This window comes from Lepeophtheirus salmonis, chromosome 5 (genome assembly GCF_016086655.4).
Source record: "Lepeophtheirus salmonis chromosome 5, UVic_Lsal_1.4, whole genome shotgun sequence".
NCBI lineage: Eukaryota > Metazoa > Arthropoda > Copepoda > Siphonostomatoida > Caligidae > Lepeophtheirus > Lepeophtheirus salmonis.
The window spans coordinates 11,817,165-11,889,253 of record NC_052135.2 but is presented as its reverse complement, the minus strand read 5'-3'; the positions used below and the strand labels follow the sequence as shown (position 1 = coordinate 11,889,253).

General features: G+C 31.0%; 3 protein-coding genes and 1 long non-coding RNA gene across 6 annotated transcripts; 2 read left to right on the top strand and 2 right to left on the bottom strand.

Moving 5' to 3' along the window:
• Nucleotides 1-36,232: 36,232 nt before the first annotated feature.
• On the top strand, nucleotides 36,233-39,408 carry LOC139905333 (uncharacterized). Its single transcript, XM_071888242.1, has 2 exons — nucleotides 36,233-38,876; nucleotides 38,933-39,408. Exon 1 carries the CDS (start codon nucleotides 36,377-36,379, stop codon nucleotides 37,379-37,381), a length of 1,005 nt encoding a protein of 334 aa, XP_071744343.1. The 5' UTR covers nucleotides 36,233-36,376; the 3' UTR covers nucleotides 37,382-38,876; nucleotides 38,933-39,408.
• Nucleotides 39,409-43,084: 3,676 nt separating this feature from the next.
• On the bottom strand, nucleotides 43,085-45,388 carry LOC121117694 (dual specificity mitogen-activated protein kinase kinase 4). Its single transcript, XM_040712163.2, has one exon. It carries the CDS (start codon nucleotides 45,055-45,057, stop codon nucleotides 43,783-43,785), a length of 1,275 nt encoding a protein of 424 aa, XP_040568097.1. The 5' UTR covers nucleotides 45,058-45,388; the 3' UTR covers nucleotides 43,085-43,782.
• A 1,619-nt stretch (nucleotides 45,389-47,007) lies between these two features.
• LOC121117714 (uncharacterized protein KIAA2013 homolog) lies at nucleotides 47,008-51,943 on the top strand. 3 transcript variants are annotated; one of them, XM_040712194.2, is made up of 7 exons: nucleotides 47,008-48,027; nucleotides 48,094-48,349; nucleotides 48,411-48,685; nucleotides 48,759-48,846; nucleotides 48,936-49,356; nucleotides 49,421-49,592; nucleotides 51,699-51,943. In XM_040712194.2, exons 1-7 carry the CDS (start codon nucleotides 47,306-47,308, stop codon nucleotides 51,724-51,726), a joined length of 1,962 nt encoding a protein of 653 aa, XP_040568128.1. In that variant the 5' UTR covers nucleotides 47,008-47,305; the 3' UTR covers nucleotides 51,727-51,943. The 3 variants fall into 3 exon arrangements, with proteins under 3 accessions (XP_040568128.1, XP_040568129.1, XP_040568127.1); XM_040712195.2 differs by having other exon boundaries at nucleotides 47,097-48,027; nucleotides 50,087-51,943; XM_040712193.2 differs by lacking the exon at nucleotides 51,699-51,943 and adding an exon at nucleotides 49,680-49,890 and having other exon boundaries at nucleotides 47,108-48,027.
• A 10,880-nt stretch (nucleotides 51,944-62,823) lies between these two features.
• Nucleotides 62,824-68,881, bottom strand: LOC121118726 (uncharacterized). Its single transcript, XR_011779997.1, has 4 exons — nucleotides 66,663-68,881; nucleotides 63,883-65,594; nucleotides 63,592-63,790; nucleotides 62,824-63,531 (listed from the first exon to the last, which is right to left on the bottom strand). It is a non-coding gene; the product is annotated as an uncharacterized lncRNA (long non-coding RNA).
• Between the last annotated feature and the right edge of the window lie 3,208 nt (nucleotides 68,882-72,089).

The window sequence follows — 72,089 nt, the reverse complement described above, 5'->3', positions numbered from 1 at the left end:
TCATCAAAACCCAACCCCGACAACTAAAATTGTTTAAATATATAATTGTGATGGATTTCACCAAAGTTTGATTAAAAATTAAATAAAAATTATATCAAATTTAAAAATAGAAACTTATATTAAATTTATAGTTTGTCTTCCTTAATGTAAGATAAAATGTATACACATTTCTATAAAATATAACGCGTGTATTAGAGGTAGTTTCATTTTTTTAAGTTTATTTATTCTGAAATGCATTTGACCTACAATTTCAATATTTCATACTTTTCTTATGAAGAATTTTAACATGTTTTAAATATAATATTATACATGTAACAAGAAAAAATAAATATAACTATTATTTTTACATTAAAAACATTAATTTTCATTGTATAATTGTTATATATAATTTTAAATCCCCTTTTCACCGATAAAGAAGGAGAAAAACTGTATATTTATCGCAAGTGTTTAAGATTTTTGTAACGTGGTCTTTGTGGTTTTGGGATCCAAGCCTTTAGAAAATTTGTATTCCAACAGTATAAAAAAACTGTATTGACGATAATAATTTGAAGCTTTATTCAAAGAATATAATTGAATGTAGTCCTGATATTTCTAATTTTATGCCAGATATGAACAAAATGCAAGTCTCACACAATGTCTCACTCCATATTGATGGCTATCCAAATCTTGTAAAATTTATGAAACTTTATACTGGCAAACTCATTCCTTCTCGCTACACCATCACAAAGTAATTGGAGTCCCAAAGTAAAGTATTGTTGTCAAAGATTACGAAAGAAATTCTAGGAAATGATAATTTTCTTGTATTGGACGAAACTATGATCAATGACTTCAGTATAAATTTTTACTCTGTATGGTAATACAAGTTTTTTTTTAAATCAAAAAATTTGATTTTTCAAATATTTTTCGAAAAAATTAAATTTTTTATGAATAGCTATAGATTTTTGAAATTTTCCTCAAAAAAAATTAAAAATTTGAATTTTATTTTTCAAAAACTTAATTATTTGTGAAAATCTGTGGAATTTTGAAAGAACTTCCGAAAAAATTTAATATCTGCAATTTTTTTTCCCAAAAATTTTATATTTGAAATTTAATTTTTCAAATTTTTTTCCAAAAAATTTAATTTTCTGTGAATAGATATAGATTTTTGAAATTTTCCTCCCAAAAAATTAAAATTTGAAATTTATTTTTGAAAGTTTTTTTCAAATATTCTATTTTTTTTTTAAAAAATAGAATATTTGCGTTTTAATTTTCAAAACATTTTTATATTACAAATTTAATTTTTTAAATCTTTTGGAAAAATATTAAAAAAACCAAGTCCCCTGAAAAAAACAAACCCAGAGTGAACATTGCTTATAATTAATAATGTATGTAGGCTTATATCTACCTACCTACCTATGTATATAGATATTAAATGTAGACTGATAATCATATTTAAATGTAACGAATAATCTACCTATGAAAAGGCATCAAATTGCAATTTGTTCACAGGTACAAGAGCTTTGTTGCCCTAACTCATCGTAAAATTCTTTCTTTTCTTTTTTTGGCAAAGAGTAGACGCTGCTGCGATTATTTGAGTAAAAGACAATGTGCACAATGTCATAATATGAAGGTCATTGCTCTTAAATCATCCAATGTCTTTTGATTTCATAAAAGAGATTGTAGTTATGCTTCTATGGATCCATATCTACTCTCTTATGAAATTGATCCTTGGAGTCAATTCACGAATACTTTAATTTGTAATGATAGGCAAGCAAGCAAACAAAAGTATCAACGGCAACATATGTTGCCTTGTCCTTGAATAAAATCATCAACATCATCTTTGTAATTCCGGAGTCGAAATCGACATATTAAGCATGAAACAAATTAACTTTTGTATGTTATAATCGAAGGTTATACTCATGAGTTTTCAGGAAGAGGGATTTGAGGCTTAATTGTAAAAAAAAAGTAGAAAAATAGATTTCAAAATATGTCTTTCTTGATAATCATTGCAAAGATCCTCAAGATTGGTTGTATTTGTCGAAGGAAATAATAAAGAGAAAAAAATATTTTCAAGAAGAAGGCTTGAAAATAAAGTAAAATATAGATAGAGTAAAGACAATCATAAGTCCTCCTAAGTTAAAACTATGTTGTGTGACGTCAGACATCTCCCAAAATAGGCTAAGTATTGTAAAAAACTATCTAGCTTTATTCACACAAGATTATATTTATTTATTTTTTCTGGGGAGGCTGGGACTTGATTTTTGGAATTTTATTTTTAAAATATTCAAAAATTAAATTTTTAGGAACAGAATTTCAAAAATTGAATTATATATATTACAAAAATCAACAACTATTCTGAAAAATTTATTTTTCTTGGAAAAAAATAAATTTTTTTTTTGAAAAATATTTCGAAAATCCATAGTAATTCACAGAAAGTTAAATTTTTTGTAAAAAAAATTTCAAAAATTTAATTAAATTTCAAATATTAAATTTTCTATTAGAATTTTAATTTCAATTTTAACATCGTTAGAATGATACCGTGTTGTGTTCTCCTTAGATGGCTTGAGAAAAGGGGGATTCAAATATCCCCCCTCAAAAAAAAAAAAAAAAAAAAAGAAGATAAATGCCCTAAATCTATCATTTGTATGAGACAAGGGGTCGAAAATAACTCACTTTTGAGCTCATCATCTGTCTACGTTATTTGTACCCAATTTCTTCAATCCATTATTTTTCAGGAAGATAATGCAAAATAGTAACATCTCTTTTTCCATGGTAAAACACGAAATCTTATATCATGGGAAGACTTGATAAAGAGGGCATCATGCCCTTCATAGATTTTATGTAACCCAAATTCATTTTCTTCAGATTTATTATATTTATGAAGCAATATACAGCCTCTACATATATGATTTTCCAGAATAGCCTCTCCAACTTTAAAAATCATATCTGCAATCCCACTCACACAGGGATGTTGGCAGAATTGTATCAAGAGGGGGGATTTAAAATTTGTTTAAATTTTTTCAAAAATCCACATCTATTCACAAAACATTTCATATATTTTTTTTTTTTTTGAAAAAATTAAACTTGATTGAACATTCGTGAGTGTTCATAACAGATGGAGCGTGTCAGATTATTACAGAGTTATGATTGTAAGTCCTTGTTGGAGTAGAATTGTGGATTGACATCGGATTAATTCTAGCAAATGTCCTTGTTTATATCCCTTTCTCCTTCCTCCCTTATAACAGCTGATTGTAGCTGATCGAATGAAATGTCTGGAGCATTATTCTTTTTCTATTCAAAAACGTTCTTCAAATTGTCAGGGTTACCATGTTGGTTTTTGGTTTCTTTTTTATAAACATGCCCATTCTGCACTGGATTTTCATCACTGGACCTAGTACATTTTTATGTTAGTGGTAATTAAAAGTGCCTATTCCAGCACGAGAATCAATGCGGTCATGTAGCCAAAAAAAAAAAAGTATTGAAGACCCCTTTTCCCATTATGAATAATAATAAAATTAATTAAATGTTGGAAACGAAACACGAGGGACGATGTGCTGCCGTGTGTCTTTTAAATGAAATTAACAATGAATTATTTATTATTATTATTATTATCGCTTCTTCTTCTTCTTCCTTCTCCTCCCACTCTTTCATCCACAAGAGCTTCTTAAAATAATACTATCCGAACCATTTCTTTTATGTTTTTCATCACCCCGCCATTAACAACCAAAGGTGTTTTTAATGATATAATATATGCATATAAATATAAATGCCTACGTTGCCCCATCACTTAGTATTCTATTATGTATCTACTACTCTTGATGATAAAAACAGTAGTGAAGGAAACTACGGGCTGCTCTCTTCGTTCACTCCACACCACATTCCGTTTCGAATAATGGTTTTTATGAAGTGTGTATGAATAGGAAATAATAATAATAAAAAAACAATATATAATAAACAATTACCATCGCCCACGGGTATTGAATATACATTATACACATATATACCTAGATACATAATATGTACATTTATATTGCGTTCCATGCACAGGTGCATGGACTTTTTGATTTGTGTAAATATTATTCAAGAAGCAAAGTATGTCTTATAGCGAAAAGATTAGACTTTTGAACTCTTTAAAGAATATTTAGGATCAAGGATCCACAAAGATTACAAAAACCTTTTAATGCGTCAAGTATTCAAGATGGATGTTTGATGTTATGTATTTTAGTAAGATATAAGTAATGAGCTATAAGCTATATACCAAAGCTAATATAGTAAAATTGCCATCTGGTTTTAATTCATCTATACGATTATCATGATTAAAGTCAATCATATTATTACAATTATTGCATACGTTACTTTAACCAATCAAATATTATGTAAATCTTGAAGACGCAGGACTATATATATATTTATTTTATTTTATTCTATTTTTTTTTTTTTTTTGGGGGGGGTTTTTTTGAAAAAATAAATTCAAAAGGTAAATTTTGTTGAAAAAATTTGAAAAATTAAATTTCAAATATTTTATTATTTGAAAAGAAATTTAAAAAATCAACAGCAATTAACATGAAAAATTGAATTTTTTAGAAAGTTTTTTTAATAAATCTATAGTTATTCTCAAAAAATGCACAGCTAATCACAAAATAATTAAATTTTTTGGAAAAAAAAAATCAAAAATCCCCAGCTGTTTCAAAAATTAAATTTCTAATATGAAACTATATGAAAAAAAAATCAAGTATTAAATTTTTAGTAGAAAAAATTTGAAAAATCCATAACTATTGGTAGAAAATTATTTTTTTTTTTGAAAAATCAAATTAAATTTCAAATATTTAATTTTCTTGTAAAAAAGCAAAGATTCCTTAACTGGGGATTTGAAGGGGGCTACAGCCCTTGTACAAAGATGAAGTTGCTGGACCAGGATAAAGAACTCAGGGAAAGAGTGAACAAGTTCTCAGTGACTGAGAGCACTTTTATGACTGGCTAAAAATTGTTGGCTACAGTATATAAGCTCCTACTGTTACTAGAGTGCTCAAGTTGTGTGAACAATGAGCTCTGGTATAAACTTAAACGCTCTTAAATTAGCCGTCGCTGGTCAAATTATATACCATATTAACTTCCGTTAATAAACAGTTGAATTTATATACAAAATTAGTTATAAAACTTCTCAAATAAAAATAAACTCCTCACTTTTTTAATGAGATATTGGTAAACCCGTTGCATACAGCCAGGAGCCAAGGTTAATAGAAATACAAGGTTAGACCATCATGTAATCGAGCTTGCTAGAATTTTCAATTTGATGTATTGTACCGACTGCTGCGCAAGACGGACATATTTTGACAAAAGACGTAAATTATTAAATAAAATATAATCAAAATACATCTTTTGAAACCCAAGTGAAAAAATTAGACTACATATATCTATAGGAGAAATTCAATCGAACCCGGAGAAAAACTGCTTATTGGTTCTAGCAACATATATTTTTCAAGTTGCATTTAAAATCCCATTTTTTATAACCCAAAAAATGTATTAGTGACATGCATAAAAATAAATCAATTTGCTATTAATCTCAAGGCGTTTTTGTTTTTTGCTAAGGAGGATTAATTGTTTTGAGGAGAGAATTGCAACAAATAGGTGGAAAACTTTTATTTAGGAGGAAAACTGATGAAAACGTTTAGATAATGAATGAATCATAAGATAAGAAGACAAGTAGGAAATGATAGTACTAAAATGTAGAAAATAGACAAAATTTAATTAATAAAATATTTCTAAATATTTGAGATTTTTTTACTGAAAATTTATGTCTAAAAGTTTTTCTTATCTGGATTAATTTTGCATAATATTGCTTTAATATGAAGGAATTTATATAGTAAATGCTGGACATAAAATAGTGTTGCCCTTATTTGGGTTTGATTGTATATAGAATATATATATTTACAGTTTAGACTCGAGGACGTATTAATTATTATTTTATTTCTTTTTAAAGTTTATTTCGACTTTCTCTTCACAACATATAAGCAATTGTTATTTGTTCAACATATCCAACTAAAGATTAATATTTTAAATTACAAAAAATAAAATAATAAAAAAACAAAGTCTTCTTTAGTTATTTAAAGACGCATAAAAGATTCAAAAATTGTTAAAAGATGTGTTAGACTATAATAAAATATAGAATGTGCAACAGTTTAAAAGTCCAGTGAGTCCAAATATATCAAGATTGTTGTGTGCATTCCTGCAAGAAAAAAAGTCATTTTTGATATGGATGCATAAATTATGGTAAGAGTCTTTGCTATTATAGCGTCAACTTTAAAGTAATTTTCTTTTCTCATTGTAAGGGCCAATCTGATGCCTTGAGACATAAGCCAAACCTATCAGTAATGATACTCTCGACCATAGATAAATGGAACGAAGATTATGCTGCTTCTTTGCAGAAAAAACATCAGCGGTACTTTTTATTCGAGGATGTCGCCAACCTGTAACCAAAGCAATTTCCGCGACCATGTAATAAAGGTGTTTGAGTGTATTATTTTAGATTTGATTGCTTCTATTTTCATATTAAAGTTCTTCCAGGTCTTTGCCGCGAACAAACTTTGGTTTGATTTGGTTTTTTTTCGGCCTTATTTATTTTTGAGATTCATATTAATTATTCATTTTATCATCTAATTTTGCAATGCAGTTCTATAAAAATTTTATAAATGATTTTGCATTTGAAGTATTCACGAGTCTTGTCTTACGAATCCGAGTCAAGTCTGAATCTTCAGACAAATTATCGAGTCAAGTATCATAGTATTAATACAAGTCGTAGTAAAGTCGAGAGTTATTGCAATAGAACTGAAGTAAAATACCCATCAAACAATTATTGTGACCACCAGTTCTCTGTACCCCGGAGATGTCTCTTTTTACATCCTGTCTTGGGATTTTTTTTTTATAAATTGATAAATGTTGTTTTTTTTTTTAGGACAAACAGTCGAAAATCAGCCTATTAAACCAAAATCAAAAATTAAAACCAACAAACAAACGATTAATTAACTTCAAATTCTTATCAAACTAACATCCCTCCCTAAAACCTATATGTACTGATTGGGAAATCAAAATCCTAAATAAGTCCATGCCGTATCTGATGCGTTTTATGATCGAATCATTCTCTACTAATATCAACTCAATTATTTAAGAAAAAAAAACAAATTTTAGAAAAAGTGAATCTGATTATTTATTATTGCAAGCAACATTTAATATCACATTTGTTATTTTATTTAACAAATGGAAAAATATATTTTACTTAATGAACATTGTATACATAGAAAATAAAAAAAATGCATCCGAAATATAGTAGTAACTATTGACATAAAAAAAAATTCTAGGAAATAATAAATTTTTTAAGACTAAATTTAGCGTTACAAAAATGTTATGTCAATATGTTACTCCGAGTGTTAATAATAATTTTGTTTATAATTAAAGTCATTAGCTATTTAGTCATTAGTCACTAAGCTACTTGTATGCCTAATGCATATCAAACAATAAAAATAACACACATATACAACATCATGATGATAAATATACAGGGTGTAAATTTAATTATGATACACTTTAGTTAATGAAACATTTATCACTTATTTTTTAAACCTTTATTACTAGGCAGATATTTTGATATATTTTATAAACACATGAAACATATATTTTATTCAATATAAAGCCCGTTGGCCTCAATAACGTGCTTCAACTGCCATTGAACAAACCTTAATACCATAGCCTGGCTCATGTTTGGTCAATTCCTCAGTTATTTTTACATAGAGAACACGATGTCCTAGGACGAAAACATACTAAGCAGCAAGATCTAAAAAGATAAGTTAATTAAATTTTTGGGTTTTTTTTTAAATTCCATAGATGGATATTTGTGCCAAAAGTCTATATTTTCCATATTTCAGAAGCAACAATATGTTAACTGCAATGGGCTATGAACTATTCAGTGTGAAATCATACAATCCTATCTACAATGCAGTATTTTCAGAGAAATTGGGACCCTTTTACACTGACTATTAGCTGCAGTGGTGTCCAATCCATCTTATTAGATTGTGTCATATATAATTATAAAAATGTTTAACTCCTATAGCTACATGTTCTTGTATATAAAAAATTTTATTAACCTGTATACATTAGTCCGCTCAAGAAATCCGGAGCGAACTCCCGCTCAGTTACTAATTTGGTGAGTGCGCTCCCGCTCAATTAAGAATGAGTGGCACAAATTTGTTTCGCTCGTATAGTTGTATTTTACATTGACAACTCTTTATGAATGCAATTAAATTCAGCATATTGCAAGTTCAAGTGTACCGCACGATTTGTGACAACCATACATGATTTGCAAAAGCTTATAATAATCAAAATGATTAGTTCAATTTAAATAAGTGTGTTGAAAATTTTTCTTTTTCTTTTGGTGTGCCTTGGACAGAAAAAGTTTGGGAACCACTGTCTTAGGGGACATGTAAGTTCCGTATACTATCACCCACTTAAGCCTGATAATTAGATTGAGCTTGAACAAAGGTTTTTCAAGTTTTTGAACTTATACTTGGGTGAGATTTTGAGATCTTAGGTCAATCAATTTACTGCATTCAAATATAAGAAAATCGTATTTTAGTTTGGAAAATTCGTTTACAAAAAATAAAGCCTCTCCCAAAAAGAAGGAGCTGGCGTTGTTTATGAGGGAACCGATATCTGAGTCTTCTCAGAGTTACCAGCTACATAAAAGACAAACTTGTCAACCGAAACAGCAGAGAGTCAAACATAAAGCATGGAAAAAAAGATTGTAGCTTATCTTGAAACATAACTTCAACCGTTTATTCTTGAAATCTTTAAAATTATTCTGTATCTGTTAAACTTTTTGATGTTATTTCATAGGAGGTAGAAACAGAAAAAGTTTTACAAACTTATTTAAATAAGCGAAAATTTTATCGCTCTACTAAAAGGATGAGCGCGCTCCCGCTCAATAATTTTGAGCGTCGCTTACTTATGTTTTGCCTGTCTCATCTCTTAGCTATATGTCGTTGAAATGAAACTTTATTTTACAATCCGAAACAGATAGCGCAGTTTACCGCAGTTTAGCACTGAATTTAAGATATTTTCCTGCAAAAATGTAAAAAACTATTATCTTGTAACCAGATTATGCTTATGATGTTATCAAAATTTGAATCTTCTAGCTTCGAATATATAATCATTTAAATATCTCAGTTCAAATTTTTGTCCAGATGGTAAGTTTTTGCGCTGGCTCAACAAACGGTCAAATTTGCCCCACATCTAGCCCATGCCTGGGTCTCAATACATGCCCACATGTATAAATCAAAAGGGTTAACTGTTGAGGTCAGAAGAGAATGAAAGCCAAAAGTTCTTCAGCCAATAAAAACCATTTTCATTCAAAGATTTCTTCTTTATTTTATCTGTATGGGTAGGGGCAATATATTTAAAAACTTTTTTAATTAACCGTAAATATCATTTTGACACCAAGGAACGAGTCCTGGTCTCTCAGATATACAATATGGATAAATGGGATGTCAGTCAGAGATATCGGAATATTTACCTTGTCACATTAAAAAACTTATTAAACTAATTTTCGACACAGAGTTTGAAAAGGAAACCAAAAACTGTTTGACATTTTTCGGAAAAAGTTCATTAATACAATTAACCAAATTATTTGTTTTCCATGCAGAAGGAGTAACAATCCATTTAAGCACGTTCCCCACGGATACGGCGAGCTAGTTGGATATCCTTGGCATGATCGTAACAAGCTTGGCGTGGATGGTACACAAGTTGGTATCCTCAAAGAGACCAACAAGATACACCTCGGAAGCTTCCTGGAGATCCATGCCAGCAGAGGACTGGAAACGCAAGTCAGTCTTGAAGTCTTGAGAAATCTCACAGACAAGGTGTTGGAAGGGCAACTTGCAGATAAGAAGGTCAGTAGACTTTTGGTATCTACGGATCTCACGGAGAGTGACAGATCTGGGTCTGTATCTGTGAGGTTTCTTCACACCTCCAGTAGCGGGTGTAGATTTTCTGGCGGTCTAGGTTGTCAATTGCTTTTCCTCCGGTGGATTTATTATTTTGGGGGAAAATAAAAAGTCCCGTATGAACCAATAGCCCATTTGGATTTTGTGTGCCAAAATAAAGATATTTTAGTGATATTTATCTAAAGCAACAATAACTATGTTAATTAGTAGATCATTAAAATACCATTATTAAAATATTCAACAATAAGAAGGCCTATAAATAAAATTTAAAACAAAATTGCCAGATGTATTTTTGCACACTACGGAGTGTCCCATTAAAATCTGAATACTATGAATTTTAAACTTCAACAAGATGTAATTTATTAATTAAAAATATAATTTCAACAAAATTAATACTATAAATATTTGTGCCATGAAAGCACCCACTGCAGATGTAGTCCGCTGCCATGGCGTCCCAGTTCTGACTTACAGTGGCTTTGAGGGCCTCGGTGCTTGGATAAAGGACACTGCATGCCTTCCCCTCAACATACACCCAAAAGGTGTAGTGGAGGGTGTCACAAGCCTCTTTCCACCTACTTTTTTGATAGCTCTCAGAACAGTCTTATATGAAACCCCCAAATCTCTTGCATGGACCTAATAAACTTGAGGCCCCTGACCTAGACTGTTTTCTTTAACTCCTCCGTGTCCAGTTTGGTCTGTTTGACAGAACTCTTCTTTTTCTCCCACGTTTCGGACTTGCTGATGTCGTCGACGGTGGTCCTGGAGACGCTCAACTGCTTGGAGGGATCGTATTGAAATTCGTCCATGACGTTCAAGAGTCATTACGTAAACTAGAGAGATCAGGGTTTTTTTTAATTTCTCTTTTGTAAATAATTGTTTATGCTATAATATATCGAAATCTGAATTAGTTTCAATCCCTCAACATTGATTAATTATTGAATTAGTAAGTGTTCAGAATAATTCAAGTAACCACACTGTATATAAGGGAAAGATTTTGAATCTTACAATATTCATCCTGCTTTTTCTAGGGCTGAGACATTTCCGAACAAATTGGGAATCCCGATTCTTGATTCATTTTTTATTATTATAGACTGGAATCGATTATATAATCTATCAACAATTTAAGAACTCAAAATCAATTATTCAGCTTGGAAATAGATCAAAGCTGACGGGTAGATAATTAAATTGCCTTCAATGATGTATTTCACATGATCAACGTATAACGTATGTATATAAAACACAGTTATTATAATTTTTTAAAAACGAACCGTTTTAGAAATATAAAAATAGCACCAAAAGTATTTAATTAACTTGACCCTTGAAAATCCATAAAGAGCCATTTTTAAAATTTTCGCTTTTATTCATCCTGAATCCAGACACTAATTAGTTGTATACAATCCCAGACTTGGCCTACCAGCCATCATTAAAATAAAACATCGATATATGTGTTATTTAGTACAATGAATTCACAGTTTAACAATTTTAAGATGTCTTTAAATGCTAATATGCTATTTTTTTTTTAAATATAGTATGGCCAAAGTGGCTTTGCTTAAACTTCTATTTTACTATTTATAGTCGGATTTTCAAGGGTTAATTTGGAAAGAAAAAATTGACATCAGCTTCATAATATTCATATTGGTCGAGTCCTACATTCAACGCTTTTTTCATTTGTAACATTATATTTTCACGTAGACCCAAAAAACTTTCCACTAACTCGGAGTCATTAGAAATATCAGAATGGTCCATTTTGTTCTTTTAATTACTTTGCGAAGGTAGTCTACAAAGTGAGGAGGGAAGAGACTTTATCTATGTGTATTGGAATTTCGATCCTTCTAGCCATTACTGTATAACTTTTTAATCAAAGTTTTCGTTGATTTTGAGGAATAGGATCCTCTCACATAGGAATCAATTGTTAAGTGATGTGTTGAAAATTTATTCAAAAATTTGTAATAAATTCCATCATCATCTACAAAGATCAACACATCCCATAGATATGAATATGTTTATCCATATACAGAGTTGTAGTACTCAACTCCGGACTTGATTAATCTTTTAGAGACTCAGGCATGACTTGGACTCGTAAAAAGGAGGACTCAAATAGAGCTCTACCTTCACCTACCTACATAAGGGCGTACACAGAAGCCCCTTCCCCCAAATAAGGAATTTTTGCTCATACTAAGAAATTAAATATTGATTTTTCAAAAAATTTAATATTTGAAAGTTTTTATAATTTTTCAAATTTTATTCTCAAATATTCAATTTTCTGTGAATAGCTATAGATGTTGGAAATTTTTCTAAGAAAAATTGAATATTTGAAATGTATTTTTTTGAAATTTTTTTACAAAAAATTTAACTTTTGTAAACAACTGTTGATTTTCGAATTTTTTTCCAAAAAATTGAACTTTTGAGAAAAGCTATGGATGTTTGAAATGTTTTTCCAAAAAATTAAATGTTTTGTGAATAGCTATGGATTTTTGAATTTTTTTTCCAAAAAATTAAATGTTTTGTGAATAGCTATGGATTTTTGAATTTTTTTTTCAAAAAATTTAATTTTTTGTGAATAAATGTGGTTTTTTTAAATGTTCTTCCAAAAAATTAAATTTTTGTTTATTTTTTGAAAAAAAAAAGAGTCAAAAATAAGCTTTTCTCCCCTCAGATAATCTTGTGGGCATCCCTGCTACCTGTAGTAATGAATTAATGACTGAAAATGACATCAGATTGCATACATTCCTAACCCTGAGTTAAAAAGCACTCTAAAATTTGATTACTGAAGCTCAAAATACTTATAATAACCCTGGTATATGTTTTTTGATATAGTAATTTGTTTTGATTAGATTTACAAATATCTATCTACATATTTTTAATATGCTCAATCAATGAATGTTTTTGATTTATAGGACAAACCTTCAACGAGACAAATATTTTATCCTAATATTATGCATTGTTTTTGCATTTAGCTACTACTACAATGTACATATGTAGCTTTAAGTCATAATTTAACAATCAAATCATCAGCCTACCTACCCACCTATTCCAATTGATTTGCAAACTTTTCCCGCCTTCATTTGATAGGTCTAAAAATAAACAAAGAGAAATAAATTAGTACTTATTGATGATAACTTTTGAGTATATTTATGAGCTCCCTTAGAAATATCTCAAATACAGCTTTAAAAGAATTGCTACTTAATCATATGTACCTACAATCTACATACATAATAAGTATGTAGGCATATTGAGGTCATTGAATCTTTTTGGATTATATTGTCTTCCATTTATGAATGTCTTATGTATATTTTTATATACAAAATAGAGTTTGTGTGTGTCCTTTATAGATGCCCACACCGTTGGACCTAGGAGGTAGAAATTTTGCATGGGTGGCTCTTTTGAACGTGTTCAGGCTAAGACGGGGATGCAATTTTTGGGGAAGAAGTATAAAGGGTGCTTCTTCTATACCCGAAACACAACAATTAGTTTTTGAAGATCAAGGAGACTAGATAGAGGGATCGAGTTATAAATCAAAAAGTGACTGGTGTCTCAAAAAACAAATATAGGAATAGGATATTTTTCCATATTGATTCAAAATCAAAAAAGTTATTGGCAAAAAAGAAATTGGTGAAAATTGATAATTTTTTTTTTTTAAGTGCGAAAAAAAGAGCTTTCAGTAAAGTATTGGATCTGTAAATAAAATAACGTTTGTAGAAATTAGTCTGGAGATTCGTCACATAAATAAATTAGAAAATATAGAAATTTGACACATAAAAATTGATGTTTAAATGAAATATCTCTCATTTTCTGAATACTTTATCAATTTTTTTTCATCAAAAGTCAATTTTCAATTTTAAAGAAAAAATGCCACAAAATGATACATTTTTGTACAAAGAATAATTGACTCTAACATTCCAAAATTTAGTATTTTTAATTTCCAGAACATTTTATGCATAAGTTATGCAATATTTTAAAAAAATGAACCAACTATCGAGGGTAATTTTTGTGGTTTGCACTTCTCTTTATAATGCAATAATGCTATTCTCTACTTTTTTATAAAATTAGTGCAAAAAAGTTTAATGTAATTTTCTTTGCGAATTTCGATTTGGCACTTTTTGTCACAAAAATAAAAGAAATACTTCTAATCCAGACAATTTTTTTTGATACATATATGTTTGTATGTTATTTGAGATTTATTGGACATTTTTTTAATATAATACTGTACTAAGCTTACAATAGCCAATAATAAGAGTATTGGGGCTATGGGAGGGGGTTGCTATGAAGAGGCTTAGTTTGTGGAATTTTATTTAAAAAATTTTGTCTTATAAAACATAGCTATTCACCAAAAATTTCAAAAATTAAATTTGAAATATTAAATTTTATGGGAATTTTTTTTTTTTTAAATGAAGGGCAATCGATTTTCCAAATATTTTTTCAAAAATGATACATTTGATATTTAATTTTTGAAATTTTTTGTTAATAGCTTTCAATTTTTGCATTTTTTTCCAAAAATTTAATTTTCTGAAAATAAGTATGAATTTTTCTTCAAAAAAATTTATATCTGAAATTTAATTTTTGAAATTTTTCATGAATAGCTATGATTTCTTTTAGAAAAAAAATTAATTAATTTTTGTGAATAGCTTTTTTTTCCCCAGAGTATTTAACAATTAAAATGACTGGTTCTACAATTAAATAAGACGTTATGAGATGTATTCATTTCAACTTGTATAAAACTCCAATTGAACACAGTACATATACATAAATATAATATTTGCAATAACAAACAAGTCTAGTAGCATGATTCATCTATTTTTGTATATTTCTTGGATTGTATTTTTAAGAAATTACTATGCTTCAAAGACTTCAATTTAATGATAGGTAGTACACGCTTATGTAGATATACTTGATTGTAGACTCCTAGAGCAATTTTGATTCAATAATAATGATTAATGTTGTTCCTAAGTACAAATATGTTCAGAATGGAATATGTATAGTGTATAAATATTATCTTATCAGTAAATACTCTCAATATCTCTACAATACTCGCATAATATTATCGGAACATTTAATTATTATTCCAGGTACATTGGTTCTAGGGCTAGTAAGGTACGGGGTTGTACTTCAGTTCGGTTCGGTACGACCCTTACGGCTCGGAAAGCTTTTTACCCTTGGTACGGTACGACCGTAATCACATATTAAATATTTTGATGTTATATATATATATATATATTTGAAATTAATAGATCTGTATACTGAGGTAAGATTTTAATCCATAGATATCCTATTATATAAGAGCTAATTTATGTATTTGCTTATACAAAAAAGAGATAATGACTTACAAATTGATAAAATACATACCCAAGTGACGAACCCCCAGTGGAACGGTGGAGGGATAATTTAAATAAATTTTCCAAGTTAGCTTGTCGATACCTTGTAACTACAGGTATATCGGTATCAAGCAAAATATTTTTTTCGACAGCTGGCGATATTGTGACTACTAATATAAAAATATAAATTCATAAATAATAGTATTATATATTTTATGTCAAGCTTTGTTTTTTTTTAGAGAAGTTAAGTTTATTTGTAAAGAAAATAAATTATTAAAGAATATAATATCGAAAAAAAACTTGAAAAACTACATTAATTATATTTAAAAAAACAAAACATTTTACACTATAACGCACCAAAACGCGTACTGTGAAGGGTGTACTACGATTCGCGCCGAACTGTCCCAGCCCTAATAGGTACATACTTAATATTAGTGATGGGTTCCGATGCGATTCTAGTAAAAAATCCCGATTCCGATTCTTTAATATTTTAAATAATAGTTTAAAAATATCATTTGGCTATAAATTTATAAGAATTACAATTGATAAAATAAGTCGTCTTCCTTTATTTAATGTAAATGATATTTATAGTGATGTGCCAAGACTTGAATTTTGCTGCATGCGTATTTTTGAGTTTAAAAAAAACACTCGATGAATTACGAGCTTTAATCGTTACTTGCTTGAATACTTTTTGATTGCCTTAATACTCGTTACTCACCTGAATACTTGTTTTATTCACCCCAACACTTTTATTCGCTAAAAAAACTCGGCAGACAAAAAAAAAATCATATTTTTTGAAGAATTATCGAAAACTTGTAACTGAAAAACTGTTTTTGTAATTTATTTTCTAAGATTAATCTAAAAATTAACGTAGGTTATTTGTACCATGTTCATAAGCTCAATTCAACAGTTTATATAGTCTATATATTAATATATCACTATAGTCTGGAGATAACTCATAACCAATTTGTTTTTATAATATGTAGAAAAATTAATGTTTTTAGACAGCTAATATTTATTTTTTTCATATTCATCCTTAAAGAGGGAAAATTGATTTAAAAAAATATAGATATATTTATGGAATACATATTAAAATTTTAATCAGTAAATTCACTTCAAGTTGTCTCTACTATTTAAACAAAGAAGATAATGATACTTACTAAGATAATATTCTAGTACTGAAATGCTGCAATTGTTAGAGGAATACGGATGATGTTTAAGCTTAAATCTCAAAGGATATGCCAAATGAATTAATAGCTAGCAGATTGATAATAAACTTTGACCTTTCAGATTTATGTTTAATAGTGGCTCTTCCCCCATACATTTAGAACTATTTATTTATTAATTATCTTTCATCTATATTAATGCAGAAAAGTTTGTCGTATGTCTATTGGTCTGGGGAGGACTTTTGAGCGTGTGCTTAATTAACTGCGTTCTTCGAAACAATGTTGATTACCCCCGCTTGTCTAAAAAAAATCAAACAAAGATTACTTTTGAAAGGAACTGGAATTAAGAGTACAATTTGCACAAAATTCAACAAGTTTCTATATAGTGTCCTGTGGGAAAACATAAATTATAAATTTTCCAGAAAAAGAAAGTCAGTATTGGAAGACTTACATGTTATAATGGGCTCGAAAAAGAAAAACAAGGAATCCCAAACAATGAATAATAATACATAAGAATCAGGATTGCAAATGAAATATTATTTTCGTGATGCCGATTTCGATTCCAATGAATCCTCCCATCACTATATAATATTATAAGCACAATATATTTGTGTTATCTAATAAGAAATATTTAGCATTTAAAAACTGTGAATATCTAGATACAATTATACATTATTTAATAAGCCCTTTGTCGTTACTTTGCGGAAACTAAAACTCGTAATTTTTTATTTAAATGAAAAAAAATATATATATATTTTTATAGTTTGGCAAAAAACACTTAATTTTATATGAAGAAGCTTGTCTTCAACCCAAACATTCATATAAGTATATGTGCCTACCATGTACTACCTACTTATATGCATGAAAACAGTAATAATCGCAAATAAGTTGCAAAATATATTCTTCTACGTAATAAAAACAGACCAGATGTAAGAACGTATCAAATCGTTTAATCATTGCCTATAAAATCCGAATTAACTCTGCAATCACAGATGTAGCCATGTAAATATAAATATGATCAAGTATTACATCTACTCCACTATTATATAATTTGTTACTTGATAGTTCAAGAGCCTGCCTCGGAAGATTTCACCCCATAAGGTTGTTTTTTTTTGCAGCCTGACAGAACACAATAGTATCCGGACATATTATTTGAACCATAAACTTCCACCAATGTATAGTACTATCTCAGGGCATCATAAAAAATAAAGACTGACAACAAATTTCCGTTCGGTAAAAATTAATTCAGACCCCCAAAAAGTACCACTCCGCCCCCTAAATTAAATCAATATGTAGTCAACTCTTTATCAGGACATTTATAAAAAGAAATTAAAGTTCAATATTTACAGTCTCTCTAACGTATAACTTAAATTTGATATCAGATATTAATATCTATTGAAAATATGTTATTATATGTAGATGATTTTTTCTATTTTGTAGACAATTAATTAACTATTACATTTTCAAGGATAAGATTTTTTTTTAAATTTCGATTATAAATCTTTTGAAAAAAAAAAATCACTTTTACAATTTTTTTCAAAAATCCATAACTATTCACAAAAATTATTTTTATTTGGAATTTTTTTTTAAAAAACCCATAGCTATTCTCAAAAAATTTCAAAAATCCGCCGTTGTTCATAAAAAATATAATTTTTGGGGAAAAAATTGATAAATTAAATTAAATTTCAAATAAATACCAGTAATCAAATATATTTGGAAACGCAAATTAAACATATATTGATGCTGATCCCCATTCAGATTAATCGTCCCATCACTAATTATAACATTACAAACATAATAGTGCATTAGTGAATAATAATGACGTAATTGGCTAACAACTCCTTGATTTCAGATTTTTTTTTCCTTTAATTTTTGAAAGAAAGATTGAGCGAGTCGATAAAGATCACATCATAAAAGAAGGATTTCAATCCGGAAGTCCTGTACATAAAAGTCTGTGGAATATATAAATCGAATCCACCTTACACGAATCTTATTCCTACTGTTAAATTACGTAATTATTATTAAATAATAATACCTTATTTAATGCTTTAATTAAGAATTAATGAACACGTTTTGGCTATTAGAATATCTGATTTAGCTTGTGACATAGACCATCTACAATCTATGTATGAATTTCTTTAATATAGTCTGTATATACATATTATGTATATTATCTACAAACATAGTTGGAGCCGTCTCATAAATCTTTTCCAGCCGAATATGGATGAAGACGTTATTAATGATGAAAAAAACCCGATCAGGTATCTTCATAGTTATTTTTATATTAAATTTTTATTTAAAAAACGTACTTCATTTATTTATGGCCATGAAGGAAACAGTTAAGACCATATTTGTAGTAAAGGAGTTTTTTCGTTGGCGTATCAGCTGCTCCAAGGTGTTGATTATCATTTCATGCATCACTATCTTACATATATGGAATGACTTATATGCATAAATAAATCTTTAATTTCTCGTACAAGTACATTGATATAAGTCATTAATATGCAAAAAAAAGAAAAAGATTTTTACTTAATTCAGAGTCATAAGCTGTTTCATTTCTCTATGTAAATATCATTATCAGGGTCGTCCACAGAGGGTGGGCTGGAGGGTCTATAACCCCCCAAAAAAAAAAAAAAAAATAATTAAGGAATTTTTGCTTTTTACTAGAAAATTTAATATTTGAAATTTAATTTTTTATAAAAAATTAAAATTTCTTTAAATGTCTATTAATTTTTGAATTTTTTTCTCCTAAATTCAATTTTTTGATAAAAACTTTATTGATTTTTAAAATTTTTTGTAAATAGCTGTGAATTTTTGAATTTTTTTTCGAAAAAATATATTATTTGATATTTTAAATTTGATTTTTGAAATTTTTTTTTGAAAAATTTGATTTTTGAAATTTTTTTTTTGAAAAATTTAATTTTTAATTTTTTTTTTCCAAGAAATTTATTTTTTTTAATTTAACAAATAAAAATCAATGAAATTATAATGTTCATATATATATATAGATAATACTGCGGACGCTCCTGATTAGAAACAAGATATTTTTGATTTGATAAGTGGAAAAAATAAAAATAATTGATAAAAATGTGTGATTGAGATTAAAAACCCCAATGTGCAGATGCGCTATGTCTTTCAATAATTATGTAAGTAGGCGTGCATCACTGGATTACCTCCCTGACATGTAGAACTGAACTGTATTCTTTCTTTGTGAACTATTGATTTTTTGAATTCTTGCCCATTAGTCCTCCATTCATGAACATCAACTTTTCGACAAAGTTAATGAACTTGAGTTAAACGTTAACCCAAGTATTAGCGAATTGTATTACTTGACACACAGTTGAAATATACTCCAAATTAAGGGAATTCATCATGACAACATTAGATTTGGGGATCAACAAGATATACTTGTAAAAAAAAGGACATATGGGCAGGAATTACTCGGACATGGATCTTCAATTCTACTCCGAGTCGAACGAGGAATTATACTTTTAATTCTCTAGTAAACATTCATGTTTACACTCTGTCTTCCATGAGCCCACGCACTAGTATATAAATATAATTAAATTATATTAATTGAATATATGTACATAAATTGTTTGAAACATTTTAAGAATAGAATAAAAACTAAGTTTTGAACACAAGGTACATATTAATTAACTATTTATTGTGTATAATGTAGAATATCTTTTATCAATTTATCGTTAATTCCTTTTCTCGACTTCTCCATTGTTAGTTTTTTACATACTTCGTTTCAAGGTAACCATATTCACTTTTGAAATATACCGTGGATTTTATCAAAGGAAACGAAAAAATAATATGTACATAGAAATAATTATAATAATATAATCGGTCAAGTTAATAGATCTTGAAGCACTACAAAAGGGATTCAAGGGCTTATATCGATAAAAAAAACAAACGGGGATTAATCTAATTAACTGATTCTTTATTCGTTAAATGTAAAAGTTTTGATCCTTCTTTAGAGATGTACCTAGTAGTGATGAATTGGAATCGAAGAATAAGGTGTTTTTCTGGAATTTTCTGGATATAAATATATATCTTTAAATATTTATTACTTTTCTAGGTTATGAAAAAAAAAAAAAAAAAAAAAATAGCCCCTCCCCCCAATAAAAATAAAGAAATTTTTGCTTTTTACAAGAAAATTTAATTTAATTTCTCAAATTTTTTTCAAAAAAATTTAACTTTCTCTGAAACTATGAGTAACTATTTAATATTTATATTTATTTTTTAAAAAGATTTTTGTTTCTAAAACAACTGAGGATTTTTGATTTTTTTTTTGAAATTTTTTTATTTTTTGTCAACAGATGTAGATTTTTTTGTAAATAGTTGTAGATTTTTGAAAAAAAAAAATAATAATATCAAATAGGATAATTGATTTTTTTCCAAAAAAATTAATTTTCAAATTTTTTTCCAACAAAAAAATAAAAATTCCAAAAAATAACCCCTCCCCCTAATTTATAATCTTGTGGACGTCCCTCATAGCAAAATAAGTATTTTTAACTATTATTCAAAATATAAAAGAATTGAAATCGGCATCGGTAATTTTTACTAGAATTACATCAGAATCATCATCGGGATTTTTCTTTTGGAATTGTTGCATCACTTGTACCTACGCAGAATGTCAATACTAGAGGTGATGCCTAGAAATATTCAAGGGATTTAATTCGGGAAAGAGTCAATGGAAATTAAACCAAGGATATGTAAGAGTCATTAAATGAATGGAATTGTAGGTAAGTGACTTAAATATCCTTGACTACATATTATATTGATAACATCTTTGAACTTTTCAACTTCCTTATAGAAGGAATTAGAATCATACATAAATAAAGATACTTAACGGTTATCATAAATCCATGCTTCGCCGAATCATTCTGATGCCTCTATTAACATTGAAAAATTAAATTAAATATCAAATATTAATTTTAAAAAAAAATCAAATTGAAATTTTATGGTAAAAAGCAAAAATTCCTTAATTTGAGGGGGCTACATCCCCTTCAGCCCACCCCCGTAGTAGACTATCCTGTTTTCAGGTTAGCATCCCCTCCCATCTCCCTCTGATACTTTTTCCTCTGTGGACAATAAAAAAAAACTTTCATCATGTTGAAGGACGTTTAGGTCAGTTTTGACAAGCTACATGTCATTTTTATTGAAAAAAAATGGAAGGAACGACTAAGCTCAATGGATAACGCGCTCGGGAGAAATCATTCACTTGAACACAATTTGTGTAGGTTCGTGTCTCGATCCTTCCTAGGGAAGGATATATACTTCATGTATGTACATATATAACGTTGTTATTTGGAAGGGCCTCCATATGAAGATGGGTATGAACATATGAACTCGACAATATTTAAATTGGGAAGATCTCCGTGCCTCAATTAAGAAAGAATGGTCAATACTTTCTAAATCTATGGTGCGTGCAGTATTTGAAGTATTTAAATCATGTATCATGGAGGTAGTCGATAAAGGAGGCAGTTATATTGAATAATTTATAAAATATGGAATAAAATTAAATAAATTTTCTAAAATATTTAGTAAATATGTTTTTCTCTACGGTCCATCCATCACTCAATATATACAATTTAAAAAGGTTTAAAACTTCTGGTCACCCTTGTTTATTTGTGGTTGAAATTGGTCATTTTTAGGCCTCTAGTTTTGTGCCAAATATGATGTTAATAATCAAAAATTCTACTTGATATTTATTCACTTGTATTTGATTGATCAGTAAACAAAATTTCGGTTTTTAATCATTGAAGGGGTCTGTGGTGTTTTGCTTAATGATTTGTTGTTTCCCTATTTTACTAAAGTTAATCCTTTTTGTTCAACAACTATCACTTTAACATTTTGCTATGCTATGTTTGTGCAGGAAAGGAAAATATTTACCCAAAAACGGTACAGTCTACGGGTCCTGTGTAAGCTTGCCCAGACGTCCTACTATCTCTGTCAATCTCGAAATTGGAGACCGTGACAGAAGATAATTAAAATTCAATTCCTGCAACCTTTTAATAATAAGGAAACAACTTTGGTTCGTCAAGCGAAGGAACACCAAGTAAAGAGAAGAATATAAAGTTCAAATATATTTTTTTTTAATTTGAAAAATTAAATGTCACATAAATTTTTTTGAAAAAAAATTTTAAAATATTAATTTGATTTAGAAATTTGTTTAAGGAATTGATATTTGTTCACACAAAAAAATGACAGTTGTTCATAAAAAACAGCTGTTAGTCCCTCCAGCCCACTCCCTGTGGACGCCCCTGTTCTCCCATAAATTATGTGTTTTGTTTTTCAGAGTGATGTACAACGTAAAGAAACAAGAAAGGGGTACATACCTACCTATATGTATGTATAATGTATATTATCCAATGAAATCGTTCCAAATTTTTAAATAAGTTTCTAATTGGTTTTCCATGTTTTTGTGTTATTTTAAAAATACAAGTGTTACCAACAAGCTTCCAAAATATATCCCATATGACCGGAGTGGTACAAATTTTACAGGGGAAACGTTGTATAAATTTTACATGTGGATCAACAGATTTTCAAAATTTTGTGCTCCTTTTTATATAAGAAATACAGGCCCATTTGTATCTCTTTGAGGGAATTTCGGATAATGTATCTTTAAAAATAATTTTTTTTAGATTTTCTTTCTATTAAGAAACTTACATAATATATTTTAACCATCCCAGAAAAAAGGAGAAATATAATAAATAACAAAGCGTAGTAGTGTACTCAAGACAATCCATATAAATATATCATTTTTTAACATACTTTTAAACAAAAATAGTTTCATGTACTAGAGGGTAGGGCCGGCAAACGTGAACTGTTAATTAATATTTATTTTCTCTTTAACTATGAAGAGGTTTAGGGATTATTTTTTGGTATTCTTTTTCCACCGTCCTGTTTAACTAAACAAACTATATTAATGATTTAGTCATTTCATCATCATGAGCAAGCAACAAGCAAAAAGGCAGAACATCTCAGATCTCCTAGATGGTGAAGTTGTTGTGATGAAGATTACGGACATTGTTAAGTATTATAGGAGCCTGGTTTTTAAGTTGAACAAGATGAAAAAAAAGAGAAAACCTCTACAGAATGTCAAGAAGTGGAGGCCATAATTTAAAGAGGGATACGAAGTTCTTGTTAAGTTTGGAGAATAATATAAAGGAGGATCCCATAATACACAACTTGGGATTATTTTCTTTCATGAGGACAACACGCCATCTTCTGACTCAAGCCATTAAAGTTAGGAGGCTCGAGAGGTGCAAGAAAATCCTCACATCGATCAAGGCGAATGAATCAATTGCTAAAATTTTCTCGGACAAGAAGATTTTCACAGTTGATCAATTCCACAACCGCCAGAACGACTGATGGGTTGCAGAAACAAAAGAAAAGGTCGAAGGGGTTTAACACGCCAAATATCCAGCCCAAATAATAGTCCTTAGCGTTGTGAACTCTGATAGAAAGAAGATGCCTCAATTTCGTACACCATCTTACCATTGCTGAAGACCAACTACACTAAGTTCTGCGAACTAACGGAAGTCCTCCATAGTGGCTGCATGGGACAACTTGTCATATGAATTTGTCATCAACTCCTGCATCTCCTTCAGGCGATGTGTAAAGGCTGTGATTGACAATAAAGGTGGCCATAATGAGTGAAAAAAGTGTTTCTCGGTTCAGCTTTATCGGTTTCGGTTCTTTTTTATACAGGCTCAGTTTAGTAACAGGCACTTAAAACAAGGGACGTCGCCAGAAAATTCGGGCCCAGGGAATAATATTAGATTCAAACAGAGCCGCAGCTACCTTATATGCAGTGTGCATTGTGTCCCAAGTTCCTGGAGGGCCCTGAAAGCTAAGGTTCTTTATGACAATGGTTTTTCAAAATGGGGGGAGGGAGACTAGGGCCGCAGGAAGATAGAAAATTGAGATTGCCTTCAATCTACACATACATCGTATAAATGGGACTTCAGCTAAAAATGTATTAGTTTAGGGGGTCCTTGACGTAGTAAAGTTTGGCAAGCCCTGGCTTAAAAAATGTTATAGTCATTATACTAAAGGGCCCCGACAAGCTTAGTAGCTGACCTGGATCCATAATATACTCTCTTTTATTTACACCGTCTGGTTTTCCCAAAAATTTTAAAAATCTAAAGCTATTCACAGAAAATTAAACTTTTTGGAATAAAATTCAAAAAATTGAATTTTTAGAAAACAACTTTCAAATATTAAATTTTTTGGAAAATAAATTCAAAAATCTATAGCTATTTTCAAAAAATTATTTTTTTTTTTTGAAAAAAAAAAATCCAATATTTAATTTTCTGAAAAAAGTTTCCAAAATCCGCTGCTGTCTTTAAAAAATTCAAATATTATTTTTTTTGGAGAAAAATTTCAAAAACCCATAGCTAATCATATAAATTATTTCTTTTGAAAAACAAAATTTAATTGAAAATTTAAAAAAAAATCAAATTTTAAATGGGTAGGCTACATCCCTCTATCCCTCCTATATGGAAGCCCCTGCTGCAACTCCACCACCACATGTAAGATACATACACATCAGCCCTTCCATGCAAAAGACCTACGGCTCATGATATAGTATTTTGTCCATATTTTTCTGTTTTATTATTATTTATGATGACATTTATTAAAGCAATAATATTCTCAGCATTCTTAAACCGGGAAATAAAGTGTTTGCTGGCTTATAACCACAATGAGATGTTTTCCTTATATACATATTTAATACAATAATAATTTAATTTTTTTACTTCAACAAAAAAAAACAAAAAAATGCTTTTTCATCTATAGTAATAAGCAAAATCTTTTCAAAGCCCTGTTTCTAATTCTTGTTCGTCTATGACTTCAAAATATCTACCATACATTGAATATACATACCTGCACCAATTCATACCTCACGATTTAATTCATACCTACATGTGCCTATTATTATTTTATTCATTCATTCTTTTTATTGGAAAAAGAAAACGACTGCTGTGTGAGTGGTTAAGAAAGAGAGAGAGGAGATCAAAACTATGTGCCTAATTCAAGAGTTTAACTCTCATCCACAGAATAAGAAATAAAAAAGAGAGTTGGTTTGATTTAAACCAAGTAGGGAATCGTAAATGTTGGCTTGAATAAATGGCACCAGAACCATAGACGTAGCGGAGATCTGACATTAGGGATGCCTATTCAAAGATCGACAAAGTTGTTAATCGCCCGGTATATGTGTATGTGAGTGTACTTGCTTGTTCAAATGACAAAAATAACAACTCGGTTAAATATGAATCAGTTTCATTGTTCATAAAATTAAAAAACAATCAAATTGTAATTATCTTTGGCACATTTTTCAAACAACTTTAAATTATACAACCTACAAACAAAGAATTATCAAGAAGTAAATCCTCGTGAGCCTCATCTTCTTTCACACATTCGTTCATTATTTCATCTTATTCGCCTCAATAAAGTCAATGGTTTCACGTTCCATATTCAAAATTACAATTGGTGTGAGACGATCTTCATTGAATTGATTCCTCAGGTATGTTATTATACGACAAAGGGCTGAGAAGGATCATTTTGTTGAACAGGAAGTTGGTGGTATAGAGGCAAGAGTATTTACTGCTACCTTGGACAAAGGAAGAATATTTAAATATGCCGTCATCATGCATTCATTTGACAAGTTTGCGAGTAGCAGTAAGGACATCTGAAAATGAGAGCAAAACTAGGGACGTCACTTGAAGCCCCTGACGTCCCCACTGTGGTCATTGACAACCACTTTTGTAGACAAAGTTTAATAGTTATATGATGTCACCGTTATATAAATAGTGCATTTTTTACTAACGTCATAAGTTGCATCATTGACATTCCAAATTTATATAATGCATCTACAAGATCGTAAATTTTTGCTGGCAAAATATCTTAAACTCTGCCTTAAATTGTTCTATCTGTTTAGGATTGCATAAAAAAGTTTTTATTTCAAGGATATAAAATTATTTTATTGAACTAAGATTGAACTATGTTACTAAAAATGTTGTATTGCTTGTAATTGTAAATGTTTAATTTGGGATTCCAGTTCTTATTTCTTATGATTTTTTTTTCTGGTATTGAACTATTTATTAGTTTTTATTTAGTTAAAAAAATTTTTTTTTCTTTTTACTAGAAAATTTAATATCTGAAATTTAATTTAATTTTTCAAAAAAAATTCAAAAAAATTTAATTTTTTCTGAATAACTGTATTTTTAAAATATTTATCGAAATAATTTAATATATAAGTTTTTTTTTCCAAAAATTTTATATTAGAAATTTAATTTTTGAAATTTTTTTCCAAAAATTTAATTATTTATGAATAATTGTACATTTTTGAAAAAAAAATAACTATTTGTGAATAATTGTCATTTTTTCAAACTTTTTTATTTAAATATTTGTGAAAAAAAAATATAATTGTCAATTTTTTTTTCAAACTTTTTTAACTATTTGTGAATAATTGTCAACTTTTGAAAAAAAAATTTAAATATTGAATTGTATATTTGCATTTTTTTGTAAAAAAATTAATCTTAAAGTTATTCAATTTATTTTTTCATTCCAAAAAATAACTTTCTTTTATTAACTATGTATTTTTGAAATTTTTCGCCAAAAAATTTAATTTTTGAATTTTTGTATAAAAAAATTTTATATTGGAAATTTAATTTTTAAATTTTTTGAAGAAAATTCCAAAAACCAAAAAAATATATATATAATCCTGTGGACACCCCTGATGGCAAAATAATAGAGTTGTATTGGGATTTTTTTAAACTGTCTTATTACTAGTCATAGAGCACTTCGCTGTTAACATATTGTCGTTTCGGAAATATGGAAAAATATAGACTTTTGGAAAAAATAAAATTGTAGAATCAAAATATCCATCTATGGTGACCCTCAAAAAGTTAATAAACTAATTTTTTTTTGTTTAGCCAGTTAGTACGTTTTCGCGCTAGGTCAACGAACTGTCAATTGCTTTGATTATTTTCTCTTCATCAGTGTTATGAACGTTGTTGATGGGTTGAATTCGAATTACCTCTTATATTTAAGCTGTAAGCAATTCCCAATAATTATTGAATAATAATTCCATTGTATTTAGGCTCTATTGGTTCATTTTGCATCTTATCTCAATGATTTGTTTAAAGATTGTTGTATGTCTGACGTGATATTCCATGATCAAAAATAGAGATTCTTATACATATTAATAATGTTTTCTCCTCCTTCCTTCCTTGAAGACTTATGGTACCAATTTTGTGATTAATGAGTTGAAAGTGGATGGAATAAATTGAGTAGACATAAAATGATAAATAAATTATATAATTCTAAATTGATCTTTATTCCATTTTGATTACTGCTTAATGTGCCCTCATTCTGTAAAATGTACTTATTCTGACTTAGAGTCCTACATGCCTTTTTTTGTATTACTTTCCAATGAGCCAGGTAAGATAATCCATAAGAATGAATCATTATTTTCTCAAAAATGTTTGTAAAACTACGGGCACCAATTAACTGTAAAAATCACCTATGAATTAAATGACTATTGAACATTAAAATATTTCTTTCTCTATAGTAGAGTTTATCTAAACTATTCAAAAATAATCGGAACTTTAAGATTTAATCAACAACACGTATTCCAAACTGTATTTTTAGAAGGTATCATTACTTTTCCTACACCCGATATTTTCATTAATTATGCGACTACAACAGCTGAGGTGTGAGCTGATACATTGTTTTGATGGAAAATGACTTTTTGTGTGCCAATCGTGGGTGTTTTTCTTGCAGCTCGGTTTTCAAACGGTTCAATAACGTTGACTAATATGCACCTGTAATAATTTTACCCTTTCCCCGATAGACGATGAGGATTGTTCTTAGCGAATCCAAAGACAGTCCCCGTAATCTTTCCAGCCTATACCATCATTCAAAAGAATGCCAAACAGAAGGAAATAACCCGATCTGGCTGAATGTTGGTGTGTGTTCTTCCAAGAGATGCTACTAACCAAAAATAGCCTTGATACGCTCCAGTAGTGCCATCTCATGGCCCCTCGTATATATATATATATTTTTTAGGGGGGAGATTTTTAACCTCTGTTTTCTCATGAATTTTTTTTTCCAGAGTGATAATTTTTTCTAGTCCAAAACAAAATTTCCTTCTTTTTTTTTTGGGGGAGAGACTACTGCACCTCCAGCCCATCCCTGCGGATGCCCCCAAAAATTATCCCATCATCATAAGTATTTTGGTTTCAAATGGAGAGGGTCTTACTATCAGCTTAGAGTTATGTGTTCTGTTCATAACTCTGCTCTTAGAATCTATATAAAGATTCTTAACGCTAATACAATATACATATTATAGATCAAAATCGGACATTAATTTTCCCCTCTGTTAATAGCATTATTTTGTAAACAGTAATATGGAGGCCCCATCTTGAGCAGGGGTCGGGTAACTTTTATCAGCATTACCTCAAAAAAGAACCCCCAACTAGTGCAGGGTCGTCCGAAGTATTAGGTGTGGGAAGGGGTGGATTTTTAAATCAGTAATTTTTCGAAGCCCCTCCATCCCCCCTCTTGGGGACACCACTGTAGTGACATGATGTTTATTTCATTTAACACTAGGAAGTAAAAGTCCTTCTTTATGGTATGGAAATAACGTCCACTCCCATTACCCCTAAAATTTTATACATTATCCCAGTTGGGGTAATTTACCCCTGTTCCTTGACTACTGATCTAGTGCTATGTGAAGGCACGTCATACATAGGTTAAGCCTCCAATATCGTCTATTCAGTTTTGTCATAATTGGGCCCGTGGAAATATTAATGTTTATCAGACGATACAAACTGTAAAAAGTTTGAGAAGCACTTATTTAGATGGTTTAGTTTTACAAAATCATTATCTAAATTTGCTTATTCAATAAATTTTTACAGTTATTTCAGTTTATCAATGACTAACGTTTACTCCTTCAATATGGATTTTTGAGTATTTGGGGTCTGTTTGAGATCTCTCTGATGATAGTATCATTACCAAATGAGAATTAATTTAACTTTTTTATTTATTATCAGTAAAGATGGGCTATTTGGTCAAATAAAATACTGTGGGCTATTTGGTCAAATAAAATACTGTTTTGAGTTTTATTAGTCAAATGCCTTTAAAAAGTTCCCCTTCCGCCTGGATTGCATTTAATTGGATCTCCATCAATCGATTTTCCCTCGGAGTGCATATTTTTCCATTAGGATATCCTAGCAACACTCGTTCTAATCCTCTCTTCATGTTCTGTTCAAGAGATCTCATCTCTGTGTGCCTCACTCAGTGGATCTCATTTTCTTTAATGGAATGATCGTTCATTGTGCAGATGCCCCTTCCTTTCAAGGTCTGTGATAGTGACTTCTGACCTCGTGAATTATTGACTCCATGTTCAAAAATACATAAATTCCTCCAAATCTTAATAATAAAAATATTATTCTATAAAAAGACAGAATAATCCACGGCAATCACAAGTGAGGAACAGAAAGAGTTCTCATCGTCCATCCACTGCTCCTTCACTGAAAGACTGAAGTTCTTTTGTTTGTTTCGTCTCTTACTCTAAGAAAAATGTTTCATTTATAAGAGCCCTTCAGTTTCCTTGATGTATATAACGCAGAAATAACTTATCTCAATCACAATTCCATGTATAAGGTGGAGCTTGTATAATCTATATGGATAATTACCTATATAACCTATATTTCTTTATTACATGTGTGTCTCTTTTGTCATTGGAAAACGAGCAGAAGATAATTCTAGACTCCTTAAGATATTGTCCCTCTCTTTTCTCAATAGTTTTGTCTGCATTGACAATACCTGTTCTATTCTGCTATTAAGTTTTTTTTAATTTCTGTATAAAAATGTCTCATTTCAGGTTATATCTGTATAGTGTCACTAATAATTTGATGAATCTATTTGTTTTATTTTATATTAATAACTTTTATATGTAGGAATGACTTATTTGGCTAACTACCATATGATTACGGACCCTTTTTCCGTTTCTTTTTGGAGAAAAGGTTGCGTGATACAATAAAGATAACGACATGGCATATTTGGGCTGATTGTGTCTTCCCTATTCGTTTTCCTTTTTTCCTTTGTCGATGGAGTATTACGTATTAGTTGATATACTAAGAAATTTATTGATTGAATTCACGCATAATTATGAATTAATAATTAAGAATAAAATGCTTTTCATTTTTTAAAACTAAATATACCTTAAAAATAAACTATTATCCAGGGAAATTATTTATATTTAGAAAACATATAAAAGGACATAAATTACTTCATAACTTGTAATAGAAATAAATTAGAATAGGATAAAAATTTCATATTAAATTACTATAAAAGTTAACAGACAAAATGTGTCATCTTTTTATTTTCCTAGGTAATTTATTTTTTATACGGCTCTTATTTAATTTATTAATATATTTTAGTCAAATCAATGTTCGAGTACGTATAATTTTTTTATAACTTCAGGAAGTTCATTAGCGTATTTACTTTGAATAATTTTTATCAGTCTACCCATAACAAATGGTTTAGTATCGACATAGTCGCCGTGGAATTGATTAATTTCGTCTTATATTTTCTTTGAAAAGTTTATAAATTCTTTAGATGGTTGAATTAATCCCCTCATGATAAAGTTTGTAGCCATGGACTAGGCGGAACATTAGGATATGAGGTATTGTTTCTACAACATTAGCATGAGAGTTAGTTCGACCAATATATCTAATTCTGGGTAAAAGTTTTCATGGCAATCCTGATTTAGGCGAGATGTCAATACATAGGGAAACTGAATTTCATTTTTTTAAATCTTCATACAACGCCATCATCGATATTGTTGAAATAATTATGCCTTTTTGGTAAGGCTTTAAGATGGATGATTTGGATAGGATAGTTTCGTTATTGTCATTCCTTTTAATTTGTTTCATTTTGCCTATAACATTTATCATTGAAAGAAGAATTCCCCTTTGCTCCTCCAAATTAAACCCATAACCACATCCAAAACTTCTATTTGTTATAGGTTGCAAACTGTTCATGACATCAAACCATTTATCTACAAGTTCGATAAAATCTGCAAATTTCTGTTTAGACTGACACTCCTCATTTAAAAGTCGAAATACACTAGCTGTTGTATGACTAAATAATTCAGCGGCTGGACGAACCCGTTGTCTGGGATTTCCAACTACATTTATATGATCAGAACAAGAGTGATGTCACATTCGAAGCTCCTCATTATCCTCATCTTATAGTTTTCTAATTGTTTCGATTAAAATTAGAGTTCCATCCTCTAATTGAAAGCCCTGATCAATGAAGTTATATCTGAGTTACTTCATTAAGTTAAGGACATCTGCAAACGCATATATACGTTTGTCCTTGTTGAATGGATTAGAAAATAGGTTTTATCAGTAGATAATTCTAATTCTACCATAGGCGGATATTTTTGGGTCCGATATCAGAAACGATTCCAATAATGTGAATCCCATTATTTTCCAATTCTAAAATAACATTGAAAAGTAGCTCCTTTGTTACCGGACAATCATAGTCGAAGAAAATGGGTTGCTTCCAAGAGCTTATCAATCTTCGAATGAATATAACCTAAATTCGAAACATAAAATAAGAGTAATATTATTTATCTGCGAAAATAAAATATTGTCTCGAAATATTATCGATAAAATTTTAAGGATATCTGGAAAGATCATCAGATTTTTTTCAATGAATATACGATTGAATTTATAACTAATTATGGTAAAAATAATTAATTTATTAAATGACCGTAATACCAGCAAATATATTGTACTACTTGACTATAATTTTTATTGATTAATTGTTACTGAACATCATTGAAGCAAATATTAAAAAAAAAAAACTAATACAAATATTGTAACTGATAGTTATTGATTATTTACAGCAAAATGAAAAAAATAACAAACTTAACAACTTTTTGTACTCAATCTCTAAAAATGTTGAATTTGTTAGCTCAATTTGTGTTCCGATATGAAGAGTTCCACATAAATTCTTTCACGATATGAAATAATTTTTAAGTAAATATATTAAAATAATACTGAGGCATACGAGTTTATTAAACCGATTTATTGAAGGCCTTTAATATTATAGATAGATCTACCTGATTGGAATATCATATATACCAAATAAATCATTGTAGATGTAAAAGCAAGAAACTGTTTCCTCGTGCTTTTAATATATTTCATGAAATTATAACTGCTTTACAAAATGAATCCCGGGAGTTATATAATGGAACTTCTTATTCGTTGACATCATCATGGATAGGTAAGCTGGACGTAGCTCGAAGCATGATCATATATGAATGTATAAATTCACTTGTGGAATACTAAAAAAAAGTCTGTTGGGTTATCCAATGACCTCTTTTAGCTTAGGACTACGATTGCTCCTGATGTTAATCCGTCTCGAAATATGATGATTAAAAAAGTAGAAAATATATACCATGATTTAGCTCCAAAATATTTTAGAATTGATTATTTCTTACCAGTGATATGTTTAATAGAATGGCTGAGAGATAAAATACTCATTTAGGAAATGTTAATACGGCCAACAATTTTATTTCATATAAATAGAATATCTGAAATACAATAATGGTTTTAATGTACGCTGTAATTCTGTTGTACAAGCTGTTGATAGTATATTCCAAAACAAAGAATGTCTACGAAAGACGATTTTTGCATAATTCCTGCATATTTTTCTTTGGAACATAAATCCTTTAATCGTAAATAGAATACCAGACTTCCTCCTTGATCTTCATTTCATCAAAACATAAAACGGCTAGGTTTCCATTTGGAACTTCTGTTGATTTTAATTGTTGAGAGACAAATTCAATAATGTTAGATTGAACAACAGGCATTGTTTAAAAATTTCGGATCCACCTTTTTAATGTTGATACACAAGGAACCAGAAGAAGGCTACTGGACTGGATGTATCTGTAAGCTTTTGAGGAGAGAGGCTCGAGTACCAGTCCTTGAATAATATCCTCTTTATTCCATCTACCAGACTTCCTCCTGCTGACGATAAGTTTACTTTGAACCTTAGTAATCTTTTTTTTTTTTTTCTTCAAGTTCTCCTTTCATTGACTCTTGAAAATAGGATCTTGATTTTAACTTCTTGTTCTCCGATTGGAGGATCTTAAAAGTTCCCTGAAGTTGTGGATTTTTTTTCCTAAGAGACTTGAGTTCTTGAGGCAGGAGATCTTCTTTTTTCATGGTTGATCTAGTTATTTTTAAACTCAGGGATCTGCACGCTTGGCTGTATGAATCGGTCCTTTTCGCTGTATAAGTTTGAGTGGACTAGTGGTATATTTTTACTTTCCTACGAGACGATGTGTCAGCTAGTTCCAAGGGCGTTTGAATGGAGGCTTCTACAAATTTAAGCTAAACAACATCAGGAACAGTAGCCGGTGCAAAATAATTGAGATTTGAAGCTGTTTCTTCATTCGACAAAATCCTTTCTTTTCTTCTTTGCTTCCCTTGGCTCCATTTCGCTTGGGGTTGCTAGAGGTTTTTCTCATGGTACAAGATTTTTAAAAGGAATAGCATCCGATTTTAATTATCTTTTTAAAATCAAGCGCAATAGTTCATTATTTAAATCTCTCTCATAGTTGTTTTCCTCTAAATGATTTTCACAAATTCCAAGGCTACCCTTTTGATGGCAGGCTCTATTCCAAATCTTTCTTTTTAAGCAATCCTTAGGGAAATCGTGGTGAACCACATTATTAGATGAGCCACAAATGCCAACTGCACAAACCCAAGTTTTATTGCGGGGCTCCATCACCAGTCACAATATGAATTTATGAATGTAATATAATAGTAATAAATTAATAATTACTATTAAAACGATAACTTAACAATATATTATTATCAACTCTGACGTCACAAAACAATCCTTCTATTTAGGTTGACTAGCGGTCGGTACGGTACAACAATATGAAAAGGAGTGCTGGCCCGATGTATGTTATTGACATATCTTGTATTTCTAGTTAACTTGAATAGTACCATTTGTCTCCCTCCCGCTTTTTACACGCACTCGCTTGATGCCATCCCTAATTATCAGTACAAATACTTAAACTGTTTGTAGGTTGTTAGAAAATAGAAAGTGCTAAAATTGCCTTGGAGTTTATTTGATTTAAATTAACCTCGTTATGAGTAATTGATAGAATTGTCATATTAAATTTGGGAGGAGCTAGAGGGGTGGCTTCAGCAATCTCTTTGGGTTTGTTATTATTCAATTATGTGAGAGATTTATCCCAATTTTACTATCTTTAAATGTTTCACTTCAGAGTTTTGGGATATATCTATTTGTGATGGTCGGACATTAGTAGTTCCTGACAGAGTCGGACTTACTGTGAACAGAGGGGGAATTTAGAGCTAATCTAAAATGAAGGGCCCTAAGGGTATTGAATAGGATTTTTCTTTGGAAGGGGTTAACAAGATTTTTTTATTATTCAATACAAAATTTGACATTTAACGAAATATTTCCCAAATTATTTAGTTGACTATTTTTTATACTTAGAAATGCCAAATTTCAGTTCTGTTTTTTTTTTTTTAAAGAAAGTAAATCCACGAAAAAATATATTATGCAAATGTATTTGGAAATTTTTGGGGGAAAATATAATATATATTTACGTGAGTGAGGTAACGCCGTGAAGACTAATGAGCAATAATGAAAATCCAGTGTGGAATCAGCGTGTTAAAAAAAAAGAAACCGAAAATCAAAATGGTAACCCCCAAGGATAGACCATCATGTAATCTGGCTTGCTAGGATTTTCAATTTGATGTATCGTACCGACTGCAAGGCAAAAAAAAACAGCAAAATATTTTGACAAACAAGCAACCACTCATACACTATGACGTCAATATTATACAGCGTGATGGAAGTCAAACATCAGTCGTACATGCGTTATGGTATAACCAGGGCCGTACGTCAGTATTGCGCTTTGTCCGCTTCAGCAGACCAAAAAAAAAAAATCTTACTCAACCGTCCACCAATCATATAGGTATGTAAATATAGATGAATTAAGTCATAATTAATTATTAAAATCTATTATATATATGTAACTTATGACCAACTCATAATAGTACTGAGTCATTATAATAAAATTACATATTTGTAGCACGTCCACCCAAAAGGAAGCTAGATAATTTTTCTCAAAATTGAACATGGAATACATTTTCCAACAAATTATAGTTCATTTAAATGAAAAAATGATTCTGATTAATCCTTTGGAGGCACCACAAATTGTACTTAAAGTAGCCAAAATTCACCGGCACATTTATAGAATTAGTAAATTAATAAATTATATCTCTAAGACAATATTGGGGCCAAATTAAGTCAGATAGATAAAACGGAGGTTTTAAACTACAGTTAACACTCTCGGGTATCTCAATTCATCGCAGAAATTTGAATTCAAATCCTGTAATTTACCGTAATATCTCTTTCAAATATTGCCTGTCATTTTATAAATATAAATGATTGAACCTTTGAATATAAAACGCGTTTTCCGCTTCCCGTGATACATTTCTGATAATTAATAAATTACAGCAATTATTTCAAGAGTACTTTACAGCCAAAAATAAAAACAAAGACACACACAACATTTTTCGTATGGATTTAAAGTACTTCACATTGAGTGGATATTTGAGTTAGACGTTTAACGTTACTGGTTGCAAATGTGAAGTACTTTACAGCCAAAAAAGAAAAAAAAGACGCACACAACATTTTTCGTATGGAGTACTCTTGAAATATTTAAGAGCGTGAGAATTTGTTTCATTGAATACAAGATAAATTAAATTATTACTGCTTAAAAGGGACATAAATAATAGTTATGTACTTTTTAGAGTGGATTGTTGCAGTAATTTATTAATTATCAGAAATGTATCACAGGAAGCGGAAAACGCATTTTAACAGAGAGTTGGTGATTTGTTCTATCTGTCAGAAGGAAATACAGAAGGACAACTTTAATGATCACAAAGTTAAACTCCATAAGAATGACCCCAGCTGCAAGTATCAAGTGAAAATTGATCATAAGAAGCAGAAAACATTGAACTTTGCTGTTAAGACAACTTCCTCTGCTACATCCTCATCCTCAGTCACTGCCTCCTCCTGTCCCGATGACCCTGCTCCAGTTGAGGCCTTACTGCCTGAACCAAGATCTGAAAAGTCCGTTTCTGCTGAAGAGAAAGTTACTGCAGACACAGAAAATAATGGCGACTCATCAAATTACCCCAGCGGATGGATTTCTCATGGAATAAGACTTCCTAAACTCGAAATCGGACCAATCTTCTCTCCCGAGCAGTTCTCTGTAGTCAACAACAACAATATTCCCTCTGCAGAGGACTCTGAGACTAGCGACAACGTCCAGGGAGGTAAGAAGAGCAAGACTGAGGAGATGGAGTTTGTGGACGGAGGCCCAGAGTACCCTGTCGTCTTCACGAGCCAGCTGGGTGAACCGATACTTACAGGGCGGGAGCCAAAGCGGAAGGACATCCAGACCAGAACCAGAGTGGAGACTGAGCGGGAAACTGTGCCTAAAGTCGAGAGAGATCATACTCTACAGCCCAAGTTACAAACATATAGTCCTCAGATAGATGACAAATACTCCAGAGACTTTCAATATGACTGGTTCCGTAAGTTCCCGTGGCTAGAATATGACGAGGTTGAAAAGTCAGTCAAGTGTTTCACCTGTTCCAAATTTTCCATTTCCAACCTTGGGAAATTTGAGTTCAAAACATGGAAAAACAGTTCCTCTTTGAAAGTTCATTCTAACAACAAAAATACAAACTGTCGATGGAAAAGTGGATCAATTTCCTCACATCAAAGAGAAAGAATACCTCGGTTCTCGGCCATGTTCAGTCTCAACATGCTGAGGAAGTCGTGAAGTGGCGAGCTTATTTGAGGTATCTTTTCCAAACTGTTGGGTTCCTCGCAAAGCAAGGATTGGCTTTTAGGGGCGATTCCGAAACAAGAGAAAAGTTGACGGAATCTAATGAAAACAATCGAGGAAACTTCTTGGAGCTTTTGTCCCTGCCTTCACACGACAATCATATTCTCAAAGATAAACTGGAGGCCGAAGTCAAAAAATTTGGTTCAGCTGGGGCAGGTTTTGCCAAATGGACTTCACCTGACATCCAAAATGAGCTGATAGAGATTATAGCATCCAAAGTGACAGAAAATATAATTGAAGATGTCAAGACTTGTGCCGGCGATGATGACTACTGGTTCTCTGTAATTGTTGATGGGACATCAGATATGTCAAACACGGAGCAGTTCAGTCTGTCACTGGGATATCTGACGAGTGAAGGCATCAAGAAAGAGAGCTTCGTCAAGTCTGTAAAAGTTACCCAGACTGACAGGCAAATATTTGTTTGAGAAGCTTCACGAGGCTGTCAAGGATCTCGTCCTTAACCCCGCCCGTACTGTCTCCCTGGCCGCGGACGGTGCCTCCAACATATCCGGCATCAAGAAGGGCCTTGCCGCCAGGTGAAAGGAAGCAGCCCCACTGTGTGTCTACATCCACTGCTACGCCCATGTCCTCAATCTTGTAGTCAAGGATTTTCTCTCAGATATAACCCTGTTGAGAAATACAATGGGGACAGTACAAATTTTATACAACTTCATTGAAGGGTCACCAAAGAGGTCAGCAATCTACAAGTCGGTGAAGATAACAAGTAAAGATGAGGAGCATGCCAAGGTGATGACCCTGAAGAACCAGTCTGCTACCCGCTGGAGTCTCCGCTACGATGCTGTACACGCTGTATCTCTAGGGATGGTCATAATCATGAAGACCCTCATAATAATGAGAAAAGATAAAGATACATTGTCGAGTTCAACAGCAACTTCTCTGCTCAACAGCATCTTTAGTCACGAATTTGTTTTCGGCATTGAACTGTTGAAGACACTCCTCAGACACACATCTAGCTTGTCAGATGAACTTCAAGGCAGAAAGGTTGACCTAACAAAGGCCCGGAAACACGTCAACCTAGTGATTAGGACTCTTGAAGATCTTAAGAATGAGAAAATCTTTGAATCAATCTGGAAACTTGCTGAGTTGAAGTCGTCTGAGATGAAATCAGTATTTGACCAGGAGGACTCAATTGATTTGGAATTCAAGGAGGCGAAGATTCCAAGGAATAAAGTGGAAAGGAACAACTGAATCCTACTTCCGTGAAACACATTTCGATGTTGCAATCAATAAGATTGTATTAGAGCTTGAGAGTAGATTTGCCACCGACGATACAAACATCACAATGGATCTCATTGCAATCGTCAATGACAGTGAAGTGGAGACCTGTGTCATTGAGAGTGTCGCCAAGCACTACAGACTTGAACTCGAGCAGCTCCAGTCAGACCATGCAATCTTCCAGCAATTCAAGGTTAATATTATAATGTTTCATTTTGCATTATATGTTTAAAATTTATGTTTCTCTAGGCAGATATTGACGCAGAAGACATGGTTTCGTCACAAATTGCTGCGGAGTTAATAAGCTCGGGAGTGTTCCGCCTGATGCCGGAGCTATACAAGGTGATCGTTATCCTGGCCTCAATGCCCATCAGCAGCTGTGAGGCGGAGCGGTCATTCTCCTGTCTCAGAAGGCTCAAGAACCACATGAGGACCACCATGGACCAGGAGAGGCTCTCCTCCCTCACCCTCTTGAACATGGACAGGGTGATGGTGGACAAGGTGCTCCATGAATACATGGACAGTTTGATTGACACCTTTGCGTCAAGGAAAGAGAGGAAAAACTTCTTCTTCTAATCATGATAAAGAACACATGCATTTTTTTCTTCCTTTTTTTTTGAAACACATCACCACGTATACATGCGAGTTAAGAACATCAAGACTTGTGAACATAATTTATTTTCTGTCGATGTAACCGTTTCATGGTATATTATAATCTCGTTCATAATCTTCATCCGTTATTATTTTAAAAATATTTAAGGAGGTTTAAATTGTTTGACTTAATTGTTTAGTTTAAAAATTTTCTCTCATTCTTGCACCGTGCATTTTATACTCCATTATACTCCTTCCTTTATGAATAGGTCGGCATTGACTTTCCGTCTAGAGTTTTTCCTTTTCATTTTATTTTTCCCAATGTTTGCCTCAAGAAAATAATGGTCAGACAGTCCATTGGACGATATTCTTGCAAGATTTAATCTATGCTGTAGCATTTGCCCTGTTTAAATATCCCACGTTCACCACTGAAAATCAACCGTTCACCCTTGTAAAGCGGACCGAAAATCTTCCTGGCATACGGCACTGGGTATAACCTTGTATTTCTATTAACCTTGGTTATGCTTTGTCTGTTAAGAGCACACACGAATGTTCCCTCAGGCTTTGAATATAATTGAATCTATCTAGGAAAGGATGCTCACTACTCAGGAATTGAATAATAATGATAACTGCTAAGGAAAAGAAAATTCCTTCTTTATATTACCAATTATAAACTAACGGACCAGCTAAAAAACAAACAAACACCGAATTTACATCATTGGTTGGTAACTTTGATAGACGACATATTTGCTGACATTGATCAATATAACAACAATAGTTCTCATTGATCACTAATACGTTTGAATTTTCAACATTGGGATAAATAAGAGCACGAATATTACTATTTGAAAATCAAATAAAAATTTATTAAATTTAATGTGTTAACAAAATCAAAGTCTTAAAGCATTACCACAATATCAGTCCCTCCAATAGCTACCAGGATATCATGTATAAATAATTAATTAAAGCTATATTGGACTTTAAATCACTTAAAAATATGTTAAGTTAGAGTCGAATAAATATTCAAAATTTAATAGCGAAAGTCAGGAAGAGGAAACTCTTTCTCAATGAATCTCCAGTATTAAAAAGTACATGATATTTCACTTATGAAGACTAGTGATGGGACGATTAATCAGAATTCGGCACTGGGAAAATAATGTTTAATTTCTTAAACTTTTCGAATTTTTTGTTCACAAATTTTTATTTTAGAAATTTAATTTTTGCTGAGGGTTTTATGAAATTTTTTCCAAAAAATACTATTTTTTTGTGAACAAATTTAGATTTAGGAAATTTTTTGCGAATAGCCAAGGGGTTTTAGCCTTTTTTTTCCAAAAAATTTAACTTTTTGTGAATAGTTGTAGATTTTTTGACTAAAAGTGAAATATCAGTTGTATATTTTCAAAAAATTTATTATTAGAAATTTAATTTTTTTCCAAAAAATTTCAATTTTTTTTTCCAAGGCAATTCCAAAAACCATCCCCCTCCCCCAAAAATATAATCCTGTGGACGCCCCTGATAGTAAAGTTGTATGTTTTAACTATTATTTAAAATATTAAATAATCCGAATCGTTAATTTTTATTACAATCGTTTCGGAATCGCATAAGGATTTTATTTTTAATATTCCCATCACTAAAGAAGTCTATTGTGCCCAACTTGTAGATTGAAAAAAAAATAAAATAGAAAATTCTCAATATATATACATATATTCAAGTAGGAACAAGAAAAATATTGGTTATATGATTTTATATTTGGTAAACCAATTACAAACTTTTAAAAGAAAAAGAAGCCTGAACTAACTATTCCCACGCAGAAATTATAATGTTCGGTTTTACATTAAAAAGTAATAATCAATTAAAAAGAATCATTAATATATTGGCAACTATCAATACATCCTTTGAAGAACTCAAGCTATAAAACTTAAAATAATACAAGTCATTTCAAGATGTAGCATTGAAATTCTATAAATAAAAATATATGTATGTGCATTGTCTAATTAATAATTATACAAGGAGGCGCAACAAAACAATAGTGAAGATAAATTAAATATTATGTCTACACCCAAATAATATCTTACAGATGGATTCCATCATGAAGACGGTAAATTTACAGATACTTTGAAGTTATAAAATATAATTGTAAACATATCTTCAGTGAAATCATGAAGTATCAATTCAAATCGCCTGATAATGAAGCTAAGAGTGTTGGATTTCTGTCCGGATAGTTCTTGTAGTAAAATCGGGTCACAAAATAAAATTGGTCTTGATAATCCAATTCCACAAAAAAAGCGGAAAGAAAAAGATTTGTTTGATTATTTTCGGGGAAAGGAAATTTCAGTCCGAGACATAGACGGAGTTTAAAACTTGTTCTAAGCGGCAAATTTTTATTTATCAGGCTTATGAACGGAATGCAAAATTGAACGGCGTCCCATGGAACTTGCGTTCAATTAACGAAACATATATATATATACTTTGAACACTAAAAATCAAATAGTACTTACAAAAAATTCAAGAAATCAATGTTTATATATTTAGTTTTTTAAATATGATTTAACTATTTTTTTGGCATTTGCACCGAGGAGGCTGCTGAGTGGGCACTTTTTGAAGGCTCTTATTGGTAGTACTCCATCTTAACTCGAATATATGAACTTGTCTCGTTCAATAATTCTGAATCATACCATCGAAGCTCATCATTTGGCCGTAAATATAAGCGAATGGGCCACTAAAAATGATCATTTCTGCTCTCAGGAGTTGCAATTGCCGCAGTATAGTTCTGAGCACATAGTTTCCCTTTGAGTAGTTGGACTTCACCCAGGGTAAGACCATCTCGTTGAAGACGTCCTGGTACTCCTTGGCCCAGATTTTCAAGCCTTTCGGGAACCAATACCCCCCCGTATAATATCCTCTTCCCGTCTGATACCACAATTCCCAGTATCATCGCGGAGGCTGGGAACATAGTCTAGTTGACCAACAGAATCTTATTGACCACTAAAGCGAGGCTGTGGTCGTTCCAGGATTTTTATGACTAGTCCACGCTTCATGTTTTTTGGTTTTGTTGCTGTACTGGTAGCTATTTATTCTTTTCCTTTAGGCCTATATTTCAACAATGATTGAACCGATTTTAGTCAGATATAGCTCATTTGGACGCTCATATTCACCGAGTTATTTTGTTAAAAAATCCTAGAAGCCTCTCTGACATCAATTTGCTGCCGTACAGTGTATAGGGTACTACTTTATTATTGAAACGTGGCACGGAACGGAAATATGGGATAAAAGATGAACGAAGAAAAAAAAATTGAACGGAACGCTTATGTGCCTGTTATTGATTAACATACGATGTATATAAAATAAACCTTAAGGGATTCAAGAGTGTCTAACCACACGCAAACTCTGCTTATGGTCTGAGATCACAGTCTTGACCAAAGTCGATTAATAAAAATCCCTTAAGACGAACCAAAAAAAATATCAAACCCAGTCTCAGCACAAGTAACTTCATACTGATATACAATTATGAACCCGAAGGAACGGTTGAGTTGAGATACACCCATGAACAAGAGGTCTTCTTTGTCTATTCTATAGTGATTAGTTTCCTTTTAAAGATGAGAATGCAAATATTCAACTCATAGAAAATCAAAATGAATACACTACTTGTAACTTCATGACGTGTAATTACATTAAAACGTGTTTCAAAGTGGAAAAGGGCTGCTACTTGATTTAAAATTCAAGGCACAAATCAGAACACACCTAAAAATCATCTAATTTGTATCATTTGCCAATTTCTTGAAAGATAATAATACCACAACACTATAAAGGTACATTATGTATCTATGAACAATTTCAAAATTCGCTATTTCATTTTATGATAATAATTATAAAAATTAAAAACTGCGTAAGTCCCTGAGTGATTTGTACATAATAACTAATATATGTATAAATAATAATAATATTTATAATGCATGATAACAATTAAAATAAATGAAGAAATGTGTTTGCAAATTTACATAATATTATAACTTATAAGATAAACTACAGAGGAATGTAAAATGACTATTTTTCAAAAGATTTCTTATTTTACGTATACATAATGTATTTAAATGCAACAAAGTTGAAAACTTAAAATTAAGTGCGTATTGCTATATTGTATGTAAATTGTAAAAGGAATACTAATAATAATAATAAAGTATTGGCGTGGAATGGAATTGGCTTGCTTACAATATGCTAATTAAATCGTTCAACAGGGGCCGAGGGAAAAGGAAAGAATCAATGGACGTTTTTATGTTGATGTATATACCTACATGATCGAGATAATGCATATAAAAATAGAAATATCCAAAGAGTGAATAAAGTAGGATGGAGAGAGAGATACGTAGATTAATAATATGACATAGGAGTTTTGAAAGGCAATTATCAATATCTTGATTTTACCTTGTGGTTTTTTTTTTTTTCGTTTTTAGATTCTACTATTTGCTTAAGGCAATTATTGTATTAATTCCATTATACCTTCATTCTAACTAAGATAAATCCATGTCATCATTTTTCTTTTGGAAGAAATCAGTAACATAACCCGCCACATCCGCCTCTTCTGCTTTTGATGTCTTTATAAAAGGAAACTCAAGCAATTTATCATACTTGGGCCGTCGCCTCTCTTCTTTGATTAGACATGTATTGACAAACTCTAGAAATTGGGGAGTGAAAACTCCATCATCAGGACTAAGTTTAGGAGGATCACCATGAACAACTTGCTGTAGTTGTTCAAAGACGGAATTCCACTTGGGGTATGGAAATTTGCCAGTTGATAACTCCACTAATGTTATTCCAAGACTCCAAACATCTGAACGAACATCATAGCCCCTCGCCCTTTGAGGGTCAATTCGTTCAGGTGCCATATAAGGACGGCAACCTGCATCGCGCGTCTTGGCAATGGAATCCACCAATCTTCCAGAGATGCCAAAATCACACAACTTAATATTCCCCTTTATATCTAAAAGAATGTTAGAAGGTTTAACATCCCTATGAATGATCTTGAGACGTTCTTTTAAATAATTGAGAGCAAACACTGTTGCAACGGTGATTTTTCCAATAATATTTTCTGGAATACGACTGTTCATATCTTCGTATATGTACTTATAAAACTTATCTGAGGAAATATCCATGATTTCCATGCATATCCAACAGTCTCCCTCCTTAAAGATAGCCCCAAAAAAACTAACAATATTTGGACAATCCGCACATTTCATAACTACTTCTAGATCCATAAGTAACTCCTTTTGTTCCTTTTCATCCACAGTGGATCGAATTCTTTTAACAGCCATGATTGTTCCCGTTTGACGGAATGACATTCGATTAACGGATCCAAAAGCTCCCCTCCCAATTTCTCCTTCATCCTTGAGATCCTCCGCTTTAAACTCATATTCATTCATCTCAGGAGGCAATTTGAGCTTTCCTGCGGAGTGTGCATTTTGGTAAAGAAGAAACCGTCGACTATGATTCGTCTCTGGAGAACTAAGAGGGAGACCCGCGAGGGGCCGCATGTTGGGCTGTGAAAAACTGATTTTAAGACCCTCTCTTTTCTCCTTCATGTTTTCAGTTGGAATTCGACCTCCTCCTGGCAAAGGAATCACACGGTGGTGTTCGGGAACAAAGGCAGAATTACTCCAATCCTCTCCTGATTTGTAGCGGCGATCTCTCCCGGATCCGGGTCGGCTGAGCCGGCTAAAAGCACTACTTGTTTGGGACTCTTCTATCTTGAAATTATTGCTTCCGTTCGAGCCTCTCGTATTCCACATTGTAGAAGAATCAAGACAAAGGCAGAATTCCCATGAGAAGGCCGCTTCTTTTTACTCTTTACACTTGACAAATTACAGTAATTACTAATTAGTTTACACAATAAACACTTACAATTTCCAAAGACCAGAACACTTATGAAATTAGTTACTCTAGATTATTGTAAAATGAGAATTTAGAAGGAACTTGAGCCCTCTCAATCTCCAAAGTCTATCCTGTCAAGGAACGAGCAAACACCCCAACTCCAAGGGGCAATTACTAATTACAAGCTGAACCTGCAGACAAACAACCGGAGAGAAAAAATAAGAAAGAGCAGCTATGACGTAGTACAACAACTACAGACTCAAGCAAAAGAGCTAGAATTCATTTCGAAATATAGGGGAAACATAACGTAAATATGTATATAGCTAGACCAAAGTTAGATCAATGAGTATTTATACTTTCTGGAGGGGCACAAGGTCCAATCACGCAACCCGTTGTGGGGAAAAACATATTTTTTTGGGTGATAAATTAAGCACTCATATAATCTATATATAATCATAAATCTATAACATTTGTCATGGTTGTAATTTTATATTAACATCACGTGGATATAATTTATGAAACTCCACCATTTAGGTGTAATATTTGAAATCCTAAAAAAAAATTTTGAGCAAAAAATGATGGATTTACTTAAGTTATACAACTCAAAATCAAAGTAAATTTATGATAACGGGTTTTCTATCATAAATTTTAAAAGAATTATTCAATTAATTATTAAAACTGATGAATTTGTTCTTCAAAAATAAAGTATCAACTTCAGTTCGTGTTTCTACAAGATCATTATGTAGTAGCTTTCATTCAAATAATAATTGATTAATAAGAAATATTATTCTTCGATTGATCTTTCAATACAAATGTGATTAATTCATAAAGTCGGTATAGTCAAGTGTATTTAAGTAATTAGTCAAATGGATTTGGAGTTGCACCATTCGAATGCTTGGATTCAGAACCAAGACTACAAAATATTATTCCAAGCTATCAAATTAAGAATAATTGATCCTTTGATGTATGTAGTTTTAGTCAAAAAAATTATAATTATTTATTATTTTAGGAACTGAAAATTTAAATTTAATTTCTAAAGGAAGCGTTTCAAACCGATTTTGTCAGTTACAAGTGACTCTGCTGACTCTTTTTCACTCATCAGTCATAATTATTAATTCATGAGAATTAAATGTTCATAGTTAGATTATTTTATCCTTTTAGCACAGGATTGGGAATATTGGAAATCGATACAGTCGGTTTGATGTTTCCAGTTGGTTCTATTTCGGCACCAAATATAAGAATCTTGTTTATCTCAATAAATTAATTCGGTACATTTGTTTATTCAACATTAATGGGGGAATATTTCATATTATTTGAATAAAACTTATTCTAATTCCAAATCCATTGAACTCCGTGTGTGAATACTTGAAACTTTACTACTCCCAGCTCAATTAAATGAAAGTAATTAAAATAAAACTATTTTGATCCATCTAAACTCATGTATTGGGGATACGAATAATCGATACAGTCTGTACGAAGTTTTCTATATTTTTCTGTTCGTCAACTAATATATAGATACATTATCATAGTTATGAATTAATTACATTATTATTCAAAGATGAATGGAGGATATAATATTTAATATTAATATTTAAATGAAACTAATATATAATTTTGTACAAACCCTATTTGAAGTTGACACTTTATTTTTGAATAGCCAATTCATCAGTTTGAATGATTAGTTTAATAATGTTTTGAAAGTTTATTTTATAAAACCATTTAACAGTATATATACTTTGATTTTACAAAGTTCTTATGAGTTCACCAAGTCGAATTTATAATGATAAATGAAGTTTTTCACCACAACAGGTTGCGTGATTAGAGTTTTGCTCCTCCAGAAATTTTTAGAACTCTTTGGTTAGATCTATGGCTAGAATGGGAATTTTAGTTAGTTGACTTGTTACTTCTTTATTAATATTATCAATTAATAATTATTATAATTAATATTATAATATAAGGTACATAGTCATAGTAGATAAATAGCCAGCCGAATAGATAATAGACATACAGTGATAGTTTAGATTAAAATGGTCTCTACTAATGCTAATGGTTCTTAGGAACGGCCCGTACTTGGACTCACGGCTTTGCTTAATTAATTAATTAGTAGTACAAGTTTGGATTCATTCAACTTCCCCGACTTTTTCACGAGTGTTTCCACATGTATGAATGGTAATGATGCCCGAGTGGACCTATCATGAGTTGTATCGCAAACTCCGAAGGACTCTGGACCCGACACTCTCCTCCAAAAAGGGATTGTTTCTCATCTTTTCTGCATTGATTCTCATGGTGTATCTGGGACCTTCCATCCTATCCTGGCTATTTGATCGGAGATCCTCTCATCCCTCCGCCATCTTCAGAAATGGCGATGATTATGCAGAACTCCTGGACCAATTCCCACTCGGCAGTTGTCTCCACGAGCCTCTCTCCGTGTACATGGACGATCTTCTTCGTGGCGATGCTCACATTGTGAGAAATACAGAGTCTCATGAATACCTTCCTTATGTGGGCAATGGATATTTTGGTCTCTCTGTTGAACCAGAATCTCAGTTCTACGTTTTTGGAGCTAAAAGAACCCTCAATGCTCCTTTACACTTCAAGCCCCTTGTCAATGTTGAGCTTAAAGTATCACACTGGAGAAATGAAATGGAGGAAGCAGCCAGTATTGTTCATTTTTCTTCCGGTTTTGTGTATCAACATCGATGTCCCAAAGATGATGAGAATTCTGGAATTACGATTTCCCAAACCATTTTTGCTCATAGGAAAATACCACATATTCTCGTTCAAGAAATAAAATTAGATAATCCATCTAATAAAGAAAATACTTTCAATTTAAGGCGTAGCGGTATTCACAAGGAGTGGAAAACTTCTGAATTTGCTACTCAAGCAAAGTAATATATACTTTCTTATACAAGTATGAAATGGAGTGGAATTAAGATTCATTTATTTTTTTGTAGAATCCAAGATCAGGAGTACTTCATATCCACTGGATCTGAACCCTATCCTGCTCCTGAAGAATCAGATAATCCTTCAACTGTAGACCTTATTCGAGTTGTTACAATTGTGTATCCTAAATTAGAGAAAACAATAACTGTGGCACCAAGGTCATCAGAAACGCTTATTATTTATACGGCCCTTGTTTACTCGGATCCTATTCACCCCCAGGAAGATATCAAAAAAGAAAGAACAAGAACTCAGTCTAGAGCAACAGATGTATGTTGCACAATTAATAATTACTTCAATCACAATTTGAATTTACTAATTCTATTTTTAGGCCTTGACAAAAGCGGTCAAGGAATCTTATTACAAGTTTAGACAAAGCCATGAATCCATATGGAGACATAATTTATGGAATACAGGATTTGGAATAAGTTATTCTTATGCAGATGATGCAGTAAATGGACATAAAATTAATGCAACTATTTATTATGTTCTGAGTCAAGTACCTGCCTTGATTCATTCCATTTATACACCACCTGAATCTCGAAATAAGCTTCAAAGCCATTTGAATTTTCCTGAAGGATGCTATGGAGGTCAACCATCGACCCTGTTAGTAAAATCAAAATGAAATATATATATGAAATGATTATTTAAAATTTCTTGTTTCCCAATTTTTTAATAGAAACGCTCCTAATTTGTGGACTTCTTTAGCTACTGTGTCTAAAGTGAACTACGTCGTCAAACTTTGGAAGCTCTCCTTAGAAAAACATGTAATAGGAATAATTATATATACATTTATCTATGATTTATATTCAATTTGACAAGATTATTTATTGTTTAATTTTCTTTCTATGGAAAGGGATGTCATGCCATGTTGAAGGCTGGTGCTGATGGAGTTTCTCAGGCCATGGTTTTGAGCTTTATGGGTCTCAATTTCCGTCAACATCATCTTGAATTGAACGCTCATCCAAAAGATCTACACAGAGACTTTTATATCAGGCGGCTACGTTTGGGAGGTAATGGCACTCAAGTGAATCTGGGTGTAATTGTTCAGAATGATAATAAAGCTTTACTTCGAGTTTCTCTCGAGAAACAATCTCAAAATTACTATTATGCCTGTGATGCTGGCTGCCTTGATCCCCCAGTCAAATTAGGGACTGTTCCCAAGGATTTTCCAGTCAAGTTGACCGAACCTGTTACGGCCATTTTGTATATTACATCTGATTATTCACATATTTTAGAACTTAAGGATACTATTCACGTTCGTGAAGTAGCGGATGGTAAGTTGTTGGATGGAGATGAACAATACTATTTGATGATTGTCTCTCTACATATTTTTTTCAGCTCCAGCCCATGAGCATCACGTTATTGCGCTGCACAAACATGGTAATAAATTAGGAGGTCTTCCAACCATATTTTGGTTTTCCATTGGCTTCTTCATTTTTGTTTTTCACGTCTTCCTTTTTAAGTTAGTATGGCAAGAGTATTGTTCCGGAAATGATAAGATAAGAACAAGGTAATATAATAATTTATATACATTTGGGTTATAGGTATGGCTTTGAATTAGGGGAGGTGACAATTATTTACCATCTATTATTTTTAGGAGTCGTAGCTATTATTGGTATAATTGATGTACACACCTTCTGTTTTTTGTTTTGTTATTGTACCTCTTAAAATTAAATAGTGTATCCATATTTTTCTGATTGATGAAAAGTATTCTTTTTGAATGGATTTTTTATGTTTACCTATTTTGTAATAGATATTTCATGTTTAGAAATATATTTAGTTAATAATATACGAAAGTTGTTTTCTAACTTGTGAGTTATCATTGTGCTTGATGTAATTGGTATTTTAACTCAGGAATATCATCCATAGATAGTGGACTGCATATAAAAACACTGTAGATGCTTACATATTTAAACGAATATGCACCATAAAAAACTTATAACATATTATTTAATATAAAAAAGAAACCCTAATAACAAATCTTGCTTTATACTTTCTTTCCAGCAACAAATACGTTTGAGGAACACGTCCTTTATTTAGATATACTAATCCAATATGTATGTCTCAAACCTTTCTTTCTTTTTCTGTGATATATTCCATAACTATTTGCCTTCTTTACGTCTTCATTGTTAATAAGCACTACATAAATAATAATAATTAATTAATCATAATAATAAAATATAAAAAAGGGGAAGTCTATTGTGTAATTATTCCTAATTCATTTATAAATATGACTATGAGACACATACTTGTATATTAGTAATGTGTGGGTTGGCTTCTTTTTCGAATTCTCTTGCTCGACCCGCAACATCTATTCCTTGTCCTACAGACTAATTGAATATAATTAATTCAATGTATTTAATTTTAAGTTTATTTACGAAAATGCTCATAAAACTTTCCTCTCAAGACTTCCAAAATTATTTTATTTTATATAAAGGAGTTCAAGTTTTTATAGAATCCCAACAATTTATATTTAACAACTTCTCAAAGAAATGACAGAACCAGCCAGTCTCAACCGATACGTTCTATCTTAGTTTCGATTCAAAATTCCTCAAATTCAATGGTTGGCATTGAAACATGAGACTTGCTCTGAGTTTCTACCCTATATTATTTGAGACTTGAGAACCCTGGAATGGTTACACTTTTGTTTAGTGGTGATAAATTGAAAGTATTTAGAAGAGTAACTTATATGTGCCAAACGAGCTGAATTTTGTTGGAACTGCTGTTTGCAAATACACACCACTCCTATTGGACCTATTCAAAAATATACTTTTGTCAATTTTGATATGTTTCCACATTTTTCCCTATGCTTTAAGATGTGAAAAGCACGAAAATCCTATTTTAGGGTTCTAAGTATTTCCTATACCCTGCTTCGTCGGCCTTGAAGTCTTTGCAAAATGGCATTTTTGATTATTTTAGGCAGTTTTTGTACAAAAAATAGTTATTGATAAAACTTACGATTGAATGTTAAAAAATACATTAAAATAAAAAATATAATTATTATTATGTAGGTTTCAAGATTGTCCTGTACATACTATAAGGTAAATAGAAAAATCTAGGTGAGCAGATGGTAGTACAAAATTTTTACTCCCATCTATCAATGTTATTTTCTTTTATATTTTCCCACTTTTTGGTAAAAATATATTAATTTTTTCCATAGATTACACCTCAATTTTAGATATGAACAGAATTTTTCTATTATCAATTTGAAAATCAGATACTGATCTTAATACTTAGATAATCTTAATGCCAAGATAAGATATATGAAGTATTATTTAAAAATAATCAAATTATAGTTTCATGTCTTTTTTGATATTCAATTGTGTGTTTTATATATACTTTTTGTCCAAAAACTACCTAAAATCATAAAAAATTGCATTATTACGTATTTATTACATATATTTAGATCCTTAAAAAGGATTTTTGAATTTCTCTCATCTCATATTAAGGGAAAAAATACGGAAACAGATCAAAATTCCAAAAAATATATTTTTGAATAGGTCTAACTACCCATGGATCCAATTACCTAAAAGTCAATCCACATATGACTAATGTACATATATTTAACTAAAAATTTCATGGCTCACCTACTGTTATCTTGATTTTAATTTTTCAGGAAATATTCCGATTATGAAAAATGGTAGTAATGACATGATTATAATAGTAATTAACGATATTCATGGTTCAACAACGCTTTCTTTAAAAAAAAAGTTTTATTTTGAAAATACATGCAGATTTTACATAATAATTGTATACTTATAATAATATATCGTTACTTTATAATTTCTTATTTCTAATATTATTTTTAATTTGTACCTACTTACTTATTATAGAAATCAAATACAAAAAATGTCAAAGTTATTTTTATTTATTTGAATTAATCTATGCATTTATTATTATTTTATTATATAGTTTTGATCAGCAAAAATCAAACAAATAAACCTTGGTGCAAATTCATATTTAATGTATATTGTTGATTTTATAGTTTTTGATAATATATAAATGTATTGGAGAAGAAAAGTTAATTTAATTTGATTCAAACAAAAATAAATATAATTAATTCAAAGTTTATTTGAAGGAGTTGTTTTTTTATTAATTATTTATTCTATAAGTGGAAGAATCATCATACAAAATTATGTAAACATTCCGATTTAAATATTCTATCATTCTTTCAAATAATTTATATTGTAAGTTGAATAAATGTCTATTGGTAGAGGTTTATAAAATTGTGCGTAAAACTGCCTTGGAGAAAATTGCCCGTATTTAGTTCCTACTTCATGATGAATAATAACACATTATGAATAATTTGGTGAGCCCAGGACGAACAATGGAGCGGAGGGAATCCATAATGCAATTAATAGGTGTGTTACTGATCTTTGACATTAATTGAAGCATTTAAAAAAGAATAACTTATGTCCAGATCGAAGCTTATTCAATACAATAGAGGTGATATTTTTCGATAAAATAAGAAATATAAAATAATTATTAAGTGTATTCTCAATAATGCTAGAAAATATGACGAATATGATGATAAAATTTTATACTTAAAGATTTATTATATAATTTGAATCTATTTTAGGTCTTTAAAAATTATATAAAACATTTATTGTATTATTTTATGTAGGAATTTATAAAATATAAATATTTGTTTTAATTATTAATTTTTTTACCTATTTACCATTTACTAACAGGATTAGATCAATTATTTCCAACAGACATCAGTTAGATACTCTAACCTTTCCATAAACAAAAACAAAAAAGTAATTTAAAATTGAGGATACCCTTTACAAAATTAAAGAAAAAACAATTATTAATATGACTATTGAAATACAAAAAATGAATTTTTGCATGTAACGTAGAATCCATAAGAAAAAAAATTAAATGGCGTAAAAACACAGAAAAAATGCGGTTTTTAATTTGCAAACTGAAGGCTTAAACTTTTTGTTTTTGTATTAGAGGGGTTTTCTTGGATGAATTGGCGGTGATTTTTAAGGATCCAAGGGTTACCCCGCGGAACCCGAGGACTTGGAACTATTTTTTTTTGTATTAGAGAGGTTCCTTGTATGTATTGGCGGTGGTTTTTAGCAATCCCACTCTACCCCCGGGCCAATCCGAGGGCGGAGGGTATTAAACCATATTTTAAGAAGTCCTAAACTATTTATCCCCCTCCTTACCAATCCTCTCGATACATTTCTTAGAAGATGGGACTGAATTTGAAAAAATCGCAAGGAAATTGTATTGCAATAATATTACTCACACTGGAAGGTACTCCCTTGGGGGGGATGGAACAAACAAATAAGTTAAGATATTTGTCATAAATAATATTAAGCGAATTTATAATATGTTATTATTCTTCATGAAGTTAGTTTGAACAAAATACGACCAATTTTCTCCAGGGCAGTTTTTCTAGTACCGTATAAAATATGTTCTAGAATGCAGGAGCAACTTTTGTAATTACAACCTGAACAGGATTCTTTATTTTTTAAAGCTGTTGTCATTTTTATTTAATTCTTGAGAACGGAGCATTTAAGTTTAAGTAATAAATAGTGTTGTGTGCTCATCAAAGATGGAGAATAAAAAGGGTTTGATCGGGAGTTATAACTAGAGATGCCATGTTTGTAAAGAAAAAACTACGTTTAAAAATTAGAAAAACGGTGGGTGCGTGTGCTCTTTCTTCTATTTTATTCATTATATAATAGCTAATATGTCGTCGTGGTGTAAATGTTTCCCTCTGAAGTAAGAATTCTCGCCTATCTTTGGTGTAAATATTTTAAAAACGAATAATAAAATAAATATGTATGAATTTAAATATAATGAGAATATTTTCACTGCAGTGATGCTATTTTAAACGTAGAAGGTTCTCCTGCTTAAAGTAGTAATTCATTTTCTCCCCCAAATCATATAATAGGCAGCGGATAATTAACAAGGGTCTTAATACAGTTTTACCATATAACTCGCTCCCGCCTTCTCCTCGCGCTCTTTTTTTCCTTACAAAAATCTCACCTTTAGTTATAATACGTATGAGCAGTGATGCATAAAATATGGTATGCCAGTATGTAAAAATAAAACAAAAATGAAGGTTGTAATCCTGACAATTTGAATAATGTTTGCGAGGAGAGCAGCTTAGCTGTCCTGAAATTTTATTAGATCATTATTTATTAATAATCATAGCAACTTTGAAAAATAAAAAAAGCCTGTTCAGATTGCAAACTAGAAACCGCCTCTCCATATTTTATATACCTCTGTTTATAAGTGCAAGCCCCTATTGGACTTGGAATAGAACTGAGTTTTCTAGTGGGCCCCAAAAATTATCACCGCTGTTCTATAATTACTTCTATCAATAAATTTATTATATATATATATTAGCAGAGTGTCCCCGTGTTGCAGGGCTGAATAGAGGGGAATAGGAACAAATAAAGAAGATAAAAACTGGGCTCATAATGCCCTCAGAGGGCATTAAAAATATCATACGAAGTCGAATCAATGGAGGCATGTCATCCGGCCCTCTCAGAATTGTATCATTTTTGGCACACAAGCTCATATTTTTTTTCAAATTGTTAACTTCTAATCAATATTATGAATTACTCTAGTTCAGTTTTCTTTTTTCAGTCTATATAAATCATAACATAAGTTTAAGATATAAAAACGTTAGTAAAATTGACCAGATTTCAGGAGAAAAGTAACCTAACTTTGAGATCCCTTTCTGGGAGCTATGATAAAAAAGTCAACACGATTTTTGGCAGATTGATACCCTTATTTATGTAAAACATGTTGCCAAAGTTTCATATTCATAAGAGTTGGGTAATTTTTTTATTATTGTTGATCAAGTACTTGATAGTGTATTTCAGATATATTTCAGAATTATGAACTGAAATTTAGTACACTTAATTGGATCATGAATTTGAACTTGTGTGCCAAAAATCATCAAAATCTGAGGTGGTTGGGTTACATTTTTTATTTATATTCGTTGATTCCGTTGAAATTTAATTTAAGCACCCTTAAACTTTATTACTGAGTAATATTAAATTACATTGTCCCATTATTATTATTATTTTTTTTCAATTACAGCTATTAAAAAGTAACATTTTTGCACTCTGTAATTCCTGAAAACTTATTTCAATTCTCTTGATGATGAAGAAAGTTGTGTTGCTTTATTGAAATATCATATTAGATCACATATTTCAGTGTAGGTTATAACTGTAAAAAAATAAATATAAATATTTCTTTATCTTATTGATTATAATATTAACAGTTGGAAAAAGGGGTGAAATTCCAAGGATGAATTTGTCATAACTTCCTTAATATTGATGCTAATGATTTTGCTATCAAAATGTTTTCCATTATCTATTAGATAAAACAGGTTTAAAAGGAAAATATTGAATTTGAAATTTTTTTTGTAATATACTTACTTTATGTTTGATTTTAGAGAAATCTTTAGAATTAGTGGATATATAGTGGATCCTGTGATCAAATTGCTATTAGATCCGTGGACGTCACTTAAATGTTATATTTATTGTGAGATAATTTTTCCAGGAACTTTGGAAAATTAAAAGAAAAACTTTTATCTCAAAATTAAATAAATAAAATATTTTAGCCAGGAAATAAAAAATTACCCAAAAAAATCATCATCTTATACTGTCTTGTAATATATGTTGAACACCATTAATTTATTATATGTGGAAATTGTCAAAATCTTCGTGAACATACATTTAAAAACCCAATTATATGTTGTTAACCTGCAAGATATTAGTTCTTCTATTATTTATTTATTCCTATTTTGAACATTCAAATGTATTGGAGAGCAAGGAGCTCTATAAATATCAGTCAGCTGATATTTTGTCTTTAAAAGTTGTAAACACATATTTTACTTTTTGATTTACAATCACGAGGATTTTGAGAATTTTCGCATTTCTAATTATTAGTTTCATGAAACCATTGGGAACTTATCAATTAAAATCATAAGAGGAGAAAAAATTTGAATCTATATACCCATATATCACTGATAATATAGTAACGATGTGTTGTTCGTAGTTTCGCCCCATTTTTTCGTGTATAAATCAGTTACGTCATCGAAACGACAAAGCCGTTTCAATAGCAGTAGTAGTTATACTTACTAATTAATTTTAGTTCTTAATTGATTAAATACTTGGAATATAAGCATAATATTGGTTAAAGAATATTTTGATGTCCTTTCATTTCTTTCCCCCAATAAAAAGTATTCATCCAAATGACTAATGAGAGGTTAAGATTCAACTCCACACATTGAATTGTCGCATTGATCCAGTCATACTTTATGATATTGGTATGAGCATCTCTTACAAGTTCCAAAACAGTTATATATGCATAAAAAGAAAAGGTTGATAATTGATATTTAATCGTGAATAAAATATTGAAGTTATCCATGGAATAGACAGGGTCGACGCGATATTTTTGATACTTGAAATTATTGCAAATAATGAGTGTTAGGTAGGAGTAAATTACTGTAGAATTTTTGCATAATATTGGGTCAGTAGTTGTGAACACATGGTGCTGACAACAATGAAATCCAAAAACTTTAACCCGTCGTGGAAAATAATAATCGTGGTTATGATGATTCGCGCCGGATTTAAGGACTGTGACAGCGTGAAGGATGTCTGCATGGTGAGGAAGACAGTGATGACCATCAGGGTCATTTGTCATTTTTTCCTAATTTACAAATCCCAGATGTGGCTGTCAAAGAACTTAGAGGGACTACACCCGCCTCAACATCTGGCCTCCCAACAGCACTGACTGCAATCCCTGTGACTTCTACCTGAGGGGAGCAGTTGAACGGGACACCAACGGAACCTTGTGCAACGCGGTGACCGAGTTAAAGTAGCGCATCATCATGATTTTCAACAAGTTGCCCAGGGACCAGGTTGAGCGCGCCTGCAACAAATTCTGGTTTAGGCTGGAGAAGGCCATCGCCACTAAGGGTGCCTACTTTGAGTAGAATTCGAAACCAGAGGCCACACCTTTGAAATAGTTCTTGAATTTTTTTATGTAATAAATCCTAGAAGGTTATAAGGATTTTTTAGTAAATTTTTTTTAAATGTATCAAAAATATCGCATCCACCATTTATGACATTATTTTGCCGAACCGGATCTGTTATATTCCTTTCAGGAACAGAGTTGGAAGTACGGAAGCAATATCCCTTTTGTTAATATGATTAACTGGGGATGAGGAGTGAGGGATGTTCTTCTTTCTATTTTATGTACTGTGTGTCTGTTCCTCCCTCCCTTTTCCTCATCTACTCATATTTCTCTTCAGTATCTAGCTATTTATATATCAATTTAGTTAGCTATATATTATTTTATTCTGCTGTCCAAAAATATCAACCTTTAATTTGTAAGAATTCACAATTTCAGTCACTGTCCGATAATATGAATTTGTCAATTATTTGGTTCATATTATCGACAGTGATTATTTAGTAAAAAAAAAAAAATATGACGAAAATACAGCAAATAAATAAAATACTTTTTTTGAAACTCCTATTGAATTGAAATTCGGCAATATTTGTTTAATATAACCAATGGAGAAACGAAATATCTTCATATTACCACACACCAGAAACTATATAAGTGTTGAATTTTTACTGCATATTATTAGAACCTTGATCTTTAAAGTTTTGTTACTCCAAAAGTACAACACCAATCCATTTGAAATTTTATAGGATTATTTAAAAATGTGTGAAGTTTACTTATAAATAACTTTTGATATCTTAGGTTGAAGTGCTAAAAAATTGTTGTGACGTAACTGTCAAATTTCCGACAATTTGGAACGTTCGACGATGCGTAACTTACCCTTTTTGAAATAAAAATAATGAATGCAACTTTAAATGAAGTTTAGCAATTAATGTTTGTAGCCAAAGTTCTGGTAGGTAGCGTTCTAGAGAGTTAAGTACTCCCTTACTCATAACGGCATATTAAATTATTTTTTCAAGCTGTATGGAGTAACTACGCGTGAGTGTGCTCATCAAAAAAGTAATACTGCGGATTTCTAGGGGGAGTGCTCTTCTATTTTAATAAAACAAAGTTTATATGCTCGCGGATGCCTAAAAAATTCGAACGATGCCGGATACAATGGCTAGTAAATAATAATATAGACTCTAGTTTTTTGTGGAGGGAATTAAATTATCGGAAGTTTTAAAGGCTTTAATGAGGGTGATAAAATCAAATTCAATTTTAGTCCAACTTTCCGGATGCAAAAGGATCTTTTAAGCACTCTCGAAAAAAAAAAAAAAAAACGGTGAAACCCCCCTGCCCCCCTACTTCAAAATTACTTTTCCACCCATGAATGCCTATTAACTTAATCTATTTTCAAAATAATAAAAAGAAACTCGCACATCTTGTGATCATTAAAGCCTTTTTATGCTTAAAGTAATAGTTATATAACATTTTTATATTATAAAGTACCCTATTAAGGTAGTATAAAAGGTCAAAGGTCACAAATAAGGTCAACTTCTTCAAAAAAAAATATTTTAGCTTGTGTACTAGGATGTTCAATTTTTAGGGTGCCTTTTAATTCAATCTTCTGTTGTATTTTAATGAAAGAATTGGGTTTGTAAAGTTTCTGTCTTCAAAGGGCATTTTTTGACCTCTATAGCCATCTGAAATGGTTTTTTTAAACGACATTCTATATTTGTACAGAGATTCAATTTTTTGGGAAAAAATTCAAAAATCCAAAGCTGTACAAAAAAAAAATTAAGTTTTCTAAAATCCAATGTTAAATATTAAATTTTTTGGAAAAATATTTCTAAAATCCACAGCTGTTGACAAAAAAATCAAAATTGCATTGCTATTCTTAGAAAATTAAATTAGTTGGAAAAAAATTGAAAAATTAATTTATTTTATAACAAATTTGAAAAAATTTATTTTTGAAAAATTATTTTTTTTGGAAGATTAATTTTTTTATAAAATATTTGAAAAAATATTTTGCTTTGGGGGAAAAAAAATTTGAAAAATTAAAATAAGTTTCTAATTTTCTAGTTATAAGCAAACATTCTTTCACGGACACTTACGATCGCCCTACTTATCGCTGATTTTATACAATAGTATATAAAGTATATATACTCTTAAATCTAGTATAATGTTACTCCAAAGTGTGTATGCAAATACTCGTATGTTGATAGTTACATGGCCATGTGGGTAGTAGCATTAATTTTCTCCTCCATTCATATTGCATAATATATGTAATAAATTAATTCGTGCATTATGTGATAGAAAATGACGTTGTCTATATTACTAAAGCAAACTTGGGCTGTGTAGAACTCATTTTTAAAAACAACCGTGTATAGATAAGACACAATGCCAAACAGTAAGAAATATATCGATCTGGCTTAGAGTAGGTTCTTCCAAGAGATGCTATTAACGATTCCCGGAAATTCCCCGCCGTTGAATTCCCACCTATATTAAAAAAACCAATTTCAAATAAAAAGACAAAAAATAAAGTTTTTTTGCATATCTATTTTCTATTAACTTTCTATTTTCTTTAGTACATTTTCTAAATTAACAGCAAATATCATCTTGAAAAAAAAAAAAACATAAACATATTATATCAATTTTGAAAGAAATAAATATTCAAAATAAAATATTATGAGCAATAGCTCGTAAATAATCAAAATATTTCCATGATTCTCATAACCATTTAAAATAGTCACAATATGTTGGTTACAATCACGATATCGTCTTCTTTGAACAGGCGGAGGATGACCTGCAAGTTGTTGAGGGATCCCTATGCGCATCAAGTTTTCTTCATCCTTTAAAAGTTTGAAAAACTTCCAGAGAACTGGATGGCATGAATCAACTTGCGAGGAAAACTGACTGTGCCATCCTTCCAATATCAAGTATATTAATAACCTACATTAATTGCATAGAGATAATTTAACAGCTTCCAGGTTATCCTCCGCCTGTTTAAAGAAGTCGATATCGTGATTTTAACCAACGTATTGTGACTTTTTTAAATAATTAGTAGAATCGTGAAAAGTTAATAGAAAATATGCAAAAAAATTGATTAACTTATCTTTTTGTCTTTTTATTTTGAAATTTATTTATTAATATAGGTGGAAATTCACCGTAGGGGAATTCTTCAGGGGGAAATTTTCCGGAAACCGCTACGAAGTAAACAATTTGAGTTATCTCTCGGACTTTGCACGGACTTTTTAAACGACCCTCATACGCTTAAAATGTACCTATTTTTTAAATCTTTTTCATCTTGAATGCTTCAATAAAAATATGCTGAAGAGCAACACGATCAAATCCTTTACATAATTACTTTTCTAAAACTCAAATTAACTGTTCTTCATTATTAGGTATTAGTGTTGGGGTTCGGTCTGAAAACCCTAGACCATTCTGAGATTGTTATAATTTTTAGTGAACTGGAATAATTTGGTACGTTAAAAGAAGCTCGATCCTAATCGGTTCCAAATAAAAACTTAATTTGAATCAGTCTCATTTAAAATTTGGCCTAAACCGATTCAATAGATGGATGAACTGTTGATGACATCAGTTGTGCTTCAAAATTGGGAACAATGACATACAATTACGTCATAGGAAGTTAAATGATTTGCATAAATAATATTTGTACAACTTACTTTTAGGATATAGTATATTGAGAATTAAGAAATTTTTGACTCATACTAGAAAATTGAATATTTGAATTTTTTTTTCAAAAAATTGAATATTTGAATTTGTTTTTCAAAAAATTGAATATTTGAAATTTCATTAAATTTTTCAATTTTTACCAAAAAAATAATAATTTTAAATTTTTTTCCAAAAAATTTAAAATTTGAAGTTAAATTATAGAATTTTTTTTCAAAAAATTTCCTTTTTTTTTGTTAACAGCTCTGGATTTTTGAAATTAAAAAAAAAATTTTTTTTTTTTGTGAATAGACATGGATTTTTGATTTTTTTTCCAAAAATTGTAATTTTTAGAAACAAAAATATAATCCTGCAGACCCCCTTGGGATAGGAGAGATAATCAGTAATTGGATGGAGACTGAAAAAATCGGTCAAGTATTTGAAAACGATTAAATCTTGGTCTAAGGTCAGATATTGCGGTGTGGATTCGATCTTTGAACGAGTCTTAACACTAATGTGTATGCAATTTAAAATAACTTTTTTTTGGATCGGTGTAAACTTGTGAGTGGTTTTTCCTCTAATGTAAATATTTACTTTAATAAAGGGTTTTTCAGTAAGGACGCGTCCATTTTATTCCGTTAGGGAAAAATGACGCCATATTGTTTTTCTTCCTTTAACATTGGTAGAACTTCATTTGTATATATTTCATCACGAAGCGATGTACAATTGATTAAAGGGCTACAAGGGAAAGTGTGGTCACTCAAATTAACTAAATATAAGCTGTGTCAATAAGAGATTTCTTTGCTTTTGTTTACTATCTATTTAAATGACGTCACAACGAAGCCAACTTAGGAGGAAATCCGATAAAATAAATTGTATGGTGGCATTAAAAATATTTAGTTTGAGCTCTCCCTAGCCATTTTTTGCGCGATACAGGCAATTTAGTTCTCTATATACATAATATACTATTTTATTTTTTCATTAGATAATACGATTAGTGTAAATTCTTATGATTATGATTACGGTGCTAAAATTATTTAAAACAATAATTTATGAGTTGTTTTTAATATAAAATAGTTCAAAACATAAATTTTCAAATAAATATTCAAAAATAGTGGACATTTGAGGGATTTTTACAAGTTTCCACGGCACAAATATGCCTAGTAGCTATAGAAGGAGGCATAATTCTTGGAATAATATGAGTTAACACTTAAGTCTAGTCAGAAACACTGAACTTTGCTCCGTTGTGACGTCATCAAAAAGTTTTCGGCTAACGTAATCCAGACTGCGTTGCAAGTTTCCTATTGACACAACTCATATACTAACTTGTTGGACACTCAGTAGAAGAACAGAATTTTTTCCCCTTCTCTTTGCTGATTAGCTTAAAATTGTCAGCTGCAGTAAGGTCTATCTTAGAGGCTTGTAGGCAATTTATGTACTACATTGTGGGCTTATTTTGATTACTTATCAGAAATTAGGCAATACTTATTAATTGCAATATATTTTTCATAATGATAACGTGTTGTGCGGTGTATTGTAATGAAAAGTCAAGTTCGAATAAAAAGTATCCTGGCTTATCGCCTATGAAAATGATTAATTTTCCAAACGACATTAATCGGAGGAAGTTGTGGATCAATGCCATCCAACGTGCGAATTGGACTCCTGTCAAACACTCAAGAGTTTGACAAGTAATATAATAACTCTTTTTTTACTATGTGAAGGATATGAAAATTGAATTAATGGATTGTTTCATAAGAATGTCACTGGGCTCCATATTCTAATTATTCATAATTAAATTATTCGCTTTAGGCTCACTGAAGAATCAATGTTTCTGCGGAAGTCTCTAGAAGGATGGTTGCGTTTGTTACATAATGTAATTCCTACTTTATTTGAACATTCTAAGATAAAAAACAAATGAAACCTCTCGTTTAACCGAAACAGATACGCATAAGAACTTTAAAGGAAGCAAGGAATTCTAATGTTAGAACATTCCTATGCTAAAACTCATAGGGCATCAAATAAGGAAGATTGTCCTGATCACGAAGTTCAAACCCCACTTTCATCAGATCTTTTTGTTCAAGAAACCCCTGAGATTGAAGTTTTAAAATACGTACCATGCCTTAATTGTATCAATTTAGTAGCGATTGCAAATTATCCAAATTTATTATCAAAATAACCGTTCAATAATGATGCTGTTTTTTAGTTATAAATCATCTTCAGTGATGAAGCTCATTTTTGGCTCAATGACTTTGTTAATAAGTAAAATATGCATTATTGGTCAGGCAGCAATCCACAAGTATGTACTTCAGGAGACATCATTTCATCACACCAAAAAATTACTTTTTGGTGTTGACTTCATGCTTGAGGGCCATATTTTTGCGTTGATGATGATAATCGCCACGTTACTGTAAATGGAAATCGCTATCGCACCATGATAACTGATGATTTTAGTTTGCCCCAAATGCCCGGTATAGACTTGGCAAACTTGTGGTACTTGTCACACAACAAACATTACAATCGATTTATTGCTAATCCAATTTGGTGGGCGCGTTACCTCGAGAATTGGACTAGTTGATTGGCCGCTTTGATTAATTACAGCTACTTAAAAGGAACATCTTTTGCACAATACTGTATTCTGTAATTCTTCAAAATTTCATTCAATTATCTAGCTGTTTAAGAAAATTCTGTTGTTTTATTGAAATATCATATTAAATCACAGATTTTGGTGAAGCTTATAACATAAACAGTTCGAAAAACGGGATGAAATTCCGATTAAAAATTCGTCATAACTTCCTTAATATTGAATCTGTAGACATGTTTTTGTCTTCAAAATGTCTTTTATTTAACATTATCTATTAGATAAAACAGGTTTAAAAGGAAAATATTGCATTTGATTTTTTTTGTTAACTTACCTACCAATGGAAGCATTGAATATACTCCTATTTAAAAGCTTAGTAGACTGTAGTTCGAAAGCGGTTCAAAGAAATTTCATTAGGTATTTTACTTTACACAGAAAGTGGAAGAATTAATTTTCTCGTTGTTTCCTTGCTTGGTTTAAGAATAATCGAAAAATACAACTGATTTTAAAGATATTTTAGCAACTGAAAGTATCTAAATTGGATGAGAAAGGAATATACGATGTAGGAACAATTTAAAAAAAAACCGCGGTATTTTTAAAAGTGTTCAGTTTTAAGCAGACATACCTGTACGTACAAGGGTCCTTTGAAAAGTCCGTGCAAAGTCCAAGAGATGACACTGTTGGTGCGTATCGAGGTTATGTTTTTTTAGTTAGTAGCATCTCTTGGAAGAATGCACACCAACTTTAAGACAGATCGGTCTATTTCTTTCTGTTTGGCACACGTTAAAATCGAGGAAGAGGAAGGATTAAAAAAAAAAAAAAATGGACACAAAAGAATTTATTTTGCTGATAAAAACATTACTTTATGAAAAAAAAATGCCCCAGGAGACTAAAAAGAGCTTGATGAACATTATGGGGACTCTGCACGTTCGATTATAACAGCTTGTAAGTGATTTCAAAATTTTCAGCCTGGTCACATGACACAAGTGACGCTGAACGTTATGGACAATCTGTTGGGGTTACTACTTCAGAAATCATTGATAATATTCATCATAAGGTGATGGATGACAGAAGAGTAAAGGTGCGTGAGATTGCTAGTTCTGTGGGCATTTCGAGTTGGAAACCTATTTCCATTAATTTTGCAACCACAACTGCTGAGGTGTGAGCACGTGCATTGTTGTGATGGAAAAGGACTTTGTGGGTGTTTTTCTGGCAGCACGGTTTTCAAACGGTATAATGCTGATGAACAATATGCTCCTGTAATAGTTTTTCCCTTTTCCAGACTGTCAATGAGGATTATTCCTTACGAATCCAAAAGATAGTCCCCATAATCTTTCCGACCGATTCCTCGATTCAAACGAATGCCAAACAGAAATAAATAGTTCCATTTGTCTGAAAGTTGGTGAGTGTTCTTCCCAGAGATGCTACTAACTAAACATAGCCTCGATATGCATCAGTATTGCCATCTCTCGGACTTTGCACGGTATTTCAAACGATCCTTGAATAACAATTTTCATAGACGAAGTACAATCACTATATTTTAAAAGTCCCGAATTGAAATGCATTTTTTCCTTTCACAACGGATCCTTATAAGTTTAATGAGATCAAATCTTTTGAATAACTTTGATGGCCTTTTATCTTTTTCTACTAATGTCCTCTCTCGAAAAATAAAATAAAAACATTTTACCTGTATGAGGCCTTCTTCCTTCAAATTAAGAACTAAACTAGTTACAATAAGAATTTATTTATATTTAGTAAAGCAGCATCATTTACAAGGATTGAAAAATGAATTACAATAAGGAAAAGGCTCTGCTTTGATGCAATTAATTTATTAATAAAGTTAGAAGATTTAATACAGCTACAATAAGGTACATAATATGTGTGTAGAAAATGATCATAGAAAAGATAAAGAGAATGAAAAGTTAAAATAATTCTCGATGAGTATCAGTGAAAAATATCGATAACACCAGCACCTATGGCATGAACATTCTGAAATGAAATAATTTTTAAAACTAGTTGAGTCACAACTTTTCAACATTTCAATTAGGAATCAACACTCCATGTTGGTGGGCCAACGGTGGTGGAGTTACCAATACAAGAGCACTGTGATTACAACGATGAGGATTTTGGTTTCTAGATGGACATTCCAGGTTTTGAAGAGAGTTGAAGAATAATTTGTTCTGTCAGGATTCTAATTCCAAGGAGAACTGAATAAATTTCCTTCAGGACCTCTCATATCATAGGTTTGCAACTGCAAATCCTTTTTTTCATACTTCTTGGCTGCTTGGTTGGTTGGTTAGTAGGTAGGTGCATGTAATTCAAGGTCAAATCCTTTACCTGCAAAAAAAATATGCATTTATGTCCTGTATTAATCAGAAGAGGAAAAAAAATGCAGCCGAAAAGAAGGAATTTTTTTTGTTACTAGATGCAACTATTACTCATAGGGTAGTCGATAACGGAAGACTTTAATCATACACAAAATGAAGGATTTTTCATTACGAACTACCTTATTTAAAAAAAAAAAGACGTGCATTAAATCATGTTAGTAAAGGCTGGCCTATATTCAAATGCACATGTATGCATGCAAGCGATAAATATGTATATACACAAGTCTAGAATTGCATAGGCCTAAAAAACCTGTATTTTAACCTATGAGAAATTACAAATATATAATATTGGGAGATTGTGGTGGTATTTCTTGGGGAAATTACAGCGAAATAAGGAAAACAGAGTCTGAATCCAAGAGATTTAATTTATTGTCATTTTTATGGATCTGCTTTTTCGTCTCGTCAGATTATATGACAATGAAAGAAACAGTCTACCTAAGTAGGCACATAATATCTAAATATATATATTCAAAATCAGGATTACATATTTATATTTTTATTTTGGGGGCCTAAAATTTAGTAAAAAAACCTCAAAAATCCATACATATTAACAAAATATTACATTTTTTGTATAAAAATTGAAAAATTAATTTTTTTTAATAATCCAAAGCTATTAATAGAAAATTTAATTTTTGGGAAAAAAGATTCAAAAAGAAATTTAAAAAATTACACTTTTTGAAAAAAATTTAAAAAATTAAATTTTATAAATAAAAATTTTTGAAATTTTTTTACAAAATTCATAGCAAATTACAATATATTAAAAAAATTTTCCAAAAATTCCACAGCTGCTCACAAACTATTAAATTATTTGGAATTTTTTTTTTTAAATCTACAGCTGTTCACAAACAATTAAATTTTTTTGAAAGAAAATATTAAATATTTTGCTATGCTGCATCATTTTCCAAATGACGAAAAATTTATAATATCAAAACAAAAGATTCCTTAATTAGGGGGGGGGGAGGTCTACATCACCTTCAGCCTACCCTGTGGATTCTCCTGAAAATAGTACAGATCTTACTCAACACCATAATATTCTTAGGCAACATATCAGATTTGTGTGATGTCACATATTATGTTTTGATGTTCTTCATTTAATGATATATAATAGTTATTCCAGTATGAGTAGTAGTACACTTTAATCCAATGTGGCGAAATGATGCTTGTCAAGGAAATTCCAGGATTGAGAACGCCGTGAATAAGAAGGAAGAGAAGAAGGAGGAAGCAACATTCTCACTTGTCAAAATATTAATAAAATGTATTTTTTTATTATTTGTTCCTTCATGACGAACACGCTTATTTTAATCGCATAATTTTCTACGAATTTCCCCTTCCAGTTGAATTGATCATTATTATGTTAGTATGTATGTATATTACATATTTATTAGTGTTGAGACTCGGTCCAGCACCGGTTTTATTTTCGAATCAGTCTTAAATGATTATTTCTAGACCGATTTTTTCGGTCCAGACCAGGGTCTCAGAACGTGGGCCGATTTTTTTGGTCTCACTTTGTAGAACAATTTTGATTCGGCCTCACTTTATGGACCCTTTTTTTTTGGTCTCATATATTATGAGAGACCAATTTTTTTTTCTAGATCAACTATCGTTAAGTTTTTTTTTACAAAATAATCTCAAAAGTACACGATAAGTTATATAACAAATACTGTATACATTTAAGAGACGCCAGGATCAAAATTAATCCGAGCTATGTCTGTTTAAACTTCGTATAGCGTCATTGTTCTTGAAAAAATAAATGATGTCAATTTATGAAATAAACAATTTATCTGTAAAATCGGTCAAGACAGATTTTTTTTTGTACCGAACTAGACCAAATTTTTAAATGAGACGTGTCCAGACCAAGCTTTTTGTTGGACTGAACTAATTCGGTCCAACAAAAAATATAAGGGTCTCAGACCGGTCTAGGTTTTCCAGACCGAAACTCAACACTAATACATACATATAGCTCTGGAGTGTGGATACAAGGGGTGTACAAACATAGAATTCAATATTCTATGAATTATATTTTAAATAATGAAACGGAAATACATTAATTGTTAAAAATATATTCATAATAATTGATGATTATAAATAGGTAGGGAGAGGGGCTTAGAAAATAAATCTGAAAGGAGATTTCCATTCATATTTTTATCATTCACTACATAGTATTTATGTTTGTTCATGATTCATATTTATTTTTTTATGAGAGAGCCTTTCCATTAGCATGTACCACGAAAACTCTATCAACATTTTCACCAAAAAATAAAGAAAAATGCTAAAAAAATCAGTTTCTATGTTTGTTAGCCAATTCTCCTCAAAATGTTGGATTTTTCTTCATCTAATACTAGAGTAGGTTTGCCCGGCGTTGCCCAGGAGATAAATAAATTACAATTCATTAAAAACTCTTCAGTTTGATATAAAAATAAATACCGTAAAATTATAAGAACAATTTTCCTTTTGGTTTTATGTGAATGACTTAGACGTATACTATATGTATGGGGATTGCATAAAAGCAGCTGGGATTACTTTTCTCAATATTGCAAGAGTCTGATTAACGTATCTGTTGATATGAGTATATATATATTAATTCAAAAAAGTGATAAAGTCCTTAGGAGCAGCGGTTTTTAAGGTTAGCAGAACCTGATAAAAATCGCTTATTTGTTAACACTGACCATAAAAGGTACTGAGACGTCATGATGTGAAAATTATTTTTAAAGAAGAGTGTATAAGTATTCAAATTGCAAGAATAAAAAGAAGAAGAAAGGGATTCGCTCGTTAAGAACAAGCCTATCCAACTGAAATTGATTCTATTGATGATATCAAAATTCGATTTAAAGTTCAAATACCACACGATCAAATTGACTGAATTTGTAAATAATATGTTCATGTAAAATTTGAACAAATATCCTTCATATTAATTAACTTGTTAGACAGTTTTTCATTCATTTGATATTATATTTGACTCTTTATAAAATCCTCTACGGTTTTTCATTGAAGTAAAAAACTTATAATTTGTTTTTCTCTGTTTCATCTAAAAAATTCCAACCTTCTTTTATGTTATTGCAACACATATAGGCATTATATAAGGCCTCTTCTTTCATGCTATTAGGAAGTAGTTACTTTATTCTGGATCAGATGCTGAACTCGCAGTCCCGCAACCGATTCCTTTACATCAAGGAACCCTCCTAATAACCCAAAATAAGGTTGTACTAGACCAAAATACAGTTTACACTCAAACGCTGCCGTGATTCTAGTCACCAATGAACCCTTAAAATGTTCTATAGTAGACCACAGCTCATGGGTTTTACAAGTGAGTTAATTGGCCGAGGGAAGTTAAACTTCTCCACCGCCCCTTCCCAGAGCACAAAAGAACCCACTTAATATCCTAAAATACACCCCGGCCTCAGGTTGTACAGGTGAAGTAATTGGCCTGAAAGTAGTTTAGTATATATTACTGCTGCATTTTGAAGAGGTAATACCCCTTCTAATATGCAACTCTGCTCACAGGTTGTGCAAGTGAACTTCTGGGACCGAAGGAAGTAAAATTTCTACGGTGTCCCTTCCCTGGACACCAAGTAAGCTCAGAATATCCCAAAATACACCAGTCTAAACCACCCTGTCGCTGCATTTTGAAGAACCAAGATCCCTTGGTCCCACCGACAAGTTATGAGCTCATGGTGCCTGTGGTAGATTACATTTTTTACCGCCACTTCCCTGAGCATCAAACAACCTTAATAGTATCCAAAATAGACTCTACTCTCAGGTTGTACAGCTAAAGTGCTAAAAAATGCTTATTAATTCCAGCTGTGGCTTCAAAGACCAAAAAAATAGTTAGCAAAACTGTTTCTGAAGCCTTCAAAACCTACATGAGAAATTTCAGCAAAATGTATCCATTGGTTTGGCTTTGCTTGAGGTACAAACACACGCACAAAGACATTCACATTTAATATATAGACTAGAATAGTTTTACACAGCGCTTCCCGGGACATTAAGGAATTAAAATTAATTAAGAACTCTTCTGCTTAATATAAATATAAAAAAATATTATTCTCATGTTGGTTTTTATGGGTATGAGTATACTAATATATGGATACTCTTATAAAATCATATTTAAAGGCCGACATGCCCCTGAAGACCAAAAAGTTGTCACCAGAACCGTTTTTGGAGCCTTAAGAACCTACATGAAAAATTTCATCAAAATCCATCCAATGGTTCGGCCGTGATTGAATGACATTCACACACACAGACATTCACATTTAATATATAGATAAAGAAACATTTGTAGTTGTAAAAAATTTGACCTTAGACAAGTGCGATAATTTTGTAATTGCCATCTGCAGAGGTTTTTTTTTATTTTCAAAAGGTGTACCATTATTAGAGATATGAAAATGGTATAATTTCTTTCGAGTGTAAACCAAAAAGAATAGGATATGTTGGTAACATTGATAGACTACATATCTACTGAAAAAGAACATCTAAGTATAAAGTGATTCACCATATGGATAATGGTGAGGAGTTATAAAGGTAGGTAGGTCCTTGTTAAACTAATTAAAAGTAGAAGTTAGGATCGATATCGGAGTAATGTTTGTCTAAATGCTATACTCCTATCAGAGGCGCCCGTAGGTAAGGGGGGTAAAAAACACTCCAGCCACCACTTGCGGACGCCCCTGCCTATAAGGACTAGGATTTGTGTTGATTTCCTTCCTTTCACTTCGGAATTAGCTCATTACAGCTCATCTGATAAAAAACATCAAAGCCTCTATAACATTTTTCAAATTGTCAGAGTAACCAAATTCTTTTTTTACTCCATCTCTGAGATCCCCATGCAAACCGAAAAAATCTCTTCATTCTAATTTACATATACAGGGGCGTCCGCATGGAGTGGGCTATAGAGGCTGTAGTCCCCCAAAAATTAAAGAATTTTTGCTTTGGTTCGATTTTTTTTAGACGAAAATTACTTTTATTAATATATGAATTTTAATTTTATGAACTTTTTTGAAAAAATTTAATTTTTCAATTTTTTTTCCACAAAATTTATAATTGAAATTTTTTTTGCAAAAATTTTTATTTTCCGTGAATTTTTGTAATTGTTTTCTAAATATTTATATTTTTGTGAACAGTTGTGAATTTTTGAATTTTTTTTCAAAAAATTAAATTTCTTATTAATAACTATGGATTTTTGAAATTTTTATTAAAAATTTATAATTGCAAAACCCATGCTCGCCCAAAAGAAAATCCTGCAAACGCCCCTGATATAGCATTTAATATAAATAAATGTTCATCCCTGTTTGAAATAGTTTGATTATATAGATAAGTACGTATTTAAGTATCACAAGTATCTCATCCTTATTTCAAAAAAGACATCAAGTAGTTCATGGTTGTTAACTTGTAATTCAAGAGATATCCTTCCTATATTATCAAATGTTTTGTTTTTTGTGTGTTGACTGCCATGTTTGCATGCATTAAGGAGGAATGTGATCCATATATATATGTATGTATAACCAAGAAGGGAAGAACAGTTAGCCTTGGATTGATGATCATCATTACATGACTTTGTATGTTGTACTGTTCAAGCTAATTGTATTTTAAACTCTAATAACTGTAATTCCATTGAGATGAAGTCATGAGGATATTACTATTGGATTCCTTCATTATGATTAGGTATGTGCCATTAGTAAAACTCGTAAACTAGTACTCGAGTTTTATGAAGAAAAATAAAAAAGACACAAAAAACTTGGCTCTTGGGCATAAAAACTTGGGATTCTCTGATTTTCTTTTTCGAGCCTATGATAATATGTAAATCTTCCTTGACTTACCGGGTGTGTGAAAAACTCTTTACACTTCCGGTGGTCTAATACTAAAAAAAATGAGGGGAAAAAATTCACAGTCCAATTACAGATATCCGCTAATTATATTTTTTCTCAATGCCTTTTTTTTTTAAGGACTGTGGTAAGATATTCAATGACACAGTCCATGCTTTTGTAGATTACCCGTCTTTAACTATTCTAAAGCAATTTGTAAAATTAAATGTAAAATGCTTGATGGGTGGAGATGAAAAGTTTCAGAAAGGGATTGTGATGTTTGGACTTTCACGAAGGAAAAAAGTAGCTTCACCCAAAATCTAAAGCAATTGACTAAACTCAAAAGCTCTTATTGCGAGTAGGCTGACATCATATGAACCGATTGTTGAGGGGTATAATTTTGACTGCATCTGCAAGTATGTGGCCTTATCGCTGAAAATTCGAAGGAGAGGAACGGATACATGGTTGACAGCATCAGAAGTGTTCAAGTTTATTCCATCTATGGGATCCAACAAAGGAAGAGTTTTTAACAGAATAATCAAGAATTTCAGGAAAAGCTTGTCTCAGTATCATATTTTATCGTTTTAATTTTATGCAGGTATTGGACATAATATGGATATTTTAGTTCATTTTAGTAAATTTTTTCTGCA

What these genes read in the sequence shown, in the direction of transcription:
- LOC139905333 (XM_071888242.1), top strand. Translation starts at nt 36,377, where the DNA reads ATGTATCACAGGAAGCGGAAAACGCATTTTAACAGAGAGTTGGTGATT.
- LOC121117694 (XM_040712163.2), bottom strand. Translation starts at nt 45,057, where the DNA reads ATGTGGAATACGAGAGGCTCGAACGGAAGCAATAATTTCAAGATAGAA.
- LOC121117714 (XM_040712194.2), top strand. Translation starts at nt 47,306, where the DNA reads ATGGTAATGATGCCCGAGTGGACCTATCATGAGTTGTATCGCAAACTC. An exon ending in CTCAGTCTAGAGCAACAGAT is followed by an intron (nt 48,350 to 48,410) that starts GTATGTTGCACA and finishes TTCTATTTTTAG; the next exon opens with GCCTTGACAAAAGCGGTCAA. An exon ending in GGAGGTCAACCATCGACCCT is followed by an intron (nt 48,686 to 48,758) that starts GTTAGTAAAATC and finishes ATTTTTTAATAG; the next exon opens with AAACGCTCCTAATTTGTGGA.